We start from the raw sequence: 72,089 nt of genomic DNA, 5'->3' as shown, positions 1-72,089 counted from the left end.
AAATAGTGGAAGTGCATAGAAACAAGAAGCAAAAATATTAAAATATAGTGCATTACGTTTTTAAAACCACATAAAATCCTTAAGTGCACTTAAACACAATGTGAGTGATTTGTAATGTGCAAAATAAGTGTCCTCCACCTCAAACTCACCAGACTCCACAATGTAGCACACCAAATGGTATATAGATGTTGATGGAAGTAATGGGCGAGTTCTCAATTGATTGTAAAACAAGAGAGCGCACAAAATGGCATAATAACGTTTATTATAATGAAAGACCTGTGCAATACAGGCTACTTACAGAAATGTAGTATAAAATAAGTTTATCAAAGCACAAGCTTGACGAGTTTTGCGTGATTACCGTCACGCTTCCTCAGGAGCCGAAAAACTATGGAGTTAGACTGTCAAGGGTGGGGTTGTTTTCTCTGGAAAAAAGGTGCTTGCTAGGGGACATGATTACTCTTTAGAGGGGTTTATAGACAGATAATGGATGTTCTCTTTTTCCATTAAATGATCAGTGGACCAGAGGCCCCCCTTTAGATAGAGAAATTGAACATTCATTTGATGCAGCGTTGGTGTTTTTTCACTGTGAGGGCAGTGAGGTTGTGAAATGGCCTTCTGAGTGATGTGGTAATGGCAGATTCTGTTAATGCCTATAAGAGGGGCCTGGATGAGTTCCTGAACAAGCATAGTATCCAAGGCTATTGTGATACTAAAATCTAGTTAGTATTGATGTTATATATATATATATATATATATATATATATATACAGTGGCTTGCAAAAGTATTTGGCCCCCTTGAACTTTTCAACATTTTGTCACATTACAGCCACAAACATGAATCAATTTTATTGGAATTCCACGTAAAGGACCAATACAAAGTGGTGTACACGTGAGAAGTGGAACAAAAATCATACATGATTCCAAACATTTTTTACAAATAAATAACTGCAACGTGGGGTGTGCGTAATTATTCAGCCCCCTTTGGTCTGAGTGCAGTCAGTTGCCCATAGACATTGCCTGATGAGTGCTAATGACTAAATAGAGTGCACCTGTGTGTAATCTAATGTCAGTACAAATACAGCTGCTCTGTGACGGCCTCAGAGGTTGTCTAAGAGAATATTGGGAGCAACAACACCATGAAGTCCAAAGAACCAGACAGGCCAGGGATAAAGTTATTGAGAAATTTAAAGCAGGCTTAGGCTACAAAAAGATTTCCAAAGCCTTGAACATCCCACGGAGCACTGTTCAAGCGATCATTCAGAAATGGAAGGAGTATGGCACAACTGTAAACCTACCAAGACAAGGCCGTCCACCTAAACTCAAAGGCCGAACAAGAAGAGCGCTGATCAGAAATGCAGCCAAGAGGCCCATGGTGACTCTGGACGAGCTGCAGAGATCTACAGCTCAGGTGGGGGAATCTGTCCATAGGACAACTATTAGTCGTGCACTGCACAAAGTTGGCCTTTGGCAAGTGGCAAGAAGAAAGCCATTGTTAACAGAAAACCATAAGAAGTCCCGTTTGCAGTTTGCCACAAGCCATATGGGGGAAACAGCAAACATGTGGAAGAAGGTGCTCTGGTCAGATGAGACCAAAATGGAACTTTTTGGCCAAAATGCTAAACGCTATGTGTGGCGGAGAACTAACACTGCACATCACTCTGAACACACCATCCCCACTGTCAAATATGGTGGTGGTAGCATCATGCTCTGGGGGTGCTTCTCTTCAGCAGGGACAGGGAAGCTGGTCAGAGTTGATGGGAAAATGGATGGAGCTAAATACAGGGCAATCTTGGAAGAAAACCTCTTGGAATCTGCAAAAGACTTGAGACTGGGGCGGAGGTTCACCTTCCAGCAGGACAACGACCCTAAACATAAAGCCAGGGCAACAATGGAACGGTTTAAAACAAAACATATCCATGTGTTAGAATGGCCCAGTCAAAGTCCAGATCTAAATCCAATCGAGAATCTGTGGCAAGATCTGAAAACTGCTGTTCACAAACGCTGTCCATCTAATCTGACTGAGCTGGAGCTGTTTTGCAAAGAAGAATGGGCAAGGATTTCAGTCTCTAGATGTGCAAAGCTGGTAGAGACATACCCTAAAAGCCTGGCAGCTGTAATTGCAGCAAAAGGTGGTTCTACAAAGTATTGACTCAGGGGGCTGAATAATTACGCACACCCCACTTTGCAGTTATTTATTTGTAAAAAATGTTTGGAATCATGTATGATTTTCGTTCCACTTCTCACGTGTACACCACTTTGTATTGGTCTTTCACGTGGAATTCCAATAAAATTGATTCATGTTTGTGGCTGTAATGTGACAAAATTTGGAAAAGTTCAAGGGGGCCGAATACTTTTGCAAGCCACTGTATATATTATATATATAGTTTATGCCCTGTATGTGATTTATAGATAGGTCAGTATAGGTTTGTGTGTGTGCCGGGTTCATTTGGAAGGGTTGAAATGAATGAACTTTGGTCTTTTTTCAACCCAACTTAACTATGTAACTATAAGGAATGCAAAATACAGAAATAACAATAAAAATCTAGTATTAAGATTAATCTGGTTTCGGGTTGCTTATATAAGATGGCCATACATTCCTAAATTTGGTCAGGCAGTTTGGTTTTAAAGGGCAAGGAAAGGCTAAGTCACTTGGGGGTGCCAAAATGTTAGGCACCCCCAAGTGATTTTAATCACTTACCTTGTACCCCAGGCTGGTGCCCCTGTTAGGAGAAAATTGCACCAGCCTGGGGTACCTGTAGCGGAGCGCTTCCTCCTTCCGTATTCGTGCTGCCAGCAATTTCCAAGGACAATCGCATGCGCAGTAGAGTGAAAAGCCGACTTTATAGTTTAAGTTTGGCTTTTTCAGTCTACTGCGTATGTGCGAGCGAAGCAGGAAGGAGGAAGCGCTCGCAGCTGGTGCTATTCTCCCCGAACAGGGAAACCAGCCCGGGGTAAAAGGTAGGCGATTTAAGTCACTTGGGGGTGCCTAACATTTTGGCACCCCCAAGTGACTTAGCCTTTCCTTCTCCTTTAAGCACATTGCCAGATCATTTGGCAATGTATGTCAGGGTCCAATTCCTCACACCATCCTGCAATATAAAATGAAGACCAAATGCTTTTTGTTTAACAATGTCACTATCTACATCATACTAAAATGTAAAAATGAAGCAGATGAAGTAGCCCTGTGAGATGCATAGTACACACACATCCTGGGGTTTAAGGGTACATGGTAGAGATGGAGTTACTGTGATGGATACTCCACAGGGTTCTGTAGCTAGGGAAAGCATGTAAAAACTCTCATAAAACTACACCATAGCATGTAAAAACTCTCATAAAACTACACCATATGTCTAATGGCAGTAATTGACCCATATTCATTAGAAGTACATGTTACATTTGGACACCACAGCACTATGTATATACTTTTTACTTTAAAGGGGAGATTTATGACTGTACTGGGGTTTAGCATATGTTAAAGCTGCCGACCTTTCAGTAACTACACTCTTTGGACACTAGTTTATTGCACTGTTGAACTAATGGCAGATTTGGGTGTTCAAAAGGCAAAATAATGAAAGGAAGTTGCATTTAAATAAGTAATTGGTTTTTATTGGTGCTTGCCAAAGACAATCTTTCCCTTTAACAGCTCTATAATACATTTCAAATGGATTTATGATAAGAGTGATCAATAAGAAGCATCCAATAAATGCCAATGTCTGGCTCAAATTTAACTGTTTGATGCTATATCTATTTCATTTTAAACTGTGGTTTCCAATGAATGAATGGAGATAATGGGTAGAGGGGTTTTGCTATACCTGGAGGAATAGGGATAAGCCCACAAATTCTGATAGCAAAAGCACAAGATTTTGTTGGAGCCTACAAATTGTGAACCCCACAGCTGTAATATAAGCTAGAGCAGACAAAGTTGAATGGAGCATTTTGTTCATGCTTCTACATCCGACAGTCAGTATTTCATTGAGAAGACACCATCAGCTTTTATCTTATCGGATCCAGATGCAGAATTCCCTTCAGACAGGCGTTTCAGGTCGGATGGCAAAACTTTCATGTAGCATTATATTTTAACCCATGCAGCTACATCTGACTTATAGGATGCTGGTCCAACACCATCCTACAAAATCTCCCATGCAGTTTAGCTCAAAGAGATTGGGCATCTGTGATTTAAAAGTTAAGGTCACCTCTTCCAACCATTGGAAAAATACATTTGTGTTTGTGCCATAGGCAAGTGTTTTTTTTTTTTGTATTTTCTTTATTTTCATTTTTCAAATAATAACACATATCCAGGGTGACATACATAAGGGGGAAAGGGGAACAGGAGCATCAATGGTCTATTACAGTTATCACAGTTTGTATAGTTACATCATGTCATATTGTTTTGCAGATTTACTGTACTTAGGACCATGTACACTAGTAAGTAATAGTATATTAACTGTTATGCTTACACAGAGGAGGGGAAGGGGTAAGGGGGTTAGGTAGAACAGAGCAGTTCAGAGGTGGTTGATTCCTATATATTTGGTTCAACATTATATTCTATCAATGGTAAATGCATTATATTGTATTATGGCATATCAAGATACAGACTGTTTTAATGTTTGTGTTATGTTTTCATGTGGTCAGGCCTGAGTCTGGATTGGGTTGCTGGTTGCTAATAATTGGTTGTGTTCTGGGGATTCTTTGTAGAGAATCCAGGTTGTCCAGACTTTGAAGTTTTCACGTGATTTAGTGGTGTGTGCCAGCATTTCTTCCATTCTCATTATATGGTTCAGCTCAATCGCCCAGTCTCCAATTGTTGGGGGCCTGGTATTTTTCCAGAGCCTGGGTATAACTGTTCTGGCTGCTGTTAGTGAGAAGGCAAGGAATCCCTTTTGTTTGATAGAAATTTGCATGTTGGCTGGGGGTATAGAGAGTAGTGCTAGGGCTGGGTCAGGTTGGAGATCAATGCATAACACTTTGGAAATGGTTTGGAACACTAAAGCCCAGAAGGGTTGTAAATTGGGGCACTCCCACCATATGTGTTTCATATCGCCCCTTGTGAGTGTTACATCGCCAGCACTTGTCTGACACATTTGGAAACATGTTGTGTAAGGTGGCCGAACATTTGTACCATCTAGATAGGATTTTAAAGTTTGTTTCCTGCGCTTTGCAGGCTGTTACCATTGTATGTGTTAAGGCGAAGCAATCTTCCCATTCCTTTTCTGGGAAGGTATGGTTAAGATCTCCTTCCCATTGTTATATGAAATGAAGCGGCTGTTTGCTCTTTAGTTCTAGTAAGATAGCATAAATTTGGGAAATGGTATGGAGTGGGGTGTCCCTGGCCAAGCATAAATCATCAAAAGCGTCCCATGTCTATGGGAACGTGGATGGTGTCTGATAAGATTGTCCCAGGTCAGGAGTGTTTATTTTAGTATTATTGGGAGGGTATTAATATGTTGTCTCTCTCGTGGGTTTATCCAGGGTATAGCTGAAATGGTTGTATTGGTCAGGTATTGTTCTATTTGGATCCAATCTTTTTGGTGCGTATGATGAAAGGTATCTATGACCCGATTGCAGACGGCACATTGCCAGTATGTTTGTAAGTGAGGCAGTCCGGTGCCTCCTTTATTCTTTCGTTTGTATAATATTTGTTTCCTTAGGCGGGGGTGTTTATGTCTCCAAACAAATTGGGTGAGTATTTGGTTAACTGTTTGGAAGAAACTTGGCTTGGGTGGTGCAGGGATGGTTTGGAAGAGATACAGAAATTTTGGTAAAATCACCATTTTAATTAGATTTATTCTTCCAAACCATGAGAGTCTGGGTTGGTCTGCGTTTTTTAGGTCATTCTTAATCTGTGGGAGTAATTTTTGGTAGTTGATTTGGGAGGCTGAGGAGATGTCTTTTGGAATGAGAATCCCTAGGTATTTGAGTATGCTTGGCTGCCATATAAATGGAAAATTAACTTGTATTCTCTGGGCTTCTATGTCTAGTACTTCCGATTTAGTGGTATTGATTTTAAAGTTACTATGATGTCCAAATCTCTCCAGTTCTCTCAATAGTGGAGGGATAGAGAAAAAGGTACATTTCACATACAGTAGCAGGTCATCTGCGAAGGCTGCTGCCTTCATTTCTCGGTCTATCTTGACCCCCTGAATTAGGTTGTTCTTTCTGATTGCTGATAGCAAGTGCTCCATGGTTAGTATGTAATAGGGGAGATAGAGGGCATCCTTGGTGGGTGCCGTTTGAGAGGATAAATGGGTCAGATAAGGTCTCATTGACACGGATTCTGGCTGTTGGAGAGCTGTATAGTGCCATTATTTTTGATACAATGGCCTCTCCTAGATTTAGTTGGAGGAGCATTCTCTTAAGAAGTTCCAGTTTACTCGGTCAAACACTTTTTCCACGTCAATGGAAAGTAGTAGGAGTGGTATTTTTGTTTTCTTTGAGTAGTAAATGTTTTGATCTCTAGCTTCCCCCCAGGTACAAATCCCACCTAATCTGTATGGATGATTTTGGTTAGTAGTGGTTTTAATCTGTTGGCTAACATCTTGGCGTATAATTTGGTGTCCATGTTCAGTAATGAAATTGGCCTGTAGCTAGTGCAGTTTGATGGATCTTTTCCTGGTTTCAGTATTACTGTTATGGTGGCCTCCAAGTGTTTTATAGAAGTCAATGGAGTAGCCATCTGGGCCTGGGCATTTGCCTGTTGGGGTAGTTTTTATTGCCTGTGTGAGTTCTTCTAATGAGAAGGGTTGGTTTAGGGTTTGTTTGGTTAGGGGGTTTGTAATTTTGGATAGTGGAGCGTCTTTAATGTAGTCTTGTAGGGTTCCTGGGTATTTGGTGTAGTGTTTGATTTGAGGTTGTAATGCAAAGGTTATAGTAGTATTGTTTGAAGGTATCTGCAATTTTGTTGGTTAGGTGGGTATTATGTCCTGTAGCGGATTATGTATGTAGGTTGCATTTTGTTTTTGTCAATCAATCTAGCGAGCATTTTTCCACATTATTTCCCCATTCGTATAGTTTCTCCTTAAACATTTCTGTATATTTTTGAAATTGTGTCTGCATTAGGTGTCGTAATTCCAGTCTGGCCTTTTGTAGGATCCCGTATGTGTCGTTGGCTAATGTGGTTTTATGACATATTTCGAGGTTTTGTATTGTTTGTAGTAACTGATTAATTTTCTGAGTTTTAAGTTTTTTTAGCCTTCAGCCGTGTTTTATGAGGGGGCCTCTTAGAGTGCATTTCAGTGCCTCCCATTTCATTAGTGGGGAGGTGTCGACCCCCAGATGGTCTGTTTTGAAGTTTGTTTAAGTTCTGCGAGGCATGTTTCGTCTCGTAGCCATGATTCGTTAAAACGCCATGTCCACTGGCGATATGGGAGGTCCGGTATTCTTATGTTCATATGTATAGGGTTGTGATCTGAGTTGGTATGAGGGCCTTTTTCTGTGTGGGAGACCCAATTTAGTATGTGATATGTAATCTAATGTACTGGTTGAAGGGGGGAGAATAGTAAGTGTAGTCGTTTGTTGTGGGGTGTTGTATCCTCCAAGGGTCTACTAATTGTTGTTTGTTGAATATATTTTTGGCTTGTTTAAGGTTCTTAAGAGGAATGCTTGATTTACCTGTTGATGTGTCTTGAGGTGGATGGAGGGCCATGTTGAGGTCTCCTCACAGGCAAGTGTTTTATTTTCCAAATATAAAACCTATAAGTATTAAAAGTTCATAGGATCATTCCACTCAAGTAAATGTTGGGCTGCACAGTCATGTTTCTGTGTTTCTCGGCCATCTGAAAAATGCTAGCAGATGGGAAAACAGCAGCAGTTTAAACAGCCCTTTTTGCCTGCCTCTGCTTCTCTTAGGGGCAATATGGTGCCTGGAACTCTGCCCAGAAATACTCAAAACACTCTCTAGCCAATGCACACAATGGCTGCTTATAAATGTAAACTGCAGGAAAACTAACAAACAATAATACTGGAAGTGTATCATACACAAGCAATGAGTAGCACTGTCTGCTGTAAATTCAATATAAGTATTTCCTAATGTGGGTTTCAATTTTAAAGGTGTACGTAACCTTTTTTTTCTTTCCATTAGACATATGTCTAAATGAGGCTCTGTTTGGCAGTACCACTTGTTTTTATGCAACCAAAGCTGCTTCCAATCCAAGAATTCAAAAATAAGCACCTGCATTGAGGCCCTGGCATTTCAAATACACCGTGGCCCAAATAGACCACACCAGCCCAACTGTCTATGACATCTTACAGCAGCCCCTCTGGCTGTTGCCAGAACCCACAGATTGCCAGTCTGGGCCTGTGTGGAGATGATACTGACTATGCCTGCAGAATGAGACATACTTAAAGGACAACTAAAGTCTAAAAAAAGAATATGGCTAGAAATGTTTAGCTATCTGTTTTGAGCCCTTGTACCAGCCCAAAGCCACCAAAGCTCTATAGAAATAAAGCCCCATGCCCCTGAAGATGCCCACAGTAGCTCTCCATCTTTTTTCCTGCCCAACTACTGCACATGCTCAGTCTGCTCTTGGCTGATGTCACTGACCTGAGCTTAGGGATCGACCCACAATATTCTCCTTTCCCCTGCCTGCTTGCTCTATTCACTGCTTGTTCCCTATTAAACATGCATACAAGCCAACCAATCACAGTCCTGTCTGGCTGCTCCCTAAAAAACTAAAGTCCTGCTCTGGCACTTTGAGCTTGGGGCGAGACTTTAGCTGAATCCTTACTGTGTGATTTTTCTTTCCACCTTGTAATGATTCCAAATATTGAGCTGTGTTACAAATATAAGTTACAAAGGTTGGAAACAGAGGCAGAAGCTGCAACAAAAGTTTGAGTCACTTTGCTATTACAAAACAGCCCATCTGGGAATAAATTCTCCCATTGTAAAGGTTTTTCTGTATTTAATACAGTGACTGTATATGCACCTTACACTCCCCCCCATGGCTAAGGTACAGAATTTAGAACTGGGTCTCGCTGATTTTTTTTTTTTTTTCTTTCTTTTTGTGCGTGTTATATACAACCACACAACAGACCAATAACTTCCCTCAAAGTGTTTATAAAGCCAGTTGCACGGGGGTTTGTGTGCATTACACATGGGGAGAGGCCAAACTGTGACCCTCTGCACAAACACTATGTTCCTTCCCAGGCATGCTTATTTGCATATGCAAAGTGACTGACACTCAGTTCAGAGTTTGTGCTCTCACTATTATAAACAGGCTGTGTATGAAACCCCCAGTCTGCTCAGCTGGCCTTTGCTTTGGTCAGTGTAATGCAGGTGTCAGAGAAAGTTGGATCAGAATGTGTTTTGGTTAGAAAATGGCAGAATTATCTCCTGAACTGATATTTTATATAATGTGTATAATAGGGCAGCACTAGTTTATATGTACCTGTACCCATGATGCACCTGTGTCTCTGTGCCAATGGGATCATTTTATGTTCCACCCAGTTCTCTATGGAGGTTGAAGAAAAACTTATATACACAAGAGAATTGACCAATGAGAATTCTAATTAGGTTCCCAGCACAATATCAGCTATTCTGATCTTATCTTACATATAGAGGTAATTATGGCATTTTCCCGTCATTATATGGCACAGGAATCAGACATGGGGATAAAGGGACAGACTTGTTCAGTGCTGGGAAACTGTGCTTATTGCTCCCAACTCCAATTGCAGGAACAGAGAACAGGGAGCCGGATTTACACAGATCAGTTGGAATTCTCATTGGAGGATTATTTTGCATATTTATGCAGCCACTGGCTCTGGAGAGCTGGGAGATGTTTCATTAAACAATGCAAAAAACTCTAAACACCACATTACATTACATGGCAACAAGGGAACCAGTGCAGTCAGCATATTATGATTCTTATTATTAATCAGCTTCTATGGCAGATATTACCTGACGTGCTGTTAGATAATTTACTACGTTCCCTAAGCTTAGCCTCCCAACAGCAGCATAGAGCAAACTGAGCATGTGCAAGCCCTAAATCTTGAAAAGATGGTTTAGCAAAGTAACAAGATGGCAGCCCCCTGTGGACAACTTTGAAGGCATAAATCATGACTTTAATTAGGCTTTTCAATCCCTGGGCTTGGGCAGTAAGTTCATAATGTTTATATTTATGTTCATTATACAAAATACAGCATTTCTAATGATTTTCAATTTTAGACTTTAGTTCTCCTTTAAACTTCTAGCACTACTAGGAGCTTTATCTCAGTTGCATTTAGAGGGCCCTGGTTTTTCCATCCCCACAAATACAATGCAATTTTGCGCCTGCTGATGTGCCAAAACCACTTTGCTTCTTTCTGTCAATTTCCCATTTACTAAGACCTCAGAATAATTACCCATAGGAGTTCAAAAGCATTGCCCTTAGTGCTTATTATAAACTTGTGCCTGGGGTCTTGCTGTGCTCTGCATTTATCTGCCATAGGGCAGATGGTAAGTACATCTCTCCACTGCTGTCTGAGTAAGACAGTGCTCCCTAATTTGTGCAGGGGCTGCGTGCGTTTAGCATCGCTGTGTTCATGAGAGGCAGGCAGGGGGAAGTACATAGGCGGAGGGTGACTTTTTTGTTTGTTTTTTTTAGCTAAAATGCTTAGGATGTAAAAGTATTTATACGTGCACTTCTGTGAGGGGATCTGCAAACATTTGTGTTTGTGATCAGTTAGCTTAAAGGGGTAGTTCACCTTTAAATTCACTTTTAATATAATGTAGACTGATATTCTGAGACAATTTACAATTGGTCCTCTTTTATTTTTAATGGTTTTTCAGTTATTTAGCTTTTTGTTCAGCAGCTTTCCATTTGGTAATTTAGCAGCTATCTGGTTGCTAGGGTCTTATGTACCCTAGCAACCAGGTAGTGGTTTAAACAATAGATGGAAATATGAATAGTTAAGGGGCCTGCATGGAAAAATAAATAATAAAAAATGATAATAATAATAATAAAATTAATAATTTTTGGCCCCCATTTGAAAGCTGGAAAGAGGCAGAAGAGAAAGGCAAATTATTCAAGAACTATAAAAAAAATTAATTAGGCAGGCCAATTGCAAAGTTGCTAGGAATAGGCAATTTTATAACATACTAAAAGTTAACTTAAAAGTGAACCACCCCTTTAGATGTGTTTACGTTAGTTTTATAGCAAGAAAGGCAGGGGGTACTGACATCCCAGGCACATTATATACAGTGAGACGCAGTCTGTATTTACAAAACCAGCACATTATATGCAGTGAGAAGCAGTGGGTACTGATGGCAGATATTCAGGCCCTGGCACTATAACACTGACATTGATACACAACATTGGCTCCACTGTAACTAACTAGAAATGAACAAAACAATAACAAACAAAAAAAATAGTAAGTGCAAAAAACAACAACAACAAATATAAAAGCACAATGAGCTTTTTCAGGGGGAAAGAGTTAATTTACCATCCATCTGTTAGGACAGGTGATAGATTAGTCAGCTAGTGATTCAGCCTTTAGAACTGTATAGTACCTGTGGGAGTGGGATGAAATCTGCAGCAAAAGTATACAGAGCAGAAGCGCATGTCAGGGTGTAAAGTGTAAGAAACATGGTGGATGTTGTTTGCACTTAACTTTAACATACTTTTAGGTTTCCCATTATGTTTTCTTAGGGGCACATTCATGAAAACACGAGTTTGAATCCCGAATGGGATAAATTCGGATTGGATACAATAATTCCTTAAGATCACAAATATCACGAATATGCTTACGAAAAAAATGTATTAGTCAGGATAATATCGTATTGGCGAATTATTCGTACCGAATAATCGTAAAATGAAGGAAAACCTTTCCGACTTTGATCCTTCTGTGCATGATTTTGGAAGCCTCCCATAGGAATCAATGGCACTGTGCAGCTCCAACCTGGCCCAAGGAAAGTCACGATAATGAAGCTTGAATGAATTTGAAACTTTCGTACTCGGCGCGACAAAACAATTTTGTCGTACAAATTTTGTCGCAAAGTACGAAAAAGTCACCGAAAATATGCTCGGAGCGTTTGTGGATTAGTAAATGTCCCCCTTACTGCAACAATATAGCAATGGAAAATATATGATGAGCAATGGCACTGCGCAGAAAAGACAAGCCATTTTTAAAGGGGAAATAAACCTTTCTTAACTCTGGCCACTTTGCTCCTTGTAGCTCTCCAAAGTAGGCATACTAGTTTCAGAATCATGATGAATGATGAATATCATGATGAATATACATTAAGAAATCACCCTATTAGTACTAATAAATCTTGTGCATATCTAGCACATTGAGATTACTGTGCAGTTTTACCAATGACATATACAGTTTTGTTTAATTGTTCTAAACTAGAAAAAAAAACTGAATGCCTTCAGCAACAATCATGTAAGCACTCACCTGTGTGTACAGCGCTGCAGAACATACAGGTGCTGTATATATATGCAATGGAAATAATAAAATTATAGTAATAAAAGATATTTTTATCAGTGGGTCATCTTGTGTCAATAGGGCTATGGGCATCTGGGAAGTTTTACCCCTGTATGTAATCAACGGCGCTAAGTTTGCCCAGAAGCAGTAACCCATAGCAACCAATAAGATGTTTCTTCTTAACCAGGTGACCAGTAAATTATACCTTCTGATTGGTTGCTATGGATTACTGCTCCTAGTGCCTTTTATTATATATCCCCATTAGTGTGCAAGGTTGCTTTAAGAATCCATCTCTGAAGTTGGTGGGCTACATCACCCAGCATGCTAAAACCTTTAATCATATGATTAAATATGCTGGGAGTTGTAGTCTTACAGCATTTAGGTGAAAAATTGAAAAGGAAAATTAATCTCCTGTTTAATTGTAATTACAATGATTTAATATACAATGATTTAAGCTCTTTTGGGCAGGGCTTTCTTTACTTCTTGTATTGTTTTTTATATATGTTTTCTTGTATGCTTAATGTATACACCCATTTACTGTACAATACTGTTGAATATGTTGGCCTTTTAAAAATATATGTTAATAATAACTAATAATAACTATATATCCTTGGACATGGAAAGACTGGGAGATAGAGAGGATGCTTGGGGGCTAGGCATTGTCTATATTGCAGAGTAACATGACTCAGTAGTACAAGCCTGGCTTCCAGCCTACTCACCCCCTTACCGGGCCCCCACCATCCAGCTGCTCTCTCTGGTTCCTAAATGTGTGACTCATGAGCCGGCCCCTTCCCGTCCCTTGGGATGTCCCGGATTGTCTGTGTCATGGACTAGCAGCATCTAAGTACTCACTAACTCCCCCCAGAGCAGCCGCTTGTCTTCCCAAGAACCTTATGAAAGAATAAAAGATGCTTTGTTCCAAATGGGCGTGACTGGTAGGTGAGAAGATCTGCAGGATCCAATAAGCATTTGTCTTAAGCCCATTAAATTACTTTGGACTATTCCTTCATAATGCTGACAGGATGATTATAAGGAAACATTGCATCACAGTATCACAATAATTAGCCTTTCTTTGTTCTTCCACTATATGCTAATTATAGAACACCATTCTCCTGTATAACAACAGAGATTTAACAAATTAGAGAATACCTGTCTATAATGGTACTGCCCATCTTTAACTCTCACTCTATACAATAGCCCACGGTACCTGCCATAATTTCATCACTGAATATTTCTCAGTATTATAGTATTTCTGTTCACGAGAAAATGTAAGCAATCAAGATGTCCAACCTTCAGGTGTTTAGCTATCATTAGACTACAACTCCCAGAATTCCCAGAGCACCTTCCACTGTTGCTGGATGCTGTCAATTACAGTTAAGGAACAGATTGGGCAGTTGATAGAAATAATTAGGCAAAGCATATTCGTTTCACAATGCAAATCTAATTCACCAGTATGAATTAGTAGGTAGCATTGCTGTCTTGCTGACCAGGACACTATTTGCAATAAGTTTGTATATTCTCCCCATATCTGTCTGGGCTTCCACCACTTCCCAAAAACATGCTTAATTACTTGAACCTAGTGTATGTGATAAGAAATAGCATGTTTGCTCTCTGTAAATAATGGAAAAGGATTTTGACAGCAACAGTTTTTCAGGGACAATTTTGACAATAAGTGTTTGTTTTCTTTTTAATGTTCTATTAAATTTAGTAATACATATATATTGCCATAAAATATCCTTTCTAGACAATCATAATAATCTGCATAGGGTGGGGGAGCTGTCCTACGGTTTTCCTACAGTAACGTTGAATCCATACATTTTAGTGAATGAGTGGAAACCCGGGGTCACATAGTCACAGATATTGGTCGGATGGTTTTCGTCTAATAGGAAGACTATTTTTTTAGAATTCATCTTTGAATAGCTATATCAGACTTATATACATGGTTTGAACAATTCCCGATTTTGAAAAAAAAAACCACAATTAAATGACAAGTGTCCCACTGACTGTTACAGGGCCCCTTTGAACATCACAGGTAAAGTTTAGCAGGATCCCTTCTACTTCCCTTCAGGATACTTCAGGATACTTCAGGGGAGCTATCACAAGATCACTTTGACTGAAACATTTTATATAAGATCATATATGCTTTTTCTGTAGGTCACACTACAGGGACTGTTACAGGGCCCCTATATATAACACTACAGATAGACTCTCACAGGGCCCCTGTATATAACACTACAGATAGACTCTCACAGGGCCCCTGTATATAACGCTACAGATAGACTCTCACAGGGCCCCTATATATAACACTACAGATAGACTCCCATAGGACCCCTGTATGTCACACAGGAGGGTTACAGTGCCACTGTATGGTCTGTACACATTTCATAGAGTCTCTCACAGGACCCCTCTTTATCACACTTAAGGGAGATGGTTCCCTCTGTACATCCCACCTGCTCAGAGGGCTAAATGTTCAAATCCTAATTGCAAGGCAAGATGCCCTGAAACATACAACTTATCTGTGTATTTACAGAGGCACAGTGTATAAGTACATATTTCTCAGCATTTAGAAACAGGAGAAATCAGGGTCAGTTGATGACTAGTATCCCTCCTGCCCATCTCTAGAAGGGAGTCCTATGATGGGACCTGTACAACCCAAATGCTCCTGTCATGCCCTCCTGACAGGGGCCCTGAGCTCTCCCTGACACTGGAGGACATATTGACTTCAGTCATTCTGAGGCAGCACGCCCTTAATGTTACAGTGCAGCAGACTCCGCAAGTTAAAAAAAACAATCAATGCAGTTATGTGTTTTTTTTAACCTACAGTTCCACTGCCATTCCTGAACTACAAATCCCAGAATTCCCCAACAGGTGAGTACAGCTTTAATGAATATACTGCCATAAGCAGAGGTTGAGGAGTAACCGCGCTGCGTGTGAATGTGACTGCAGAGAGGAAGGCGCCACAGTCACACCATGTTGTGACCCCCCCCCCTCTCCGTGTGCCAAGCCGAGTACTTTCTCTCCCGCTCCCCCTTACTCCCAGCCGCTCCCTCTTCCTACTCACAATCGCATTGTCATTTGCCCTCTCTCTCCGGGGGCGCGCTCTGGGCGTGTTGAGCGCGTTCATGCGACCGGTGCTGATGCTGCAGCAATGTCGCAGTGTATCGCAGACAGATTGTGATTGGCCGAACTGGGCGGTGACAAGAGGCTGCAGGGTATAAAATCCTGACGCTTCTTCTTCGCTTCCCGTGTCCGCATCCCGAGCAGAACCGAGTCACAATGAGGGAGATAGTGCACATCCAGGCCGGCCAGTGCGGCAACCAGATCGGGGCCAAGGTAGGAACCCACTCACCCCTTAAATACCGCTCTTCCCCCCATAAATATTTCTATTTCCCCTTGTAGCCACCTGGGTCCTTGTACGCCACCTGGGTCTAGGCACTGAGATAGGCAGCTCTATCAAACTCTAATCCTTGACAAAATGAGATGCATATCCCCAAGAACTGTATAGAACCCACTGAGACCTTTTAAAAATAAAGGGTGGAATTCTAATCTGTAGCTCCAGTCTGTTCTTCAGTGCATTGTGCTGGGAGTTATAGTTCAGCAATAAGGGAGGGTAACAAGTTGCCCATGCCTGTATCTTTGCTGTGTAAGCTTCTCCCCATTAGTGTCACTGCACTGGTGGGACTCTATGAGCAATAATGATTTGCACTGCTGCTTATTGTCTGTCTAGAGGGATTGATTAATTTCAGTATTGATGTCCCACCAGTCTGCCTGAGAGCAGAAGCTGAGAGCTCAGCATTGCAGAGCCACACCCATCACTGCAGCACATGAACAAAGGGTGGGCTTAACATTGCTGCAGAACAGGGGCACACAAAGGGACTGGGACACACCAGGAAGTGCTAATGTACCTACTGCCCCTGTTCAAGGGCAGACAGATACACAGCTACATGCAACCTGCTTTTGATGGAGTGTTGTCCCACAAGGAAATTTATAGAGCACAAGGACATGCCAAGCTAATTGGTTTTTGTTACTGTACTTAGTGTCTGGCATGGAGTGGCATAGATAGATGGATATATAGATGATAGATAGATAATCAGAATTGCTAAATTGCTTTTTTTTATGCTGACCTGGAGTGCACTGCCAGTGTGTGAAGTTTTATACAGTATAGTAGTTCTGACCTATGTAATATTTCAATTAATGCAAAAAAAAATATTCTGTTATGTTGAGGAGCAAATCTCATCACCTGTTTCACAATAGCTAAGCAATGCACCGTTTTGTCAATGGCAGGGAAAGGGTGTACTAAGGTGGGTTATAACAAAGACCCTTCAGGCATGAAATATACCTATGGATTTTTTTCCTAGGTTTCAACTAAAAGTAATATTTTTTTTGGTGCAACTGTTTTATTTCAATGTCTTTCTTGGACTTTGGTAGAAGTCTTTTTTCTTTTAGTGGGGGAAAGAGCTGAGAGAATGAAATCATTTTTAATTAAAAGGATCAGTGAGATTCCATTTCTGTCAGTGAGAGAAGGAAGGGGGGGGGGGGGCAGGAAATCTTTTACCAGAATGTACTGATTAGGGCATTAGTATAGAGGCAATAAATAGGCACTAAATATCCCACAGGAGATGAGCTGTAATTGTGCTGTTCCCCGGAGCCAAGCAATCTGTTCATGATAAAAACAGAAACATCATATGATAAAACCAATATATTCAGGCACAGGTTTGGTTGCCAGAAGATGATAGTATATACACAATTCTAGAGAAATCAGGCCTGCATTGTTCAATTGCACTGCCCCTCTCTGTCCCTGCAGTCTCATCCCCCCAGGATAACATGTAGCACCGCTCAGAGATGACATCATCCACACCACTAATTTTATTATGGGGCGAGACAAAGAAATCCGAGCCTGGGTCTGGGTCTGCCAGTCACTTGTTGGCAGGGGTGTGCCGCACCTCAGTCATTGCTAAAATACAGAAAATAAAAGATTCTACAACATAATTACTAAGGTGGTTAAGACTAGTGAATTACTGAGATCATAGTGATTTAAGCAGGTTTCTTTAAGTTAACCGAAATGTCACACCCTTTGTGACAGATGTTGCTCAGTAGGGAAACTGACAGATGCTGGTAATCTCTTTGCAGACATCAGCAGGTCCCTGGAGCCTGGAAATTAGAATGTTAGTGGCCACAGCAGGTCTTGTTTTGCCCCAGGGGCTTCAGTAATGCAGGAACTGTAGCCACATGCTCTCTCTGAGGATATCCAGAGCCCACTATTTGTCTGTGCTTTACGAAGTGCCTCATCTGAAGCTCTACCCTGTGACCATGGAAACAGGCCGATTAGTATGAGAACAGACTGCGCCACACCCTCCTGACTTCAAATAGACCAAATGTGAACATTCTTCCAGCATTCTGACATTTCAGACATTGGGCATGATGCATTTTCACATTTCTTTCCACAATTGCCCTTGCTACTGCATAAACTACAATTCAGCGTCATATTACAGGAGCAGATTTATCAAAGGTCAACAGGTTTTGCTGAAGCAAATTTGTTGATTTTTATCCACTTTCTTAGCAAATCCTATTTCTTTACATCCATCAAAGGCCTAGTTGCCAAGTGGGACCCTAGCAACCAGAAAAAGCACAAAAAGCTAAACAATTCAAAAGCCACAAAAATGAAGCCAAATTGCAGATAGTCCTAGGATACCTCTGCCTACATCATACTAGATGTTAAGTTTTAGCTGACTACCCCTTTAATTCCCATGATGAACAAAATGAATGGTATATACAAAGCACTTGAAATGTAGCCCTTGGTGAAGCTGAGGTAAAAGAAAAAGGTAGTTGCTTGTTTTTTGCAATGCAGCTATGAATGTTGTGCCTCAAGGTATAACTCTTTTGACTTTTAGAATGAAGTGCAAAGGGTTGTGCTTTATATACAGAAGGGGTGGCAGGTAGGCAGGACATGGGTGTACAGATCTTACATTTTCATGATATCAGCCACAAGAGATTTGCCATAACACTGGAATGCTGAAAATTAATGTGCATTGTGGGGAAAAAATCCCTGGTTGATGGCAGTTTTTTGCTCTTGTTTATTTAACAAGCCATAATGATTTAATCAAACAAACTGAAAGATCCCTTTATTTCTGTTTAGAACAAAATTTAAGTACAGGTATAGGACCTAATATCCAGAATGCTCGGGACCAAGGGTATTCCGGATAAGGGGTTTTTCCGTAATATGGATCTCCATACCTTAAGCCTACTAAAAAATCAATAAAACTTTAATCAAACCCAACAGGATTGTTTTGCATTCAATAAGGATTATTTATATCTTAGTTGGGATCAATTACATGGTACTGTTTTATTACTACAGAGAAAAAGGAAATCAGTTTTAAAATTCTGAATTATTTGATTAAAATGGAGTCTATGGGAGATGGGCTCTCCGTAATTCGGAGCTTTCTGGATAACGGGTTTCCGGATAAGGGGTCCGATACCTGTACCACAGACAGCTCCAGTACAAAAGCTTCCTTAGAAAGTTACTGTAAATTAAAGGGAAAATCTACCTTTTGTCATCAGTTGGACTGACCTGCTTGCATAAACATCTGAACTTCCAAAAATATAATTATATATAATTGTGTACATGATTCCTCTCACTGTAAAAAAAAATAATACTTTGATGAACCATTTCCCCACCCCCCTTATAGGCTCACAGTGTAATTCAGTTATCCCAAACCAGTGGCTCAGGGGCAACATGTTGCTCATGTTGCTCACCATCCTCTTGGATGTTGCTCTCAGTGCCCCCAAACCAGGTAGTTATTTTTGAATTCCTGACTTGGAGGCAAGTTTTGGTTGAATAAAAACAAGATTTACTACCAAATAAAGCCCCCTGTAAGCTGATAGTGTGCATAGAGGCTACCTGATAGCCAATCTTAGCCCTTATTTGGCACCTCCATGAACTTTTATGATGCTTGTGTTGCTCTCCAAGTCTTTTTCCATTTGACTGTTGTTCACGAGTGACAAAGGTTGGGGACCCCTGCTGTAATGCAACCTCTCCCTTACCTTGTTATATGATGAAGTCATAGATTCGAGGACTTGAAAGAAAACAGGGAGGCTTGAAGTAGCAGAATCCATCAGATTGTCTCAGAATAGCACTCTCAATATCATACTAATTGTTAATTTAAAGGTGAACAACTGCTTTAATGCATTATTATATTAAGGCTGACCTGTTATTTTTATTTGCTGTTTCCTTTCCACAGTTCTGGGAAGTCATCAGTGATGAACATGGTATTGACCCATGTGGAAACTATATTGGAGATTCTGACCTCCAGCTGGAGAGAATCAGCGTCTACTACAATGAAGCTTCCTGTAAGTCCCCCCACCCATTAACCTCCTTATAGAGCTGGGAACAAGGCAGATTTCTCAAGTAATAGATTGTGTCAAGATCTGTAAAGTAGAACACACAGCTCCCAACACTCTCAGGTCAGAATTCAGGATACTTAGGGCAAACACAACCTTGATTCTACTCACAAAAATGTAAAGGACCCATTAAGTCCTGAAAGTGGAAATTTTAAAACATTTCAAGCAATTTTCTGTTAAACCTACCACACACAGGTAACCAGTGGCCTTCCAGATGTCGTTGAGCTATAATTCACATTGTTATCAAAGATGCTGGGGACTCTCATCGAGGACACCTGGGAGCTTGCAGGTTGTCCATACTTAAAGGAACAGTAACACCAAAAAATGAAAGTGTTTTAAAGTAATTAAAATATAATGTACAGTTGCCCTGCACTGGTAAGTTTGCAACAGAAACGCTACTATAGTTTATATAAATAAGCTGCTGTGTAGCCACGGGGGCAGCCATTGAAGCTGGGAAAAAGGAGAAAAGGCACAGGCACATAGCAGATAACAGATAACCTTTGTAGAGTATAATGGGGTTTTATCTGTTATCTGCTAAGTAACCTGTGCCTTTTCTCCTGTAAATGGCTGCCCCCGTGGCTACACAGAAGCTTTATTATATAAACTATAGTAGTCTTTCTAAGGAAAACACACCAGTTGTACCAGTACAGGGCAACAGTACATTATATAGTAATTACTTTTATACACTTTCATTTTTTGGTGTTACTGTCCCTTTAAAGCTGAGGCTCAGTAATATTCTTGCACTGCAGCCATCCACTGTTTCATCCCTGGGCAATGGATAAGTAAACTATTAACAAATGGGTCTATAGGGCAGGGCTACAAACTATTGCAGGTGTTTCTTTATGTGATACCATTTACCACTTGCTCATATATCTCCAATGAGCACCAATGCTTACTTGGTACATCCTGGGAGAAATCAGTGACAATCATGAAAGAATGATCTACTCATAACTCTAGAAATATTTCAGACAATAAATACAACAGTCTTCTCTTCATAGAATGGCCCTTGATTTCTTACTCATTACTAATAGTAGTGCTAGTTATTCCTTTTGTGGAAGTCTACTTCATGGTTTCCCAACACAGTTGCACTGTTGCTTAGATGATTACTGCCTATATCATAAGTGGATGGACAAAGTAGCTGTTTACACTCCATGGTATTCATTGGATTCTGGTAGTTGTTGTTCAACAACCTGTGATTGTTCAACGATGAATTATACTGTACATATAAGTATCTAAAGATATCCATATCGATTTTACTTACAGTAGCAACAAGACGGTCTTGCTACTGCGTATTATTGGTACTTGATGCTGCCGTTTTTCATTGCTTTTGCAGCACACAAATATGTTCCCCGGGCAATCCTAGTGGATTTAGAACCAGGAACTATGGACAGTGTCCGCTCAGGAGCCTTTGGACATCTTTTCCGACCAGACAACTTCATATTTGGTATGTAGTATTGTGCAGAACACACCTTTTATCATAGCTGATGTACAGGGTGCGCATTTAGTAATGTTTTTTACATTAGGGTGTAGTGGCACTGATCAGCTTTGCTATTTGTACACTTTTATACACTGACAATGTGGTTACATATACAGTGCTTAAAAAAACAGTATTATACAATTGTACAAAATTGACAATTTTTACTTATACAATACCAATATAAAGGGGAAAAAATAATTTGCAAATGTTTTTATGTTTTCTACAAAAGAAGTTAATAATTGTTACACCAACACAGATAAAGAATTATTTTGGATGTGGTAATGAGTGGAGATCACATCTGGTGCCGGTGACAGAGCTATTGTAGATAGATGTCTCTTCAGTACATAGATGGTTGCATTGTAAGATTAGCAATAGAATTTTTAAATTAAATTTAAAATTTGACTCTTTCTCTCCATTCAGGACAGAGCGGTGCTGGTAACAACTGGGCAAAGGGTCACTATACAGAAGGAGCTGAATTGGTGGACTCTGTGTTGGATGTAGTTCGCAAGGAGTGTGAGAACTGTGATTGTCTTCAAGGCTTCCAGCTCACTCATTCTCTGGGTGGGGGTACAGGCTCTGGAATGGGCACTCTTCTAATAAGTAAGGTCAGAGAGGAGTACCCTGACCGCATCATGAACACTTTTAGCGTTGTCCCTTCCCCAAAAGTATCTGACACAGTAGTTGAACCATATAACGCAACACTTTCTATCCACCAGCTGGTGGAAAATACAGATGAGACCTACTGCATTGACAATGAGGCTTTATATGACATCTGTTTCCGTACTCTCAAATTGGCTACTCCAACCTATGGTGACCTTAACCATCTGGTCAGTGCCACAATGAGTGGAGTGACAACTTCCCTGAGGTTCCCTGGCCAGCTCAATGCAGACTTGCGTAAGCTAGCAGTCAATATGGTACCTTTCCCTCGTCTGCACTTCTTCATGCCAGGGTTTGCACCACTGACTGCCCGTGGCAGCCAGCAGTATAGGGCACTGACTGTTCCTGAGCTCACCCAGCAGATGTTCGATGCCAAGAACATGATGGCCGCATGTGATCCTCGCCATGGGCGTTACCTAACTGTAGCCACTGTCTTCCGAGGACGCATGTCTATGAAGGAAGTGGATGAACAGATGCTTGCTATCCAGAGTAAGAATAGCAGCTATTTTGTGGAATGGATCCCCAATAATGTCAAAGTTGCTGTCTGCGACATTCCACCCCGTGGCCTCAAGATGTCTTCCACATTCATTGGCAACAGCACTGCCATTCAGGAGTTATTCAAGCGCATCTCTGAGCAATTCACTGCCATGTTCAGGCGCAAGGCTTTCTTGCACTGGTACACAGGAGAGGGCATGGATGAGATGGAATTCACAGAGGCTGAGAGCAACATGAATGATCTGGTGTCAGAATACCAGCAGTACCAAGACGCCACCGCAGAGGAAGAGGGAGAAATGTATGAAGATGATGAGGAGGAGTCTGAAGGTCAGGGGAAATAAGGGAACAACTGCAAAGCCAGAGAACATCAGAAATAACTCCCCGCAGGTTTAGGAAGTCCACTCATGCTACATGTGTTGCTTCTAAGTTAGGATTATAGTACCCTCCAGTTTCAGAACCTGTGTCTCATTCCTCCATTCCCTTAAATTATCTTTTTGCTGCCAGAGAGCAATGCAGTATTTAATATGCGCATAGCTGGTACGAAGATGAAGATGCTTATTTACAGAGGGTCGATGTACCTTGCTGAGCAAATTGGGGGACATTCATTACTAAAAGGCGCTGCTTAAAAGGTTTTGCACCTTAAATAACATTTTAATGCTTGGCTGTTTCGTCAGCAGAGGTGTTTACAACAGGGGAAGTGTTTTTGTGATAGTAATTGAGTCTAACAAAGGAGAAAGCTTTTAAGGATAGGAGTGGCAGATAATAGTAGGTTTGTATTGACTAGTGTTTAAGCATATAAACCTCCATGCTTGTGTTTTAGAGGAGGTTTCCTCCCCTAAAGAGCTTAACTTTTAGGCAGAGCAGTAGGAAATATGAAGGTAGCTGTAGGATGTGCGCATAATGTTTTCTTGGAATCTGACGGGATATTTTGTGCTAATAGAAAGTTATGAACAGTTACAGCACCGACTGAGACTTACACCGCATAATGCTCAAGCAGCAGAAAGATCTCCCCTGTCTTACATACACATTTGTTTGTGTCTTACATTTCTATCTGTTTTGTCTGATATCTTTTCATGTGTTCTGTTTTACTGAATTATTTATTTTTAAATAAATAAACTTCCTGCTGTTCAACATGTGAATGTGAGATGCTTTTTCTAATTATGGAACAGGCAGCTATGTGTTCTTTCTTAATTACTCCTTCACAGCAGAATATCAGATGATCAGCATCCAGGCTGCATTTTCATATTTCAAATGAATCTAAGACCAGAGACACCAGTAACCATTCAGAAGCTCAAGGGCCCCATCCTCTTAACAACAAGCTAAACAATGAGGCCTTTGTTATGCAGGATGATTTTTCAAACCTATATATATATATATATATATATATATATATATATATATATATATATATATATATATATATATATATATATATATTTAATAAAAAGGGAACCTGGAATTATGGTAAAAGCTTGCTTTACATACAGAAGACACCCAGAATTTCAAATTATATGTATTACAAACATTTTAGAAGGTGTGCTGAGTAAGAAACTTTAGTCTTAAAGACAGGGTTAAGATATCATGTTTACTCTAGTTCACTCTAGTGTAGCAAATGCTAGTAAATCTGATACCATTTATGGTCAGAAGGAGAGTCCTGCATTAGCACAGATTTATTAGAATAGTGACAAAAGTCAGTATGGCTAAAGGAATATTACTGGTTTGTTGGAGTTTTATCTATGCACTTTTGCACTATATATGTATATATATTTGTTCTGGGGTATGGTAAAGGCATGTTTCTAAAATAGATTAGTTGGTATATTTAGCTGGCATTACAGTTTCAAGATTCAAAGAGACTGCCTGTGACATCACCAAAAAGTTGTGACTATGGAACAAAACAACATCTGGCTATATTTATTTTTATTTATCAATATTACTTAATAATTACATAATAATTACAAACAATTAGTGTTGTAACCTGTCCAGTTTTGAAGAAGGTTTTGACCTGGACAGCCCCTTGAAACTGGGCAAACTGGGCTGTCCAGGTCAAAACCTTAAAAACCAGGCAGAAACCCTCCAAATTGCGTCCAACAGATGCAATAACCCTGGCCATGATGTCATCACATGACAAGAAAACATCACATGATGATGTCGCGGTTTGCTTGATGAGGTCGGCAACCCACGACACCAACATCATCATGCACATCCATTTGTCTGTGTTTAAAACCCTGAAAACAGTGCAAAAAAGAGATCCATGGTTAAAATCACACTTCCACTAGCAGGCCCAGAATGGGATACAAAATAATCCCTGGCATTTCAAGTCCACAGAAGCCCTAAACAGCCCCCCAACAGCCCAATAAATAGTGACTGTCTATGGCATCTTATAGCAGCCCCTCTGGTATTTGCCAAAACCCATAGATTGCCAGTCCGGGCCTGTAAACAAGTCACACAGTGCAATGAATGTTCAACATGTAAAGCAAGCAATTTTTACGAATTCAGAAGTGAAATAACAATTAAAATGAATAAGAATGCAAATAAATTGGTACAAATGTAATAACATCACTGAAACTAAAGGCAATTGCACATTGTGATTAATGTTTACCCTAGTCACACTGGCAATAGAACATTTTTGGAAACACTTGCAGCAAAAAATAGTTGACATTTTTGCACATTTTGGTACATATGGATTGTGGGTATATGAATGATGTGAGTGAGCAAAAGCCCCCCCCCCCCCCCCAAAAAAAAAGATAGAAATATGTTCTTCATCTTCTGTTTATGTATAATATTATTTCTTTCATGAAAGAACATCAGGAAGAAAAAGTGGAAGTCCTCTATTCTGGGCATGTGTAACAAGGGGCAGCAGCCTCCTGATGGTTTAGGGAGAGCCTAGGCCAAGAGACCATGCTGTAAGGGACCAGGCTGCACTGCACACATGGAGTCTAACCCATTGATTTCACAGACCTGTTTTAAAAGTACTGTGAAAAAGTCTATACGAGTCATTCACATTTGTAAGTGCAGTCAGCAAAGTGCTATTTTGAGCGCAATCGCTGTTTTTATCCCACAAAGCAGCATTTTATAAATAGTACTTTCTGTGCAAGTGCATACATTTTGAAAAAAAAGTTTTTTAGTTACAAACAACCCAGACAAAGACAGCAACGCAATGTACACAATTCTTTAATAACACTAGATGGCAATATTCGACTTTATGTACATTTGTGCCATTTTCACCAAATGGTTTAAAAAGACTTTCTGCTGCCTCGAAATGGGAACCTTAAATGAATTGTTGGTACTATCATGTTTAAACTGTAAGGGCATGCCATACTAACCATCTTCTTTATAGATTCAGGACCATGATATTATACTAGATGTTGGATTGCCCTGTGATACCACTCGCCCAAGAGATGGTTCTGTCCCAGCACAATCCTCCAGAGCTGTATTTAGGTCCAGTGCTGCCCTAGGCACTAAACTGCAGCCTGCCCCTTTCCTTTGGCAATCAGAGCATGCACAGGGTACAGGGTGTGGGAAATCATGGCAATTGCACTAAAATTGCACATTTACTGCTCCTTAGTAAGTGATTATCTTAGATAGTGCTGTTTTATTTTCCCTCAAAGGAAAGATTTCACATATTTATATATTTTGCACAGTGTAGTATTTATTTTGTACTTATTCTGTTACAGTTAAACTCCCACCCTCGTACACATGTAGTGTTTGGTCTCTGCAACTTCAAGGTTACGCTTAGAACACTGGCTGAAGATCTGCATTTTTCTTTGCATATATTTTTCTTTGCATATAAACATACAAAATGAAGGCAGAGATCTTTCTTTTTTTCCGAAGAATAATAATATAATTTTAAGTTGTTTGGGAGAAGTTGCTATAAGGTGACTGTCTTATTTATCCCCTTCCTTGCTTCTTTCTCAATGCAATGTCCTACTGCATTTTGATCATTACTCGGAGTGGCAATTAAGGCTCATGCCACACGTGGCGTAGGGCTGATTTTTTTGGCAAGCGGAAAAACGCTTGCCAAAAATTCAGCCCTACGCCTGCTACTTGTGCCTGCACCCGAATAAATGGAATACGCTCGGGTGCAGGCACATGTAGCCGATATACGCATGAAAACGCGGGAGAATGCAAAGTCTCGCGTTTTAATGCATATATCGGCTACATGTGCCTGCACCGAGCGTATCTCATTCATTCGGGTGCAGGCACAAGTAGCAGGCGTAGGGCTGAATTTTCGGCAAGTGTTTTTCCGCTTGCCGAAAAAATCAGCCCTACGCCGCGTGTGGCATCAGCCTAAAGATCACTTCCTGCCCCAGAAGCCCCAGTTAGCACCTGTCCCCAGTCACCTGTATAGGTGATTGATTAGCCCCACTTTCCATTCAACTGAATAGGAAACTTTCTGGGGCAGGTACTAGCTTTTGGATCACAAGCAAATTAAGAGTGTGTTATATTCTTTTGCTTCATTTGCATTGTTTAAATATCATTCCTTTTTTCTTGTCTTCACTTTCCTCTTTTTCTTTTCCCTTTCATTTGCCTTTTTCCCTTTTTTCTTTGACAAGGAGGAAGGTTCCATTTTTCTCCTTTCTTCTTTGGTCTCAGTGACTTGCTCTATAAATGGTTTAACATCCTTTTCTTGTAGCTCATTTTCTTGTTTCTCTTGAAGCATCTCCTTTGGCTCATTTAGCTGTGGCTCTTTAAGGCTGGTGCCACACCAGGCGTATGGCGTATATTTCCGGCAAGCCATATGCACCATATGTCCCCTACCTGTGCCTGCACCGGGGACTGGATCATGTAGCCGATATCCACATAAAAATGCAAGAGAATGCAAAGTCTCACGTTTTTATGTGTATTTCCTTTTTCCGCTTGCCGAAAACATACGCCATATGCTATGTGGGGCATCAGCCTAATGGTCACAGGATTCAGGTCATTTTCCTTAACTACTTCTGTGTTTATGTCAGAAGTCACAAGTTTAGTTAATTCAAATGCTCCTAAAACATAAAATTGCACTGGTTCAATAAACTGTTCTTCATAACTCAATAATCAGCAATACAGTCCTTTTTGTAGCACAATATGATTCTGTATAAGTTTAGGATTCAGTTGAACCAAAACTAAATGTCATAAACATGAAAGCACTGGACAATTGAAGGCAAGTCGTATGTTTGGTTTTAGATAAACCTGTTGTATTTGCAAATATATAAAAGACAGTTGCAGGTAAATCAATAAGGGACAGTGAGTTATCAATTACAATATATATATAAATGTGATTGTATTCTTCTCATCGGGGATTCCACTGCAATTAAAAAGAACATTTTTACTTTTAAACTATATTAAGACTCATGCACAGTAATATTATTCTAATCGGATACACCCTAAATTATTTGAAGGGGCATTATGGCTTACGGTCTGAAACCCCTCACGTAAAATATGTAGGTTATTTTGCTTCACTACATCTTCTCCACATTCTTTTTTCTGGTTTTTAATATTTTTCCTAGAACAGAATAGAATATATCTTTATTGTCATTGTCACATAGTAAACAACGAGATTTAAAAGAAGCAAGCAACAACTCAAAGCAGTGGCATAGTAAAAGATAATATCAGTCTACTGTTACATATTTAAAGCCATAATTGCTCTTGGATAAAAGCTGTCTCTCAGACGATTAGTTCTGGCTTTAAGGGCTCTGGCACACGGGGGAGATTAGTCGCCCGCGACAAAACTCCCTGTTCACGGGCGACTAATCTCCCCGAGTTGCCATGACCCGCCATCCCGCCGGCGAACATGTAAGTCGCCGGCGGGATGGCACGGGCCGCGTCTGCCATCCCACCGGCGACTTACATGTTCGCCGGTGGGATGGCAGGGGTAGGCAACTCGGGGAGATTAGTCGCCCGCGAACAGGGAGTTTTGTCGCGGGCGACTAATCTCCCCCGTGTGCCAGAGCCCTAAATGCTCTATATCTCTTCCCTGATGGCAAGAGCTGGAAGAGACAGTGGCCAGGGTGAGTCGGGTCGTGTGCAATGCCCAGAGCTTTTTTCCGGCAACGGGAGATGTAAATGTGTTCCTATTAAGCAGAAGAAAAAAATGATAAGACGAATAGAACCCTCTGCTTCTACTTTATGTACCACAGTTTGCACATAAGCCACTGAGACACGGTATTTGGTTTTAAAAGCCGATTGTTCATTGGTTGTGAGAAAGCTTTTATGTGTGCAGTTTATGTCTTTAATTAAGACATCGCTTCAGCCCAGTATACACAATATATTAACAGCTTCTGATGGTATATATATTTATAGGCTGAAATATTTTTCATCTAAATATTGGATGTGTCATATTTATATTGATGTTCAGAACTCATCAGGCACAATAAAGAATGTTTAAAGAATGTTTCTTCACCTGTGTGGGTGGTGTGGTATTGAACCCTTTAAGCCTGCTTAAACCCAATAACCAGAGGTTGCCTGGGACCAGAGCTCTACTGTTTGCTGTAATTGCGTATTCGCCAATAAAAGGGAAGTATAATCTAATTTTTGATTACTTTGGTAGTCATTTGTACATAGACTGGAAAAAAGAAAATAACTATTTCTTACATCAAGCTTGCATACACACATTTTCTCATATACATGAACTATTTCTATTAAGTTGACCATAAGTACCATGAATCATATGTGTTTTAATTACCTCAAAAAATTTGAGCTCTTTCAACGTATCAATTTTTTTCCTTCACCAAAACAAAACGATATGAGGCAAACCATATTTTTGCCGTTCAACAGAATACAAGTAGGTCCAAAGTGATCCAAAATATTTTTAGTTGTTACTGATGTCATTGCATGATAGTAAATAAACCTATTGGATTCAGTGGTACTTGGATCAACTAGTTCTATTATCAAACAATATCCATCCTGTCCATAATAAAATTTAAGATTATACTGCACTCTATGCTCTATGACTTTCAGGTAGGCTTACAAGTGTATTTTTACTCGTATGAAAAATATTTTGTGTTGCAATGCTAATTCAGGGACTGAACCCTTATCAGTCATAGAAGTATTATATAGAAGTATTATATCTACATGCATGTTCATGTGTTTTTTTTTTGTCTGCATTAATAACAATAGCAAATTCAGTATTCTTTTTCAAGAGATGTTTTAAACATATGAATGTATAAATGATGTTAAAGCAACATATCTTGCAAAGAATGAATATGCTTCCAAAATGCAATGTTGCCTTTATGTCATACTTAAGTTTGCGTTTGCATATTTTTATAAAGTATACTTGAATAAAATATGTTTTTGTTTTTAGCAGGTAATAATAAACCTTTATAATGATGCACCAGTTATGGGTGATCCATACCCCCCAACTGTCCCGATTTCGCGGGACAGTCCTGATTTTTATGGCGCATCCCGCTGTCCCAGATAGTTCCATGAATGTCCCGCATTGCGGGATGCGCTGGCTGGAGCCAGACATTCCGACTTCTCCTGCGGCTTCTCTCCTTATGCGGCTCCTTATACAGTGCGACAGGCCCTTTTATAAGGTTGGGCCTGTCACCGCCGCACAAGGAGCCGCATAAGGAGAGAAGCCGCAGACGAAGGCGGAGCCCTATGGGGGGTACTGTGTATAGAGGGCTACTGTGTATGGGGGGTACTGTGTATAGGGGGCTACTGTGTATGGGGGGTACTGTGTATAGGGGGCTACTGTGTATGGGGGGTACTGTGTATAGGGGGCTACTGTGTAAGGGGGGCTACTGTTTATGGGGGTACTGTGTATAAGGGGCTACTGTTTATGGGGGGTACTGTGTATAGGGGCTACTGTGTATGGGGGGATACTCTGTATGGGGGCTACTGTGTGTGGGGGGCTACTGTGTGGGGGAGCTACTGTGTGTGGGGAACTACTGTGTATGGGGGGCTAGTGTGTATGGGGGCTACTGTGTATGGGGGTACTGTGTATGATCCCACCATTTCATCTATATAAAAGGAGTATTTTTTTTAATGGGGGTGTGGCAATTGGGGCGTGGGCACAAAAGTGGGCGTGGTCAAAAAATCTGCATTTTTCAAATGTTGGAAGGTATGGTGATCCAGTACAGCAGGGGTTAACCTGCATAACTGTGCACCCATTCAGTGGCTAGTACTTCAGTTGTGCACCCATAACACACCCCTCCTTGAATTTTAAATGTTGGCATAAAACATTTTTTTTTTTAATTATGCAATTCTAATCGTTTCAAATAACCTCCCCATGCAGTGCACTCAGAAGATAGTCTTGAAGATAGTTACATAGTTAGTTATAGTTACATAGTTACATAGGGTTGAAAAAAGACCTGTGTCCATCAAGTTCAACCCATCCAAGTAAACCCAGCACACCTAACCCACACCTACCAATCTATACACTCACATACATAAACTATAAATACAACCACTAGTACTAACTGTAGATATTAGTTAATGCAATTTTTCTTAAATTCATTTAAATCCTTGACATTAACTGGTTACAGCTAATGCATTCATCAGCAGGGCTTACACTATTTTTTACACCCACATTATCTTGGTCATCGTACTGCACAGTACTGTAAATCAGATGAATTAATTTTTCTCCTTCAGTATTCAATGTAAGCGCAGTTATGTGCCTACAGAAAGTTCTGTTTCTTCCAGCATAACCTCTTCTGGGCAGGGCCCTGTTTACCTCTTGTATTTGTTATTGCTTGTTTTAATTTATACACATAATCATTTTACAATACTGCAGAATATATTAGCATTCTAGTATTGGGTAGTCAATGTTCTTATGATAAATATATGTGCAAAAAGCTAATGGCCAGCACTGTTTAAAAGGGGGTCTATATGACCCCCTATTAAACAGTGCTGCAATACTGCATAATAAAATGTATGTTATCAAGAGAAAAGTCTTAGGTTTCTGCATATGTCAGTGCTCCCGTGTACTGCCCACATGCGTCAAGCACAGCAAATTATCTTTTTCTATTGTGCACACGTTGACAGCAGTAACTTATGGCTTAACTTATGGCTATTGTGCATGCACCTTTGCATCTCATACTTGTGTCTATTGCATATGCACATTACTTTATTGCATTGGCACATGCACAATACACCAGTTTTCCAAATGCTCTATGGCAGGGGTGCCCAAAAGGTAGATCGTGGTCTACCAGTAGATCACTTTAAAGTTTCTGGTAGCCCTGAAGGTGGAATGCAGTGGGATGACATCCTGCCATTTCATTTTTAAAGTTTAATTTTTATCTGGAACTTTTGAGTGCGGCTGCTCAAGCCATCCGTATTTGTAGTTTCATCCCAGTATAGAAGATTGTCCCCACCGCTGTAGATATTTATCCCCACTTTATATATGTTTCTGTGTGCAGACTACAAAGTGGGCCATGAAGAAGGGAAGTAAAAACTACTACAATCCTTTCACATTAAACTTGAAGTTGGCACTTGAATAATGTTATGTGTGACTTTGGCATTGCATTTATATATTGATATGTGTATTTGTTAAACATCAATTGATACTTTTTCTTGCGTATTGCGCCAAATGATAGACGTCGCTCTATTTTAACTGTGGTAGATCTCATGATGGAGGCCAGGTGGCAAGAGTAGATCTCAGGGTGACAAAGTCTCGGCAACCCCTGCTCTATGGTGGTTCTGCACAAATTTCTAATATTAGGTAGAATTGCAACTAGTATTTAGCTGCAACCTTAAATCTAAACCCATACACCACTCTAGGCACAAACACTGCCCTAAACCTGGCCCAAACAGGCCACTAACCTACCTATCAGCACCACACATTGCCCCCACCTACCACTCATGCACATAGCCAGAGGCCCACATATTTGATCATAAGAGCCGAGTGTTTGTTATTAGTTGCACAAAAATGTAGGTGCCACTAATTCAACATGCCAGTGGAGATAAAGGATCTTTCTGGCACCATCCAACCGTGTGTGGATGGTTGCACCCAAACTCAGCACACCCAAAAATTAAAAAAAATAAAAAGAAACAGCGAACAAGCAAAACACCTTAGAGCGCTGAATGCTGCAAACATAAACAGCCACGGAAAGGCCTGTATATTTAAAACGCTGAAACAACAGCGTCTTTCAGGCGCAATATCTGTACCATGTGACGATGCTGATGACGCCTCGCGTCACATGTTAGGGACGTCACCAGAGGCCGATCCGCACTAGGAACTAGCCGCAATCCCCGCTGCAGCCACATACATAAGGATTTTACGGAAATGATTGATTTTGTTTAACCCTTTTTAGTTACATGAGGCGTTGGCATTTTTCACCTTGCAGGGTGCCTGGATATGGAATACGATGACAAACTGGTCCGATTCCGCCAGGGTCATCTTAATCCTTTTGATAAACAAGGGGAAGCAGAGCGCCAACCTGCAGCCTGTGAGACGGAGCCTTCCAAAGGTGAGCCGCAGTGGGATACTGGCATTCTGCCGTTCCAGGTAATGACAGGTGAAAGGATGAAGGAGAAAGCACCAGACCGGCCAAGCACATTTCCTACTAATTTAGCATCATACTCATAATTAACCTGTTTGTTCCTAGAATTCCCATGGTTTCAAAGGAAAATCAACATAGTCACTTGAACTAGAGCCAAGGCAGCTTCAGGCAGGTGTTTTGATCATCTTCCTTTTTCTCTGTCTCATACATTATTATATATCTCATACATTATTATGTAAGATAGCGCTGTTCTATATTGGCTGCTCATCCCCCAGGCTATTATTTGCATTCAGCTGACTCAGCCTTTGTTTTGCCTGTAATCATGAACCATTTGCCCCCCATCCTTGTTGGATATTTGCTTTTGCCCACAGTTGCATTAGATTTATATCTATTTCAGACTTTCTTGCATTTATTGCTTCTACTACTGTTCCTCATGCAGAATAACAAGTGGCTAAAGTCGTCTGTCTACCTCATTTATTCCACTCTTTTTGTCACTAAGGCCTGTTGTAGTCACCATAGCTAAACTTTTATTCATGTCACTAAGTGCCATAGGCTGTTAAAAGGGAACCAACATTTGTTAAAGATCCCCACACTACACAGAAGCCCCTAATATACCTAACACTGTAATCTGTTTATTCAAAAATATGAATAAATACCATATTTTATATGCTAAAAATCCAGCTGCAAAACAATTCTTCTGTTTCTTTAAAATATTGGCAGGGCAGGCGGGACTAAAATATTAATGTTACAAATAGTATATTAACAGTTTACAGATGGCATGCAGGATTACATAACCCACAATGCAGGACAGCTAACTACTGTTAGATTTTGTTTGTTGAGTCTCAAAGTAGCCAGCCAGATCAGCAGAAGAGGGGGCAAGTATTAGGTAACGGTTCCAAACCATATTATATGAAAATACTGTATATTTTTAATTGATACATATTGCAAAGTTCCTTAAAATTATGTTTAGTTTTCAATAAACTTAAGTTGTGTTTGGGTGGAATTCCCCTTTTATGTTAAACTAGAAAGAGAAGTTTGAGAACAAACTTCATGTTGGTTTGAAAAACATGAAGTCACTGAATGAAATCTTTGTTGTTGTTGGCTTTACCCAGTTTCTCTAAACTTGGACCACAGTTATATAGTAAAACCACTGTGCAAAGTTTGGGGACCCTGGTTTTAATAGTGTCTGAATGGCAGCAACTTAAATTTCCCCACTGAAAGCAGCGACAATTTTTTTAACAGGGTGCCCTGAGCACCCCACATAAATTTCAACCAATAAAAGTCATTGTGGTTGGTGGGTGTGCCCACTTTTTCTAACCTTGAGTTGAAGTCACCCAGTGACAAACAGTGGGCACCTTGACATAAATAGTGTAAGAATGGCAGCATTTTACATTTCACCATTTAAAGTAAATAGATGAAATGTGATTGGCTGTTGGTGGCTTTGGCCACTTTTTCAAACCTAAAACTGCAGTCCCCTAGTGACCAACTGTAAAGTTTAGGGATCTTGGTGTTAGTACTGTGAGAATGGCAGCAGGTTGAATTTCCCCATTGAAAGTCAATAGGTAAAATCCGATTTGCTGTTGGTTGCTCCGGACAGTTTTTCTAACCTTGAGCTGCAGTTACCTGGTGCCTAACTCTACAAGGTTTGGGGACACCGGCGTTATTACTGTGAGAATGGCAGCAAGTTGAATTTCCTCCTTTGAAAGTCAAAAGGTAAAATCTGATTGGCTGTAGCTCCGCCCACTTTTGGGCATCCAACAAATAGTCATGGGGTCAGCTATAGGGTGAAGAAGTGTGGAAAGTTTGGGCGTTGTACCCCTAAAACTGTAGTAACGTTTAGAAAATGGCAGGCGCTAACAATAACAAGACGAAGAAGAACTAGAAAGGGAAGTTTGAGAACAAACTTCATGTTTGGTTGAAAAACATAGAAGTCACTGAATGAAATCGGATCTGTTGTTGGCTCTGCCCACTTTTTTCAACCTTGGACAACAGTTATATAGTAAAAACCCCTGTGCAAAGTTTGGGGACCCTGGTTTTAATAGTGTCTGAATGGCAGAAATTTAAATTTCCCCACTGAAAGTCAATGAGTGACATCTGATTGGCGGTTGGTGGTAGCCCTGCAAATTTTTCTAACCTGGAACTGCAGTTAAGGTCCCCATACAAGGGCCGATTATAGCTTCCGATATCAGTCCCTTGGACCGATTCGGCAACTTATCGGCCCGTGTAGGGGCCGATAAGCAGAACCGAGGGGCCTGGCCGACCCATATCTGGCCTGAAATTGGGCAGATATCGAGCAGCCAGGTTAGAAAATCCAGTCGGATCGGGGACCGCATCGGCTCGTTGATGTGGTCCCCGAACGGCCTGCCCCATTGCCGCGTGGGGCCAAACGACCAAATTCGCCTACATGCCTCCCCGATATCGCCCACCCGTAGGTGGGGATACCGGGTGAAGATCCACTCGCTTGGTGACATCGCCAAGCGAGCGGATCTGCCCGTGTATGGCCAGCTTTACCCAGTGACTGCAAAGTTTAGGGACCCTAGGATTAATAGTTAAAGAACGGCAGCAGTTTAAATTTAATTAATTTAAATAAACATCAATAGGTAAATTGCGATTGGTGGGTGTGCCCACTTTTTCTAACCTTGAGTCAAAGTCACCCAGTGACAAACAGTGGGCACCCTGGCATAAATAGTGTGAGAATGACAGCATTTTAAATTTAAACCCAAAAAATTCAATGGATGAAATCTGATTGGCTGTTAGTGGCCCAACCCACTTTTCCTATTTTTTTTGAACTGCAGTCCCCCAGTGACCAACTTTGCAAAGTTTGGGGACTCAGGCATAAAAATTGTGGGACTGACAGCCTTTTACACGTCACCATTGAAAGTAAATAGGTGAAATGTGATTGGCTATTGGTGGCCCCGCCCACTTTCCCCCAACTTTGAACCACAAATACCCAGTTACTAACTTTGGAAAGTTTAACAACCCTGGAATTAATATTTAAATAATGGCATCAGTTTAAATATAAACCAATGAAATGTAAAGGGTGGAAATGGATTGGCTGTTGTTTCTAACCCTGAATACATGGTCAGCCAGTAACTGACATAAATAGTGTGAGAGAGGCAGAATTTTAACCAAAAAAATCCAATAGGTGAAGTCTGATTTGCTGTTGGTGGCCTGAACCGCAGTTACCAGGTGACTAGCTCTGCAAAGTTTGGGGACCTTCGTATTAATATTTAAAGAATGGCAGCAGTTTAAATTTAAACATTTGAAGTCTATAGGTGAAATCTGATTGGCTGCTGTTGGCCCCGTCCACTTTTCTAAACTTGGAACGCAGTCACCCAGTGACAAACTGTGCAAAGTTTGGGGACCCTGTCAGTAAACATGTGAGAATGTGATTGGCTTTTGATGGCACCGCCTACTTTTTCTAACCTTGAGTATGTAGTCAACCAGTGACTGACAAAGTTTGGGAACCCTGGCATCCACCAATAAAATTCAATAGGTGAAATCTGATTGGCTGTTTGTGGCTCTGCCCACTTTTTCAAAACTATAACCGCAGTCCCCTGGAAGAAGTGTGGAGAGTTTGGTACCCCTAAAACTGTAGGAGGAGTAGCGTTTAGAAAATGGGGGGCGCTAAGAAGAAGAAATGTGGAAGAATAAGCTGAAGTCGAAGAACAGTAAAGCTGGCCACACACGTGGTTGCACGAAAGATCGTTCCCACCCTCCACAGACGTTCAGGGCTGAATCGTCAGATATGGAGGTAGAAACAATAGGATTTCTACCTCCTTCTGCCGAATCAGCTCTGAAGGCAGATTTTGCTCAGGCGCCTTCTATGGAGCCCGATCAAAATCTTTTAACCCGCCCGATCGGCAAGTCGACCGATATCAGCAGCCTTCTGAGGTTTCGTACGATATTATCGGTGCGTGTATGGCCAGCTTAAGTTGGGTTTTTCAACCCAATATAATAAAATTATCTTGGTAATTACATGTGGAGAAAGAGCCTGATTTTAAAGTACTGAAGTGTTTCCTTTAATCTGTTATGGACAGGGCTGAGCTGCATCTCCTGGATTGTAAAAGACACGTGGGAGATCAGAGCCTGAAAATTGTAAGATTTGATTGGATTTCAGAAGTTTTGCAATTGCAACGTTATCATTTTGGTAGTTTGGAGCAGAAATAACGACTCTTTGTAAGAGAGCCCTAAATAGACAGACAGCTGTTCATGGTGTACTCTGTGCATATTTTATTTCCACTCTGTATATTTATCTTTAGGCACACGCTTGTTAAATGCCATACACTGAGATGTATACAGTGGTGTGAAAAACTATTTGCCCCCGTCCTGATTTCTTATTCTTTTGCATGTTTGTCACACAAAATGTTTCTGATCATCAAACACATTTAACTATTAGTCAAAGATAACACAAGTGAACACAAAATGCAGTTTTTAAATGAGGGTTTGTATTATTTAGGGAGAAAAAAAATCCAAACCTACATGGCCCTGTGTGAAAAAGTAATTGCCCCCTGAACCTAATAACTGGTTGGGCCACCCTTAGCAGCAATAACTGCAATCAAGCGTTTGCGATAACTTGCAACGAGTCTTTTACAGCGCTCTGGAGGAATTTTGGCCCACTCATCTTTGCAGAATTGTTGTAATTCAGCTTTATTTGAGGGTTTTCTAGCATGAACTGCCTTTTTAAGGTCATTCCACAACATCTCAATAGGATTCAGGTCAGGACTTTGACTAGGCCACTCCAAAGTCTTCATTTTGTTTTTCTTCAGCCATTCAGAGGTGGATTTGCTGGTGTGTTTTGGGTCATTGTCCTGCTGCAGCACCCAAGATCGCTTCAGCTTGAGTTGACAAACAGATGGCCGGACATTCTCCTTCAGGATTTTTTGGTAGACAGTAGAATTCATGGTTCCATCTATCACAGCAAGGCTTCCAGGTCCTGAAGCAACAAAACAACCCCAGACCATCACACTACCACCACCATATTTTACTGTTGGTATGATGTTCTTTTTCTGAAATGCTGTGTTACTTTTACGCCAGATGTAACGGGACACGCACCTTCCAAAAAGTTCAACTTTTGTCTCGTCGGTCCACAAGGTATTTTCTCAAAAGTCTTGGCAATCATTGAGATGTTTTTTAGCAAAATTGAGACGAGCCATAATGTTCTTTTTGCTTAAAAGTGGTTTGCGCCTTGGAAATCTGCCATGCAGGCCGTTTTTGCCCAGTCTCTTTCTTATGGTGGAGTCGTGAACACTGACCTTAATTGAGGCAAGTGAGGCCTGCAGTTCTTTAGATGTTGTCCTGGGGTCTTTTGTGGCCTCTCGGATGAGTTGTCTCTGCGCTCTTGGGGTAATTTTGGTCGGCCGGCCACTCCTGGGAAGGTTCACCACTGTTCCATGTTTTTGCCATTTATGGATAATGGCTCTCACTGTGGTTCGCTGGAGTCCCAAAGCTTTAGAAATGGCTTTATAACCTTTACCAGACTGATAGATCTCAATTACTTTTGTTCTCATTTGTTCCTGAATTTCTTTGGATCTTGGCATGATGTCTAGCTTTTGAGGTGCTTTTGGTCTACTTCTCTGTGTCAGGTAGCTCCTATTTAAGTGAGTTCTTGATTGAAACAGGTGTGGCAGTAATCAGGCCTGGGGGTGACTACAGAAATTGATATTGAAATTGAAAATTGAAATTGATAAACCACAGTTAAGTTATTTTTTAACAAGGGGGGCAATCACTTTTTCACACAGGGCCATGTAGATTTGGAGTTTTTTTTCTCCCTTAATAACGTAAACCTTCATTTAAAAACTGCATTTTGTGTTCACTTGTGTTATCTTTGACTAATAGTTAAATGTGTTTGATGATCAGAAACATTTTGTGTGACAAACATGCAAAAGAATAAGAAATCAGGACGGGGGCAAATAGTTTTTCACACCACTGTATTTCTATTACCAAATGCCCTATGATGGATCTAGCCGACTGCTTGTTCTCTTTACTCTCTTACCCATGGCTTCTTCCATGTAATACTATTTACTTTAGCCAGTTTCCTCTCCTTTTCCTTGTACAGGCAATGCTGCTTTTTCTCACCACACTCAAGGAAATGGTTCTTGACTGCCTGTACCTGACCACTAGGTCTTGGTTTGGTGACCAGCAAACTAAGGGCTCTGGCACACGGGGAGATTAGTCGCCCGCGACAAATCTCCCGTGTCTCCGGTGACTAATCTCCCCGGAGTACCATGTATGCCATCCCACCGGCAATTTACATTTTCGCCGGTGGGATGGCAATCCGGGGAGATTAGTCGCCCGCGAACAGGGAGTTTTGTCGCGGGTGACTAATCTCCCCGTGTGCCAGAGCCCTAAAGGTGGCTACTTTTATCTGAGTCAGCAGCTTATCTCTGGGGCACTTGGACAGTCCTGCCCAACCCATATTTGACTGTAAATCAGCCAGAAATTGATCAGATGTTTAAAAATCTTGCCCTGACAACCTGTATTCTTGTAGTTGTGTTAGTATCATTTGGCTTTATGACCATACGATCGCATCAGTCAGATATTGCCCATCTGAAGTTATTATAGGTATATGAATATATATATGTGTGTGTGTGTGTATAATAATGAAAAAACATTGTGTTGTAATAAAAACAATTTGGCACTGTAATAGCAGTTTAGCACGATTGATGGCAAGGTACAAATGTATGGTCTGCAGCAATAATTTTCAGTATGCCCAAGGGTTGTGTAGAACAATTACCTGTTTTATGAAACCTGTCCCAAAAATACTATTATCTGTTTCCTTTATGTTCAGCTCCTAAGTACCCATTTTGAGCAGCTTGCTGTAGCATACAAATGATGTGCACTTTCCTCTGTTAGATTTCCCTACAAGTTCTCCACTCTCTGTACCAGAATTCCACTGCCCAGACCGAGTGATGGACCTTGGAGTATCAGAGGATCATTTCTCCCGGCCTGTGGTGAGTATTCATTGAAAACTGAACTAAACATTGCACATTGTTCTCCTGCCTTGAATTTAACTGTGAATCAAGGACTTCTGGGCACACACAGGGAGATAATAAAATTGCTAGGAGGCACCTCCCCAGCCCCTATATATTTCTGCAGGTTGTTACCAAAGTATGATGTCCGTTTTCATAGATAAATATGCCCTTAGGTTTGCATTAATCCAGGGTCTTTGGCTGCTGTGCTTACCTCATTGCACCAAATATCTTTTAGTGCTGTTGACTAAAAAGGCAGTACAGGATTACCTTACTATTCCTTAAAATTGGTGATTCTTGTCAGGGACAAGCGATGCAGAAATATAGAAAAAGGAACTACTTGTTAGATGAATACTGTCCATGATTGGCTAACGTTTCTGATTTGGTATACAGGTATGGGATCCATTATGCAGCAACCAGTTATCCAGAAAGCTCAGAATTACAGGAAGGCCATCTCCCATAAACTCCATTTTAATCGAAATTCAAATTTTAAATTTTTCCCCTTTTTCTCTGAAATAATAAAACAGTAGCTTGTATTTTATTGGAGGCAAAACAATTCTACTGGGTTTTATTCATGTTTATTACATATGACTCCATTATCCAGAAACCTGTTATCCAGAATGCTCTGATTTATGGGAAGGCCATGTCCCATAGACTCCATTTTAAGCAAATAATTTTTCAAAATTAATTTCCCTTTTCTCTGTAATAATATGACGGTACTTGATCCCAACTAAGCTGTATGAATCTATATTGGTGGCAAAAAGTCCTATTGGGTTTATTTCACGTTTAAAAGATTTTTTTGTCTTGACTTAAAGTATGGTGATCAAAATTTCAGAAAGACCCCAGTTCCCAAGCATTCTGAATAACATGTCCCATACCTGTATGTAATTAAAACAGTATATTGTGTGCCTTATTTATTAAATGGAGAGGATCGCATATGGGTTCCTGAGTGTATCACCAACTTTTTTCAATCTAGTGTGAATCAGCAGAAAGACTTGCTTGCAGGCAGGATTATCCAGCTGGTTGGCTTTAAGTAGCATAAAATAATTCTTCTCTTTTTAAACCCCATTGTTGTACTGCTGACTTGGGTTTTTATCTGGAATAAGCTATTATAAATACATTAGGTTGCAATAATATAGAGGACTGAATGTGTTCTTCGTTGTCTGTCCCTGTTGGTGCGGAATAAAGGGCCTTTTCCTAGCATCTGATATCCAGCAGTTGAGGCAGGCAATCGAGGAGTGTAAGCAGGAGATCCTAGAGCTGCCCGAGCACTCTGACAGGCAGAAAGATGCAGTGGTTAGACTCATCCACCTACGGCTCAAGCTACAAGAACTGAATGTGAGTGACATGAGTGACAATAAGGATTTCCAGGCTTCTGCGGTCTATTCTTTTTTTGTTTTCTCTTGCTCTATACATACCCACAGAATACCGACAGAATAGATGAAAAGCCAAATTGCATGCCAACAAATTGTTTTATAGCAAAACCATATTCTTTTTACAAAAATGGTACAATAAATCAAGATACAATAAAAATACCACCCCAAGGCAAAAAAAAAAAAGGTTGAAAAAAACCAAAGCAGACACATAGGTAATGAAGAGAATACCCTGATGTTTCGGAGCAAAGTCCTTTCTTAAGGGGATTCTCTATTAAATTATTAAAGCACACACCGCGCTTATTCTTGACCAGTAATTATCAACCAAAAACCTTCACTGGTCTATTTTTTTGGATGATAATTGCAGGTTAGGGGAAACATACAGCACATCCAGTCAATTTGACTTTGTGACCTTATGTGACATTGAACTAATTGTCTCCCTTGTCCCACTACACACCCTCAGGACCCACTTGAGGACGAACCAAATCTGCGCATTTTGTTGGAGCATCGATTTTACAAGGAAAAGAGTAAAAGTGTGAAACATCTTTGTGACAAGTGCAGCACGTTTATCTGGGGCCTGATCCAAACTTGGTACACCTGCACTGGTGAGGGTGCTGAATTTGTAACTTGTTTGGTAGGTTCATATCTGTATACACAGCCACTTGGCCCAGTGGGCTAAATATGGTCCTTAGTGACACATACATATGGGCCTTAGTTAATGGCTATTGCAGTGGGCCAGAATGTCATCCGTTATACAGCACAAAGGTTTTCAGTGGTGGCTGCAAGGTGGCCAGAATAGAAACAGCTTCATGTTTCACCACAATATGTTCATTTTAGTGATAGTGTTTTACTACTTTGGACTGAAGCAGGATAATCCCTGTAGATACTAAGCCATGATGTAGTATTATAAAATGCAAGCTATTTGTTCAATTGTTTTGCTTATGTTTCAGGTTGTAGCTATCGTTGTCACAGCAAATGTCTAAACTTAATCACCAAACCCTGCGTGAGATCAAAAGTCAGTCATCAGGCTGAGTATGAGTTGTCAATTTGTCCAGAGGCTGGGTTGGACAGTCAGGACTACCGTTGTGCTGAATGCCGAACTCCCATTTCTTTAAGTAAGTATAACCTGAGCCCTGTAGGATCTTACCAAGCTGAAACAAAGCAATACAAGTTTTTTTCCTAATCTTCTCAGACTTTGCTTGCCTGTATTATTATTGTTATTATCTTATACTCTGCAGCTGTAATCAGTTGATATTTGTATTATTAAGTAAGTACAAACAATATACTCTACTAATAGCTTAATCGACTTAAAGCATTTAAAATTTTTAATTGTTTGAAAGGTTGGTAGTACTTTTAAGGGAACAGTAACACCAATAACTGTTTTATATATATTTAATTTAGTGTGCCATTATACTGCACTCCTAACAATTGTATATTTTTTTTTAGAAAAGCATCTATAGTTTTTATACATAAGCTGCTGTATTAGCATGGCAGCAGCCATTCAAGCCAAATAGGGCAAAAAGGCAGGTGTTTACACAGCAGATCATCATCACCAATTTATATAGTGCCAGCAAAGTAAGTAGGGCCTTACATTAATTTATAACAAAAAGGGTCTTTACACTATTTTAACAAACAAGGATTCCACTAGGTGGTGCGCAAGGGTATAAAAATGGAAGTGTATAATTGTCAATTAGCTTGATAAAAGGCCACACATGGCCTGAAACGTTGCTGTATGCCCCTAAAATCTGCAATAGAGGCATTTTAATTAAAAATACAAGAGGTGCTGTTTTGCATTGTTGTTATTTGGATATGCCGATGGGGAACCTGCACTACTACAGACTAGAAACAAGGTGTTGTGCTGACTACTATCTCCAAAGGGTTACAGTATAGAAAATAGGATCAGAGGGCCCTGACTCACAAGAACTTACAGCAGAAATGGTTTGTTTGTAGGTGCTCAACTCATACAAACTGTAAATGTAAAAAATTAAATTTTCACTTCCAGACAGTGAGTCAGGCAGACACCATCTTGAGCTACTGCAGGGCCTTGTCTTTTGAAAATGTGCAGGAAAGAGCATGCACAGTTGATCAGCGGATCTGGACCTGCTTCAACTGCTCATGCTAATCCCACTGCAGGGTATCTAAAGCAGCAAGAGATGGCGTCTGCCAAACCTACAGCGCAACTCTACATTTTAAAACCAGGTACATACAATTGTGCTCTGATATTGGATTTACAGTTCTCGGTATAATATGGTATCTTTCTGTTTTGCGGGACAGGATCTGTTCCCAGTGAAGCAAGACAATGTGATTACACTGGGCAGTATTACTGCATCAGTTGTCATTGGAACGACATTGCTGTCATCCCAGCGCGGGCCATTCACAACTGGGATTTTGAACCCCACAAGGTAATACTGGAGGAGCAGGGGCAAAGTACAGACTAAAGGGGTCATTTATGACCTGGGAAGGCTGAGTGCAAAGTGCATAAATAAATAAATACAATCCATCAATTTTTTGCACTCTGCTTGCTTGAAATGCTGCCGGTCTCAGCAGTCCATTTCTGAGTACAAAGACATGTGTCTGACCAGAAGTACTGCTTTGCCTGCATTGCAATGCTGTATTCATAAGGATTGTGTAGGTGTCCCACCACGCTGCACTCTAATTTGTATTGCATTCAAATGCTTACGTCAACTTTGTGACAGACTTTTTTTTTTTATCCAGCACAAGGTGTAGAGTGCAGACCCCAGGCAGTAGTGCTCTGTTCTTGAGCACTAAAGGTCCCCATACACGGGCCGATAGTAGCTGCCGATATCGGTTAAAAAATTAACTTTTATCCCTACCTCATGTTGCTCCTCCCATTTCAGGTGTCTCGATGCAGTATGCGATACCTTGCTCTGATGTTGGGTCGCCCTGTGCTAAAGTTACGTGAGATTAATCCATTGCTTTTTAACTATGTGGAGGAGCTAGTAGAAATCCGGGTAAGGAGATGTGACAGTCACTTATGCAAGAAAAGTTAATTAAAATATGGAGTACACACTCTAAGGGGCCCTTTTTTTCCTGCTTTGTAAAATAATCTGTATTAGAAAAATGATGCAAAAAGCAGTGTGAAATAACCCATGCAAGTCAGTGGGAAAAGTTCAGGTGGCAAATAAATCATTGTGGTAAAAAACAGCAATGTATGATAAGTTCTTTTCCCCCCCAACTATTTTGTGTTCAGCAAACCAAATCCAAACCTCTGCAGCTGTTTGGTTTTAAAGAAACCTAAAAACAGCTCTCAACCGTTTATTAAGTTCAAACACATAAAAATAGCGGCAATGTCTTCTCTCTTCTTATTTGTCAAGTAACTATTTCCCTCTCAACAACAGAAGCTGCGTCAGGACATTCTTCTGATGAAGCCATATTTCATCACATGCAAGGAAGCCATGGAAGCTCGGCTTCTTCTCCAGGTCAGAGAAAATATAGACTTTTCACTAATTATATTTGTCTTTTGTAACACTGGATACAATAATAAAAATGGGATGGGTTGCCTTGTTACCTGTGAAGTGTGCTATACTGGGCATTGTTTCCATAAAAACAGTCTCTATTTCTTTGCAGCTGCAGGATCGCCAGCACTTTGTGGAAAACGATGATATGTACTCATTACAAGACTTACTAGACATCAGCAGTGGGCGCTTGGGTTGTTCTCTTACAGAAATCCATACCACATTTGCCAAACACATAAAGCTGGACTGTGAGGTGAGGGGGCAATGAAAAATAGGCATGTGAAGCAAATCAATGAGCAATACCAACAGAGGGCTTATTTAGTATGGAGAGTAGAGTGGCACAGGCTTGGCATTAACCACTGATGTAACTGCAAGTGATTTTTATTTCTACCAGCGTTGTCAGGCCAAGGGTTTCGTGTGTGAACTGTGCAAGGAAGGAGACATCCTCTTCCCATTTGACAGTCATACATCTGTGTGCCAAGACTGTGCTGCTGTGTTCCATAGGTGAGTATATCCTCCTCATAGACTGGAATGGATTATTCTACCATCTCTTTGATATTTTGATAAGCAGAATACTAAATTATTATGCCTACAGCTGAATCATATAAAAGGGTGCCAGACAGCAGAGAAATATATAAAGGGTTAAGGGCTGATAAAGGACTGACATATAATAAAGATTAAAAGAATGTAGGAGGGGAAAGGCAAGATTTGTAACTCCACATGCTGCAGAAATACAACTTCCAAGAATGCCATTGGTGAACATGGTGCATCTTGAAAATGGGGCTCATTTATGACCACAAGCACAACTGGAAAGCACTGGTTTGCAGTAAGTATTTGAGTACTTGAGCCCAAAGATGCTCCTGGCAACTTATGATTAGCACCACAGAGGCTGATTAGCATAGGCTAATAAATTACCAGGAAATAATTCCAGGATTCCCATACCAGGGTAGCATCCATGTATGCAAATTACTTGCACCTACTCAAGTGGACACTAGTACTGCATGCTGAATATGGTGCAATCTAAATATGACTTGCTAAAAATATATATTATCTCTCCATCAAACGATGTGGTGGAAACAACTAAACTGGAATGGTGCAAAAAAAAAAACACAGTAACACAACCCCCCACAGAGAGATTAGTTGCCCGTGATAGAGACCAATCTCTCCAAAATTCAACAAAGGGAATCACAGTGGAAAGGCATATACGTCGCTTATGTTTCCAAGGTGCGTGAAGTTTTCTGCAGGATAAAACTTTGTGTGAAAAAACGAAGTGAGTCGTATGACCTTCCACAGGCGATTCACAAGTGGAAAGACCGTGGGGCAGTAGCCTAAAATGTGTTTTGTAGTTGCATTATGTACCAGTATGTATTATGCTTTCTACAACCTTGAATTTTCTAAAATTACTGAAATGATGGTACTTGATTACTGCACAATACAGTTGCTACACAATACACCTGTGTATATTAATACAGATGGAGCAGTATTACAAAGCCAATCACATCTTGCTTTATTGCATTGTTGTGCTGAGAAGTACCAACACTGGCATTGCCTGTGAGTATGGCACAAAGCAGCTGTAAGCTCCAGAGCAGGGGTGCCCAGACTTTGTCACCCTGTGATCTACTCTTTCCACCTGGCCACAGTCATGAGATCTACCACAGTTAAAATAGTATGATGTATATCATTTGGCGCAATAATCAAGAAAAAGTATTAATCGATGTTTAACAAATACACATAGTGATATATAAATGCAGTGCCAAATTTACATTTAATGCCCACATAACATTATTCAAGTGCCAACTTCAAGTTTAATTGAAAAGGATTGTAGTAGTTTCTTCATGGCCCACTTTGAAGTCTGCACATAGAAACATATATAAAGTGGGGATAAATATCTACAGCAGCCTGGTGGGGACAATCTTTTATACTGGGATTAAACTACAAAGACGGATGGCTTGAGCAGCTGCACTCAAAAGCTCCAGTATGCTGGGGGGGGGGGGGGGAAGAAGTTGGGGGATGTCATCCCACCACATTCTACCTCAAGGTCTACCAGAAACTTTAAAGTGATCTGCTAGACCGCAATCTACCTTTAGGGCACCCCTGCTCCAGAGCATCTAAAGTAATGGTTGGAGGTTAAACATGCATAATAAGATTATTGTGCAGTTGTGTATTCCCAAGAAAGATATAAACGTAGTGGCACATGGGGAAGTTATTGCCTACGTTAGCTGAGATTTAAGTGCAAGAGATTAACCTTTCTGTGTGCCAATGCCCTAAGGGACATTTGTGTTGCAATATAGAGTCTCATCTTGGTGGCCCAAGCAGTCATACTACTAATTTGATATCTACAGCCTGTATCCAAGAAGTCACGTTATTATCAACAAAGAACAAGATAAAGGTTATTATGAATTCTAGTAAATACATACCATCTGTTTCATTTGTGGGAGAGGAAGATGATTAGGAGTCAGCTTAAAGTGGTGTACAGTTAACTCCTTGTGGCCTGGGGCAAGTCTTCCTTTGCTGTAGACATGGACTTAATATGTATGTGTTTACAGTGCTTCATGTACCTGGTAACACAACTGAGCTTATCGGAATTGTTAATATTTACATTCAGTACATTCAGACAGTTGTTTATTTTTTAAATGTTGCCTTATGATTTTTGTACTTTCCTTTTAGGGACTGTTATTATGATAACTCCACCAGCTGCCCACGGTGCACGAGACTTAACCTACGGAAACAAGTGCAGAATCCTGGAGAGGAGCCATAGCAGAATAAAGTCATCCAGACGAACTTGCATTACAATAGGACAGGATTTGAGCCTGTGCTTGAACAATCATAAATTGATTAAAAAGCAAGACAGGCATGCACTACATTTACCACTTTACTGACTTTCTGTATTTTCTTGTGCCTGGGAGACCTACAGCACATTCCAAAATATTGCACAGTTACCAGATCCTAACCTACTGCAACATTTGGACATTCCAGTTGCATTCCAGGAATATAAGGAAATGGTGATTATTTCTGTACAGATCTCCTATGGTGCCTTATTAGTACATGGAAAGCATTACGTCTGTATCTTTCTGGGAGACCTGTAGCACCTGGATTTTCTTGTTCTTTATTGGTTACTTTACTCTTGGACCTGCACTCTTACTTGAAGGTTTGGAGGTGTATGATATATATATATATATATATATATATGTGTGTGTGCATACTACAGAATGCAGAGAGAAACTCTTCTTATACTTTTTAATACAACAGCTCAGTATTAATTTATTGACTGCGGCCATGAAGCCTCTGTATTACCCTCTGGTAAATGAAACTGGGAACCATTAAAAGAATGTTGGGTAGTTAAACTTTTGATTAATTTCTGCTGCTATCTGAAAAGTATTACATAACTCCTGAACTAATTGCAGGATTTTATGCCCTGTGATTCTTGCTACTTACCTAACATTCAATATATTAAATATAACAAAGTGCAATAGATTTATAAATACAGTTCTGGGGCCACATAAGTGGGAAAGGTTTTGGTGATTACAGGAGAAACAGACCCAATTTTTTAACCTATAAAAATCATTAAACCTTTTTCTGAAACTGTTTGCTTTCTTATGTACAGCCTGGCCCCTTCAAAAAAAATGGCATGTTTTTTCCCACTTTTAGGCTTCATTTACCTTTTTTGTAACCACTACAGAAAATTCTGCACTGCTTTTTTTTTTAACAGACGTGTGATCTGATTGAGGTCTTAGGTTTCTGTCCAACTGGAAGACATCAGGACCAAGTGATATTCTATGTGGGCATGGCCTAACTAGCGGATCCTAGAGCAGCGACTGGTCGGATTCACCAGTAAGGTTTGAGGAGAAAGCCTAGTTGCTGCTCAGGATACTCATGTCAGCGTCAGACCAAGCGGCAAGGGTACTCGAGGCAATGCCCCTTCGCATACACACGACAGAGAGATGAGGGGGAATAAGATGTCCCTGGCATGTGCAGGTTGATTCCCTTTTAAAGTCCACTATGTGTAGCATATTTCACAGCTGATTCTGTGATTCAGACTTTATTATATTAACTGCAATGATATCTGACTAATCCATGGACCATAGCAAGGTTGATTCTAAGTTTCGTAAACTTATCTTATGTTAGTCTTAATATAGTAGCAAAGACACAAAGAGCTACTTGTCGGGGTTACAAAATAGACAATACTGATAATTGTCTCTTAGGGTGGCGTATGCCATCCCACCGGCGATTTACATTTTCGGTGGTGGGATGGTATTTTGGGGAGATTAGTCGCCCGTGACAAGGGAGATTTTTTGCAGTCAACTAATCTTCCCGTGTGCCAGAGCCCTTATGTGTGTTTTAGCAGAGACAATTCTCAGTATTATCTATGCAAGGGTATTGTCTGGTGTTGTGTAGCCGCTACAAGTAGCACCGTGTTTCATAGCCTTAAGTGTGATGCTTCCATTCGTGGATCTTAATTACATTAAGCCCTTTTGACACCATTAAAGCTCTTTATAGAATTGTTGAATAATGTACCCAGGTGATGTGTTTATTTTTGTTTTGTATGTCTCCTGCTGCTGTAACTTAAATTTCATGTAGATATTATTGTCACAGTTAAGGTGGTGATAGTCTTCAGACCAAATAGATGGATAGCATGTGAGTGGTCACATGCATGTAAGGCTACCTTCCATTGTTCCATTTGTTTGGGCAGATAGCCCATATGATTGGGACAGCAGTAACTGAAGAAAAGCTGCCTGTGAAGCTCTGCCGAATACACCCCTACTTAAACTGGCCTCACATGGGCTGAGCTATAAAATGTTTGACTTATTAGCCTACAAGTTGATTTGGCCATCCCTGTCGGAGTGCATAATTCTATTTGTAAAAGAAACTAAAATGGTAGGCTTTATGTGCAAACAGGCCCAGAGTAACACTAGATACTGTTATTGAGAGGTACTGGGCCTTGGTAGCCAGCTAATAAGTCACTGGTAGCATTACCAATGAAAATAGATTTTACTGGGTCAGTCATATCTAATGCATGAGCTCTCAGCGCTACCTATGAATTTCTGAGAACTGACCCTGCTGAAGTTTATGAATGTTAGTCTCAGTATCCAGATGCCTGCAATAGTCTTGGTGGGAAGCATATTGTATTTGTGGCTATCTTCCAAAAATATGGAAATCTGAACCTCAGGGAGACAGTCACCTGTGCTGTAAGCTTGGGAGTCTTTAGACCTATAATTCCAGATATCTTATTAGAAGTTTCGTTCTTATCTGTAATATTTGCCTGTAAAAATGTTACCCTCCTTCGTTGAGGGGAAGCATCCTTGTCTTTATGTAAATATGGGTAGAAACTTTTTGCCTTCTATTTATAATTTTAATTTCTTATACATGCTCAAACATAATAAAAGTCTTCAAATAAACATTATCTTGTTTGAATTAATACATTTAAATTGTGGCCTGTGGCCTTAAAGGAGAACTAAACCCTAAAAAAAACATGGTTAGAAATTCTGTATTTTATATATTAAACTTGCTGTACAAGCCTAGAGTAAGGCGAATAGATTTTGAAAGTGAAATCCGGAGACACTATGCACAGTTGCGGCACTTAATTTGTTAATACATAGGAATGAACACAGAAATCTGTATCAGCCCCCAACCCTGAATATATAAATGGATACAATTCAATGAGACCTGCTCAATATGTTTTCTTCTGACCATCTTTCACCCAATATAACCATGAAAAACTACATTCCTTACCAGGATTTAATTTTTACCCCAGTCCAAAATAGGCCATTTTTTGCATTACAAAAGAGACTCCCCTGTAGCAGTTCATTTAGATAGATAGGATATTTAATAGGATCCATGTTGCACTCAGTTTCCCTGTTCAGTACTGAGGCAGCTCTGCACCCACCATAATATATGCATTAAGCAGTGGGTGGGCAACCGAAACCAAAATGCCAACTGGTGTTGCCCCAGTATAGTGACAATAATTCTACTGTCAGCCAATTGTCTTGCTTTGGCCCCAAATATAGTGACATCAATGGCCACCTCTGACCCCAAGTATAGTGACATCAGTGGTCAGCTCTGGCCCCCAGTATAATGACAGTAAGTGCTGGTTCTGGTCCCCAGTATAGCGACAGTAAGTGCTAGTTCCAGCTCCCAGTAGAATAATAGTAATGGCCAGCTCTGGCTCCTGGTATAGGGATTTTAGAGCCCAGTATAGTAAAAGTAAGGGACAGTTCTGGTAGCGAGTATAGTGACAATAAGGGCCGGTTCTGTCCTCCAATATAGTTAAGGGACAGTTCTTGCACCCAGTAAGTGAAGTTGCTCAGTGAAGTTGTGCTGCTGGTTTAATTACCACTCATCAACTAATTAAGAACAGCTGCAAAACTTCACTGAGCTCCGTACTATGCGAAACTACTACAAAGTACGGAGCTTAGTGAGGTTGTGCTGCTCGTAACTACCGCTTATTTCACAGGGCAGAGGAGCAGTATTTTAAGCTGGAACAACAACTTACAGATGAAGCGCATGTTTTCCCAAAACTTAACTAGTTACAAGATAACACAGGCTATCCTGTTGTGTTATCTCGTGCCATCTCCCTGCTGTGTCAGGGGAAAAAAAGCCTTCTTAGGCTGTTATTCTGTTTTCAGACAGCAGGTGGTGCCAGGAAAGTAACGTGAATGTGCACAGTAGGGGGTCCATTTTGACACCAGACTTCTCCAGCCTTATCTTTTTTCTGGAATGTGGGAAGTGCTAAGAGTGATTAAGATTACCCCCTGGTAAAAGCAAATAGAGCACTAGTCTCTCCTGTGGGTAATTACACACTTGGCAGTTTCTGGGCAAATCCAGTTGGTACAACATATATCAGGCGCATAATCATATATTTTTAATACTGTAGTTTGGCATTTTTCCCTCCTCTTTTCACATTATGCAATTTTGTTTTCCTCAATCATTTAACTATTAGAGCTCCCAGATCCCTGCAAATATGGGCCCAGACAATAAATAAGTTTCCTTTTCTCTAATAATAAAACAGTACCTGTACTTGATCCCAACTAAGATATAATTACCCCTTATTGGGGGCAGAACAGCCCTATTGGGTTTATTTCATGGTTAAATGATTCCCTTTTCTCTGTAATAATAAAACAGTACCTGTACTTGATCCCAACTAAGATATAATTACCCCTTATTGGGGGCAGAACAGCCCTATTGGGTTTATTTCATGGTTAAATGATTCCCTTTTCTCTGTAATAATAAAACAGTACCTGTACTTGATCCCAACTAAGATATAATTACCCCTTATTGGAAGCAAAACCATCCTATTGGGATTAATTAATGTTTAAATAATATTTTAGTAGACTTAAGATATGGAGATCCAAATTACTGAAAGATCCCTTATCTGGAAAACCCCTTGAGCTAAACCTCACCACAGCGCCACCTGCTGTCCTTGTATGGAAGCACAGAAGGAGGAAAGGAATGTTGCATGCCTCCTGTATAAGGAGCAACTGGGGGATGGATTAAAATACCTGGAGGACACAATACTTCCTCTGCAATGTCAGAACGGCTTGCAGGGCTTGAATATACAGTGGCTTGCAAAAGTATTCGGCCCCCTTGAACTTTTCCACATTTTGTCACATTACAGCCACAAACATGAATTAATTTTATTGGAATTCCACGTGAAAGACCAATACAAAGTGGTGTACACGTGAGAAGTGGAACGAAAATCATACATGATTCCAAACATTTTTTACAAATAAATAACTGCAAAGTGGGGTGTGCGTAATTATTCAGCCCCCTTTGGTCTGAGTGCAGTCAGTTGCCCATAGACATTGCCTGATGAGTGCTAATGACTAAATAGAGTGCACCTGTGTGTAATCTAATGTCAGTACAAATACAGCTGCCCTGTGACGGCCTCAGAGGTTGTCTAAGAGAATATTGGGAGCAACAACACCATGAAGTCCAAAGAACACACCAGACAGGTCAGGGATAAAGTTATTGAGAAATTTAAAGCAGGCTTAGGCTACAAAAAGATTTCCAAAGCCCTGAGCATCCCACGGAGCACTGTTCAAGCGATCATTCAGAAATGGAAGGAGTATGGCACAACTGTAAACCTACCAAGACAAGAGATCTACAGCTCAGGTAACATAGTAACATAGTAACATAGTAAGTTGGGTTGAAAAAAGACATACGTCCATCAAGTTCAACCATAATGCCTATATATAACCTGCCTAACTACTAGTTGATCCAGAGGAAGGCAAAAAACCCCATCTGAAGCTTCTCTAATTTGCCGCAGAGGGGAAAAAATTCCTTCCTGACTCCAAGATGGCAATCGGACCAGTCCCTGGATCAACTAGTACTAAGAGTTATCTCCCATAACCCTGTATTCCCTCACTTGCTAAGAATCCATCCAGCCCCTTCTTACAGTTATATAATGTATCAGCCAGCACGACTGATTCGGGGAGGGAATTCCACAACTTCACAGCTCTCACTGTAAAAAATCCTTTCTGAATGTTTAAATGGAACCTCCCTTCTTCTAAACGGAGTGGGTGCCCTCGTGTCCGTTGGAAGGACCTACTGGTAAATAAAACATTAGAAAGGTTATTATATGATCCCTTTATATATTTATACATAGTTATCATGTCATCTCTTAAGTGCCTCTTCTCCAGTGTAAACAGACCCAACTTGGCCAGTCTTTCTTCATAACTGAGACTTTCCATACCCTTTACCAGCTTAGTTGCCCTTCTCTGGACCCTCTCTAACTCAATAATGTCCCGTTTGAGCACTGGAGACCAAAACTGAACAGCATATTCTAGATGGGGCCTTACCAGCGCTCTGTAAAGTGGAAGAATAACCCCCCCAGGTGCCTTGTTTACATTTATCGTGTGTAACCCTTTAAGCACCATATACTGTGCCAACCACTGTGTAGTTGGAGCTGAGGCAACAGTGCAGCTATTGGGTGGGACTTGGCCCACTGGCTCCTCTACTGTATACACAGAAGAAAAGAACTGGTTAAGCACATCTGCCTTTTCTGTATCCGCTGTAACCATATTGTTACTATAACTCAATGGGGCCACACCCTCAACCTGCATCTTTTTACTATTAATATACTTAAAAAACTTTTTGGGGTTAGTCTTGGCCTCGGCCGCGATGCGCTCCTCATTTTCTATCTTTGCGTTCCGGATTGTTGTTTTACAACACTTGTTACAGTGTTTATATTCACTAAACGCAGCTACTGTCCCCTCTGACTTATATTTCTTAAAAGCTTTCCTTTTTCTCCCTATTAACTTCTTTACCTCAGAGTTAAGCCACATAGGGTGATTCTTAACACTTCTACTTTTTCTTATTAATGGAATGAATTGAGAACAGTAATGATTTAATATCATTTTAAATGACAACCATTTCTGCTCTGTGTTTTTATCAGAAAACATAATGCCCCAATCTATGCCCTGAAGCGCTGCCCTTAAGGAGCTAAAATTTGCCTTCCTAAAATTCAGTGTCTTTGTTGCCCCCATGTAAATTTGTTTCCTGCACCAAACATCAAATGAAATAACATTATGGTCACTATTACCCAGGGGTTCAACCACTTGCACATTTGCTATACGTTCTGGGTCATTAGAGATCACTAGATCTAGTATAGCATGGTTCCTGGTTGGCTCCTCAACAACTTGTGACATAAAGTTGTCATGCAGCAAGTTGGGGAATCTGTCCATAGGACAACTATTAGTCGTGCACTGCACAAAGTTGGCCTTTATGGAAGAGTGGCAAGAAGAAAGCCATTGTTAACAGAAAACCATAAGAAGTCCCGTTTGCAGTTTGCCACAAGCCATGTGGGGGACACAGCAAACATGTGGACTCAGATGAGACCAAAATGGAACTTTTTGGCCAAAATGCAAAACGCTATGTGTGGTGGAAAACTAACACTGCACATCACTCTGAACACACCATCCCCACTGTCACATATGGTGGTGGCAGCATCATGCTCTGGGGGTGCTTCTCTTCTACAGGGACAGGGAAGCTGGTCAGAGTTGATGGGAAGATGGATGGAGCCAAATACAGGGCAATCTTGGAAGAAAACCTCTTGGAGTCTGCAAAAGACTTGGGGCGGAGGTTCACCTTCCAGCAGGACAACGACCCTAAACATAAAGCCAGGGCAACAATGGAATGGTTTAAAACAAAACATATCCATGTGTTAGAATGGCCCAGTCAAAGTCCAGATCTAAATCCAATCGAGAATCTGTGGCAAGATCTGAAAACTGCTGTTCACAAACGCTGTCCATCTAATCTGACTGAGCTGGAGCTGTTTTGCAAAGAAGAATGGGCAAGGATTTCAGTCTCTAGATGTGCAAAGCTGGTAGAGACATACCCTAAAAGCCTGGCAGCTGTAATTGCAGCAAAAGGGGGTTCTACAAAGTATTGACTCAGGGGGCTGAATAATTACGCACACCCCACTTTGCAGTTATTTATTTGTAAAAAATGTTTGGAATCATGTATGATTTTCATTCCACTTCTCACGTGTACACCACTTTGTATTGGTCTTTCACGTGGAATTCCAATAAAATTGATTCATGTTTGTGGCTGTAATGTGACAAAATGTGGAAAAGTTCAAGGGGGCCGAATACTTTTGCAAGCCACTGTAAATGTTTAACAGTCTACTATTATTAAAGTGACCTGGTATAATATTTAAAGCATCACATACATAAACTTCTTCAGCATCTATTCTGGTCTCATACATCATTTGGTGCTTCCTTTCCCCCCTCTCTCCGCTCACCTTGTTTCTGCAGCTCAGCCGCAACAGCATAGCCGCACCCAGGCTGGGACACCATGAGCTCCAGGGTCCCATCTGCAGCAGGATTAACAGAAAGACTATCCACCTGCAATGAGACAGGGAAGTCTGAAACTCTAAAGCTGGTGGGAAGGGAATATAAGTGGGGTGTGGCACAGAGGGTATATTGGGGTATGTATTAGGGATGCACCCAATCCAGGATTCGGTTCGGTATTCGGCCAGGATTCGGCTTTTTTGGCAGGGTTCGGTTTCAGCTGAATCAACGGTCCTGGCCGAACCAAATCCGAATCCTAATTAGGATAAATATCATATGCTAATTAGCATTCAGAAGGGTTAAATGTTAGGGGGAAAAAATAATTCGCCACACGCGGATTCCGTTCGGTATTTGCACAAATCCGTCGGGCATTCTTCTCTGCAGTGTGAGTCACATGTGAGCATGTTACGTGCCTGTAACTTTAGCAGCCAATCAGAGGAGAAGCAGGAAGAAGAGAGACAGGAAGCAGACATGCGCAGTAGCTACTGTCAGTACTCAGCGTTACACAGAGCTTCAACACGCTGACACAAGCTTGTGCAGAAAGGGGTCGGCGTCCCCTCCCCTGGTGCCTCCACTGACTCCTGCCCCCTCTATAAAGAGGAGGATCAGAAGACAGGGGAAGATGGCCCCTTTGAACTCTGCTGCGCAAGTCTGGAATTTCTATGGTATTAAAATCCAACAGATTTTTTTTTGTATTTAACCCCTTTTCTGCCAGTTATTGACAGCAATTCAAGGGGGGGGGGGGTGGCACCACCACCAGGTCCAACCCCCAGAAACAGGGATCCATTATCTTGCAATACTTCCTTGGAGGGTTTTTTGAGTGTCCTTCCCTGAGTGAGGGAACATGTAGAGGCTGAAAGCCCTGCGCTTATCCACAGAACACCGCTAAAGTGTAAACACAGGCAGGCAGGTGCCCTCCTACCCAGGTGCAAAAGGGAAGGCCTGAAATGAAATGGATATTGCTTTGCACTCCTCGCAATAAGAATAATAGTAAAAAAAATAATAGTAATAGAAAGGGCAAGGTGGGTGGGGAGGGAAAGCGGGGATGGCCACCCAGGTCTCCTAGGAAGCAGGAGGGTGCAGTTCCACAATCTGGCCGCAGGAGGGCAAGGTGAGTGGGGAGGGAAAGTAGGGTATGGCCACCCAGGTCTCCTAGGCAGCAGGATGGTGCAGTTCCACAATCTGGCCACAGGAGGGCAAGGTGAGTGGGGAGGGAAAGTCCGGTATGACCACCCAGGTCTACTAGGCAGCAGGATTGTGCAGGTATATGAGTTTTACAGGAGACTGACATATCAAGAGGTTAAACACCAATATTACAACTAGAAAAAAATACATTTGATGGTTCAAAAATAAAATGTTAAATGGTAGAGAGAATTATTTGCTATGTAAACAGTGTAATTTAGAAATAAAAAGTACCCCATAAAAATCATGACAGTATCCCTTTTACAGTTATAAGAGGAAGAACATATTTAGTCACTTTAGAGAGCTTTTTCTATTTGCGTTTTACCTGCCCTTCAAGCAGCCATTTCTTTAGGGCCACCAATTGGCCACATGTCAGGTCAGCATCCGGGGGACTTTCCCAGCAAAAAGCCCGCACTACTCGGTCTGTGTACCCCAGAAGCAACTCACAGAGTCCGTCCCCATCTGGAAGAGGAAAACATAACGTTGTAAAACTCTGATAATAGCAGCACGTGTAGCTTCAAACAGACTGAGGCTTTCAACAAATAACCAAAATTAAAAAGATTATAGGTAAGTGAGCGTGACATATATCCTGCACCTCCTCATACCTGCTTGGGGGCATCTTTCTAGCTATTCAGATATCTTATTAATATTGCAATTTCTGCAATACAAATTCAAGGGAAATCTGAAATGATGGAACTTGGATTTGTTCAGGTCTGGCAGTTCAAAATAGGCCCTGGCAGAATTTATATATATATTCAAGATACTTCTCGGATGTTATCACAAACCACTCGTTCTGTCCCGGCTCTTCCAGAACACTGCTTCAGCGATCTGCTGGAGATGTGGGACTGAAGTGGGCTTCTTATGTTTTGGTCCTGCCCAAAATTGACTCCGTTCTGGGATACAGTTCACAATTGGTTGAGAAGAGAAATGTTCATAGATGTTCTCTGGGGCCCACTTATCTGCATCCTGGGAGATGAAGTGCCGAACGTGCAAAACGCAACTCAGCGTTTAATAGATAGTATCCTAACAGCAGCTAGAGGGCCAATAGCAAATGCCTGGAAAGCTAATACACCCCCTACAGAATTAGACTTTCTGGAGAGAAACAGATATATACGCAGAATGGACTTTCTTTTTTTTTTTCTCCTTTGCACTATCCTTTTTTTTGGCTTCTGTATTTCTCTTTATATAATTAAAATTCAATAAAAAGAATATTAAAAAAAAAAAAAATAGGCCCTGGCATTTTATATACACAGAGGCTCAAATAGCCCCCACCATCCCACTAAATGGTAAATATGGCATGTAACAGCAGCCCCTCTGGCATTTTCCTGGATTGACAGATTGGCAGTCTAATTTGAACCGATGCCTAACAGTAAATGTTTAGAGGAGAACGCACGCATTTTATTCCTACCAATATCACTGATCAGAGCAAGCTTCGTGTTGGCTGGGAGGTGCTGGGTATAGGTTGCTTTCTGCTCATCCCCCTGCAAAGGGTCCAATGGGCCTTCAGGCTTGGCGGACAAGTCAAAGAGGTGAAACCAGCCTTCTGCGCTGACTGCAATCACAAAATTCTTTGAGGGGAAAAAGAAATACATGAGCACATTTATTAACACAGGTGCAGAATTGTTCCATTCAAATTTTTTTATTATGCTGAAATCCAGCTGCAAAACAGTTCTTTTCTTTCTGCATCATTTGAAATCCTGGCAGGGGAGGAGGGACTAAAACACTGACAAATTGTAACAACTTCTCAACAGCTTACAGATAGCATGCAGGAACTGCATCACCCACAATGCATTGCACTGTGATGCTGCTTTCCTTATTGAGATCACGTGTGCAGGGAATTGTGGGATTTGGAGGATGCAGGCAGAAGGCAGGCTCAGGGCAGTCGACTACTGTTACATGTTTTTTAAAGCCTCAAAGTAGTCAGCCAGATTATTATTACATGAAAAAATCATAAAAAGGCTGCATATTTTTTCAACTGATGTATATTACAAAGTTGCTTTATATTATGTTTACTTTTCGAAAAGCTAAAGTTGTGTTTGGGTGAAGTTTCCCTTTAAAGCTAATGATCATGTTTAGCCCAGAGTGGAAGCTAACACATATATAATCCATTATTGCCTACAAGATTAGTGGGTTTTTCAGTTATGCTATATTATATAGTAAAATGTATCAACTAAGAAAAAATTGTACTACTCACCTTTCCTTTATTGCAAACATCGCCTACCCCAACACACGTGAGCTAAAAAAAATAATGTAGATAGCATTAAACAACAATGTTACAACATCAGCCATTTTGTTTTTCTGCTTTTGCGTGTAGAGTTGCAATCCACTCACATATATATTTCAGATTTCTTAACTGGTCTCAACAGAGGCCAGCTTGTGCGGGAATTAAATATTTAATATTAATTATTTTTATTCCATGGAATAAATAAAAATAAAAACTTTATGGCACTAAGGTTTGACGTACAAACAGCCTGGGTGTTCAAGGCCCATCAGGGGTACTGGCCCAGGGGCCGATGCTGTCTGCCCGCTCACCCCCCTGGCTAGGCCTGGATTTGTGGGTAGGCCACAAAGGCCCGGGCCTAGGGCAGCAAAAATCTGGGGGTGGGATATGAGGGGTCTAGGTGCTTCCTATCTTAAAATCCCCACCCTTGTGGGCACATACTTCAGCTCTATCGGGAGGGCAGCAGGGGAGCAACAGTACTTTCACGTAGGTATTGGGTCTGGGTCGGCGGGGCCCAGTGGGTTTTTTTTCCCAGTGCCCTGCCGGCCCAGTCTGACCCTGTGTACAAAATGCATCAAGATTTCCTTGGGTTATTCCTTATTGTAACAGTATCTAGAAGAATTAAACAATTGGACTTTTCTGAGTTTTCATTTTTTAGTTACATGTAATATTTATCAAGATGAACTGTATGCCAGACATAGTGTAGCCTGGTGGGGATGGATCAATGATATATTTATGTTGGGGGGGGGGGCTGATGTTCAGTCCCTGTTGTGGTTTCGTGTTATGCTTAATGAGAGGCACCCATCTATCTCTCTTTCACTAACATATGATACCCAGAAAATTCACTTTCTTGATGTGCCAGTGTATAAAAATCAAATAGGAAGTACTGGAGAATAGTAGGCAGAAAGAAATAATATGTAATAAATTTAGAGAGAGAGAGGTTATCCAGAAAAAGTTATTCAGGAAGCAAAACATAAAGTTAATAGCCCTCAGAAAAGAGAGAGTCAGATGAGGAGGATTCCTGTTGTTACTTGTTAACTTGTTAAATTAAGTAATCAATTAGGATCTATATTACCTTAGCACTGATACATTTTACAATAGGCTTATCCACAAATATAAGATCTTGTATCTCCACCAATGATGTCATTCTGTAAAGGTAAAATGATTGGAAGTTGTGTAACAGCCTCTATATAGTCCGCAGAACAAATCCGTGAGTGCATTTCTGGGGTTGAAAGCAATAGGTATGTTTCCTTGCCCTAACTGTGCACAATGTTCTAGTGTGATTAAGGGCAAGGAATTTATACATCCAGGTACAGGAGATAAGGTACATCTACAGTAGGGATGTGCGGGTCGACAAGAACTCTATCGGCATCTGACCCTAACCCGCCCTCTCCCAACCCAAACCCTAACTGACCCGGCTTCTGCCCTCTATTTATAGACCCGTGCCCTCACCACTAACTTCAGTGACTTCTTCAGTTCATCCATTTGAAGAAGCCACTTGGATAAGTGGAGAAACGTTTTCAAGAAAACTCAGAAAAGGCCAGTTGTTTTAGACTAAATTCTACTAGCTACTGTATATCATGGCCTGGATCAGGGGTCTTTTCAAGCAAGGGGCCAGTTTATGGTCCCTCAGACTGTTGGGGGGCAGAATATAGTCCCCCCACTATAGTCCACCCCACTCTTGCATCCTCTCTCTTCCAGCTCCCCCCTCTCGCTGCATCCTCTCTCTTCCAGCTCCCCCACATCGTCTATCCTCCCTCTCCCAGCTCACCCCCACCCCGCTCTGCTCTGCTCCACAGGGCGTGAGGGAACAGGGAGCCGCTGAATTCCAGGACTGCTTGTTGCACATACAGTGGAGGAAATAATTATTTGACCCCTCACTGATTTTGTAAGTTTGTCCAATGACAAAGAAATGAAAAGTCTCAGAACAGTATCAATTCAATGGTAGGTTTATTTTAACAGTGGCAGATAGCACATCAAAAGGAAAATCGAAAAAATAACTTTAAATAAAAGATAGCAACTGATTTGCATTTCATTGAGTGAAATAAGTTTTTGAACCCTCTAACAAAAAAAGACTTAATACTTAGTGGAAAAACCCTTGTTTGCAAGCACAGAGGTCAAACGTTTCTTGTAATTGATGACCAAGTTTGCGCACATTTTAGGAGGAATGTTGGTCCACTCCTCTTTGCAGATCATCTCTAAATCCCTAAGGTTTCGAGGCTGTCTCTGTGCAACTCTGAGCTTGAGCTCCCTCCATAGGTTTTCTATTGGATTAAGGTCCGGAGACTGACTAGGCCACTCCATGACCTTAATGTGCTTCTTCTTGAGCCACTCCTTTGTTGCCTTTGCTGTATGTTTTGGGTCATTGTCGTGCTGGAACACCCATCCACGACCCATTTTCAGTTTCCTGGCAGAGGGAAGGAGGTTGTCGTTCAGGATTTCTCGATACATGGCTCCGTCCATTTTCCCGTTAATGCGAATAAGTTGTCCTGTGCCCTTAGCAGAAAAACACCCCCAAAGCAAAATGTTTCCACCCCCATGCTTGACGGTGGGGACGGTGTTTTGGGGGTCATAGGCAGCATTTTTCTTCCTCCAAACACAGCTAGTTGAGTTAATGCCAAAGAGCTCTATTTTGGTCTCATCAGACCACAGCACCTTCTCCCAGTCACTCACAGAATCATTCAGGTGTTCATTGGCAAACTTCAGACGGGCCTGCACATGTGCCTTCTTGAGCAGGGGGACCTTGCGAGCCCTGCAGGATTTTAATCCATTGCGGTGTAATGTGTTTCCAATGGTTTTCTTGGTGACTGTGGTCCCTGCTAATTTGAGGTCATTAACTAACTCCTCCCGTGTAGTTCTAGGATGCTTTTTCACCTTTCTCAGAATCATTGACACCCCACGAGGTGAGATCTTGCGTGGAGCCCCAGAGCGAGGTCGATTGATGGTCATTTTGTGCTCCTTCCATTTTCGAACAATCGCACCAACAGTTGTCACCTTCTCTCCCAGCTTCTTGCTAATGATTTTGTAGCCCATTCCAGCCTTGTGCAGGTCTACAATTTTGTCTCTGACATCCTTGGACAGCTCTTTGGTCTTTCCCATGTTGGAGAGTTTGGAGTCTGCTTGATTGATTGATTCTGTGGACAGGTGTCTTTTATACAGGTGACTAGTTAAGACAGGTGTCCTTAATGAGGTTGACTAATTGAGTAGAAGTGTCTAACCACTCTGTGGGAGCCAGAACTCTTAATGGTTGGTAGGGGTTCAAAAACTTATTTCACTCAATGAAATGCAAATCAGTTGCTATCTTTTATTTAAAGTTATTTTTTCGATTTTCCTTTTGATGTGCTATCTGCCACTGTTAAAATAAACCTACCATTGAAATGATACTGTTCTGAGACTTTTCATTTCTTTGTCATTGGACAAACTTACAAAATCAGTGAGGGGTCAAATAATTATTTCCTCCACTGTAGCTGAGGGAGCGCATGGAGCAGCAAACACAATGCTACTGATACCGACAAAATCCTATGTTTGAATGTAGTAAGGATACAAAAACTGGCTTATTTTACTCTTATATGAAACAGCAATTATTTTATTGTTTGAAGTAAAAACAGTTGGTAAGTGCCCAGAACTGATACAGTAGGCAGGCTAATACTACACAAAATCAATGTAAATAGGCCCTATATTTGGAAATGTAAACACAGAGGTAGAGAGCTTCTGACTGCATACAAGGGGACAGAGTCTGGAATCTAAGTACATGCTTGGGACATTACGGGGTGTGAAGGTATAGGGGGCCCATACACCGATAAGAAGCTTTTGAGATAAGTGTATTGCTATATAGCACTATCGCTAGTAGACTACAGCAAGAACGGACAGGATGCCTATTGGCGTATAAAACCACGTATCGCACCCTAACCTGTGCTCAAAACCACACCTCCCTCAAAAACAAACAAGTTGGAAGCAGCCCGGCCTGATATGGAACTAACGCTGTAGTTTTAGTTCCGGCGCGTTAGAATGACGTCAAGGCGGCAGCAGCTATTGGTCGAATTCTACACACGTGATCGCGCTGGCCTGTCAAGTGACTAGCAGAGTATATAGATATAGAAACATTTTATTTTTAGTCAGTTGCGAAACTGTGAATAAGGAAGCTTCTTATTCAGAGCAGCAGTGTTACTTTACTCTTTACTCTTTTGAATTAAAAATAATATTACATAAGCCAAAATAGTATTACATAAGCACCTTATTGTGTGGTGCAGTGTTGGGTGTAAGTGTTGGCTACAGGGCGTCAGAAACTCACTGGGTTCAGTACAAATAGGTTGTCCCAAGTTGTGGAAAGATCTGTTTCTTAACTATTGATAATGCATACCTCCCAACATTTGAAAATTAAAAAGAGGGACAAAAGTATATGCCGCGCTAAATGATACGATATTTTTTGACCACGCCCCTCTGACCACACCCACATTACAAAACACCCCCATTTTCCATGGTTGGAATGGCAGCATCAGACACACCAAGTGCACTAGTGTTTTAAACACTTTCTAGCCAAAAAGTGTTTGTTGGGTAATAAATCCAATAAATACAATAACACAATAAACTTAAGGAAAAGGGCCACAGTCATATTTTTGTTGCTAATTATATTGGCACTATGATGTATAAACAGAAATTATACTTCATTTACCACAGTATATACCTTATATACCTTTGTTCTCAAGGTCTTTGCTTCTATTTCCCTTTCCTTATCCATTTGTTTTCTCTTCTTCCAGTATTTCTGTTATGTGCTTTTCCTTCACTTCCAAGATTTGCTTTAACTGGTTTTTATGGCTCAGCCAGTTCCGCACCATGTGTATGTAAATACACCAAATTGTAAGTGGGGGATAATATACAAGGCAGAGTTTGAAAGGGTTAAAGTGCACTCAAGGTGGATAAGGAAACACTGCTCATCTCTACAGCAGTACGTCTCTTAATTCCTGCACAGACTACAGCACACAGGAAAGCTCAGCCCTGCACTGGCTACACTTCCCCTCTCCAGACCAAGTGCTGCAGAAATCCAGACCCTTTTCCCTAGCCGTGTGAGTGAGCACAGCCAATGGGGAAATCCAGACCCTTTCCCTAGCCATGTGAGCGAGCACAGCCAATGGGGAAATCCAGACCCTTTCCCTAGCCATGTGAGCGAGCACAGCCAATGGGGAAGTCCAAACCCTTTCCCTAGCCATGTGAGCGAGCAAAGTCAATGGGATTCTTACAAACACGGAGAAGCATGGAACTTATTTATTGTCTGGGCCCATTCTTTGCAGGGATCTGGGAACTCTAATAGTTAAATGATTGAGGAAAACAAAATTGCATAATGTGAAAAGAGGAGGGAAAAATGCCAAACTACAGTATTAAAAATATATGATTATGCGCCTGATATACGTTGTACCAACTGGATTTGCCCAGAAACAGCCCAGTGTGTAATTACCCACAGGAGAGACTAGTGCTCTATTTGCTTTTACCAGGGGGTAATCTTAATCACTCTTAGCACTTCCCACATTCCAGAAAAAAGATAAGGCTGGAGAAGTCTGGTGTCAAAATGGACCCCCTACTGTGCACGTTCATATTATTTTTCAGGCACCACCTGCTGTCTGAAAACAGAATAACAGCCTAAGAAGGCTTTTTTCCCCCTGACACAGCAGGGAGATGGCACGAGATAACACAACAGGATAGCCTGTGTTATCTTGTAAGTTTTGGGAAAACCTGCGCTTCATCTGTACTTCACAGACACAGCTTCTGACTTAGGGGAGGGTATTATGAGTAATGTATCAGTGTTTGCAGATGACACAAAACTCTGCAGACCAGTCAATTCTATCCAGGATGTGGCATCCTTGCAGCAGGATCTTGACCAACTGGCAATCTGGGTGGCTAAGTGGCAGATGAGATTTAATGTGGATAAATGTAAGGTCATGCATTTGGGATATAAAAATATGCAAGCCCCGTATACCCTTAATGGGACGGCACTAGGCAAATCCATAATGGAGAAGGACCTTGGAGTCCTTGTAGATAATAAACTTGGCTGTAGCAAGCAATGCCAGGCAGCAGCTGCAAGGGCAAACAAGGTTTTGAGCTGTATTAAAAGGGGTATAGATTCATGGGAGGAGGGGGTTATTCTTCCACTTTACAGAGCGCTGGTAAGGCCCCATCTAGAATATGCTGTTCAGTTTTGGTCTCCAGTGCTCAAACGGGACATTATTGAGTTAGAGAGGGTCCAGAGAAGGGCAACTAAGCTGGTAAAGGGTATGGAAAGTCTCAGTTATGAAGAAAGACTGGCCAAGTTGGGTCTGTTTACACTGGAGAAGAGGCGCTTAAGAGGTGACATGATAACTATGTATAAATATATAAGGGGATCATATAATAACCTTTCTAATGTTTTATTTACCAGTAGGTCCTTCCAACGGACACAAAGGCACCCACTCCGTTTAGAAGAAGGGAGGTTCCATTTAAATAATATAATAATATGTGCTGGCTGACACATTATATAACTTTAAGGGGCTGGATGGATTCTTAGCAAGTGAGGGAATACAGGGTTATGGGAGATAGCTCTTAGTACTAGTTGATCCAAGGACTGGTCCGATTGCCATCTTGGAGTCAGGAAGGAATTTTTTCCCCTCTGCAGCAAATTAGAGAGGCTTCAGATGGGTTTTTTTTTCCTTCCTCTGGATCAACTAGAAGTTAGGCAGGTTATATATAGGCATTATGGTTGAACGTGATGGACGTATGTCTTTTTTCAACCCAACTTACTATGTTACTATATTTGGATCTCAGCGAAGATGTGCTGGCTGCTGCTCTGACTTAACTACCACTCCTCTGCCCTGTGTGAGAAGTTGCGCTGCTGCTAAGTTTGGAAAGTTGGATTCAAAACAGTCACAGGACAAAGTATGTCCTGTGATTTTTTTGAATCCAACATTCCAATCCAGTTTGCCTTGCCCTCATACGCTCACCTGCCTGGCTGCACTACAACCATCATCTGCGTGTAAGGATACTTACCGTGTTCGCCGCTCAGTTCGCCGTCGGCGTTGTTTTCGGCGCTCAGTGCGTGTTGCGACCTGAATGTCGCGTCGCATTGTGCGTACTCTCGCGCCTCGTCCTGGTGCGCGCGCGATTAAGGGCACGCATACATTGAGACGGGTCGCACGCATACACGGCGACTTTTCGCGAGCATGTGCATTGCGTGCGTCTTGACGCTTCCCCCCTGGGCTATATAAGGCTGGTTACAATGCCTATCAGTGCCTGGTTATCATGGTCCACTCCCAAGATACCTAGCCTGTTCCTGTACCCAGATACCTTGGTTTGACCTTGCTCAGCTTTTGACCTTCCGACTTCTCTCTGTTCCTGATTTGGCCTGTTAACCGCTTAAGAACCTCTGCTGCCTGACTTGACCCGGATCTGCCTGACCAAGCCTTCGCCTCATCCCTGTGTACCTCATTTCCGGCCTCACCGGCTACTCGTCACTCCCTCAGCTCCTTGTACCATCCTCAGGTGAGCTTAGGGCTGTGTGGGGCACTCGTGGGTCTCTCTATCTACACTCCTGATCCTACCCGGTAAGCCTGACAGAATAACCAGGCCATAAATGGATCAAGAAGAGGGACCCAATACTCTCGCCTTGTTGTCCCAGCAATTGGATGCTTTAACCATGGCGGTACAGGAGTTGCACACCTCGTGCTCCACCTCCTGTTCGTGTTGTTCCCGCTGCTCCACCTCTTCCCGATCCAGAACCAATGCAAATTGGTGCCCTTAGGTCTGCTCTGTCCTCTGAGGAGTGTCTCAGACGTCGCCGCCTTTGCTTATGCCTCTACTGTGGGCTGACCGGACATCTTCTTCGGGATTGTCCTACCCGTCCTTCCATTCCTGGTAAAAACCTCAAAAGAATAAACTGTCAATCTGATTTGTGTCCCGCTCCGCTTCTCACAGTGGGCCTGATTCACTAAAGTGCGATAAAAATTATCGCACGCTTTTTTTGCGTTAAAAAACGCAAAATAATTTGCGCGCGATTCACCATAGTATTATCGCGTGCGAAAAATCGCCATTTTCGCAAGGGGTTATTTCTCGCACAAGTTTTAGCGCATACGTTAATTTCCGCACTGAAAAGAATACTATCGCATGATTCACTATATCTTTTGCGCGCTAAATATCGCATTCGGCTATGCGAAAATTAACACCTACTACAGGCAGGCGAAAAATTAAACAAAAGTACAGTAAATGATTTTTTGCCAATAAAATATGGACTTACAGTGTTATTTATTCAAGTATGTGTCTTTTTACTCAATTTTACTAAAGTCTTGGCATGTATGGAATTTCGCTACTAATATACAGTACTATAGCGGTGAATATGTTGTTGCCAAAATATACTGTACTGTAGCTGCGAATATTTTTTTCGCGCAAAATACATTACTATGTATATTTTGGCGATATTTTTTTTTCGCGATTTTGTAATCTCGTGAATTGCGGACATTTTGTGGCGATTTTGTAATCTTGTGACATGTGCGACTTGGGGCCATTTTGTGTCATTCAGCCAAACTGAGAGGAGATGCCTGGGGTTTCTGACTTGCTACCAGGGGAGAGGCGCTATATAATCAGCGTGCTCCTGCGTGCAGGATATGATCACCCACCGCCGGGGGACTTAGGGGTCCACGAGAGGAAGAGGGCAATCCTGGCCGAGCTAAGACAAGGTTTGCTCGCCAGGTTTGCCCTTGATGTGGGCCCCCACCAGCTCCGGCGGCTGTGGTCCGACCTTAAGTGCAGGAGCCCAGAACTGGTCGCTGAAATTAGAGAAGGTAATTATTGTACTTTATTATGCTTTTACAGTATACGTTCAGTAAAAGATTTAGCAAGTAATTTGAACTAAAGGTACAAATGTCAGGGATGATGAAAGTAACATAGTAACATAGTAAGTTGGGTTGAAAAAAGACATACGTCCATCACGTCCAACCATAATGCCAGTGAGGAACTGAAATGTTGCTCACAATAAACCTCTGAATATTATTTCACATCTTTGTGACTCCTTGTCAAAATCCTGTGTGTGCTGTCACCCCATGCCTGTCTAGATTTTGTTTTGCCACAGGCACCCAGGTGTTATTGTTCCTTATGGTGTGCAGCTTCCCAGCACTTACTCATGTTTATATATATATATATATATACACATCTATTTTCAAATACATATGCATAAATAAGTTTAAAGCAGGGGGGAAGCAGCAGGGAGCGGCCCATAGTGTGAGTCATTTGGGGAAGGGCCACGAATGTTTTAGGGGGCCCTGGCTAACAATGTCTGTGTGTCCTTTGTATTGATGTGAGGGTTCACAGGGGGAGGGGCCATTGGGGGCGTGGGAGGAGGGGGGCCCAAAAAATGTTGTTGTGAGGGGCCCCGTTATTTATGATGGTGTATGAATGTATATATATATAATATATTACACAAAATAACATCTTGCAATATTATTTTACAGAACTTCAGCTGGCGCCTCCTCCCCAGGCCCAACCCTAGGCCCTCCAGCCTCTACTGGCCCCAGCGGCCCGACCTGCGGCCCCCGAGGCCCAACAATTGGCCCCCGAGGCCCGAGCAGAGGCCCCAGGACCCATCCAGGCCCCACAGGCCCCAGCAGCCATCCAGGTCCCCGAGGACCCAGCAGACTGCCAGGCCCCTGAGGCCCCAGGGTCCCCCGAGGCCCCAGCAGACTACCAGGCCCCCGAGGCTGAAGAGGCCCCCGAGGCCCCAGGGTCCCCCGAGGACCCAGCAGACTGCCAGGCCCCCAAGGCTGAAGAGGCCCCCGAGGCCCCAGGGTCCCCTGAGGCCCCAGACACTCCCCCCCTTGATTTCTCCCCCAGTTTCCCCCCACTTTCCCCCCGGCCCTTGAGTTCTCCCCCAGGCCCAACACTCTCCCCAGGCCAAGCGCTGGGCACCAGGTCCTCCTGCTGACGAGGGTCCATCACGCCAGACCGAAGATGTGGGGACCCAAACAACACCTGGGAGGACTGACCCCACACTTCAGTCAATGCAGGAGGACCTGGAAACTCTGAAGGCCCAGGTGGCCCAGCTGCAGCAGGACATGAGGGAACTCAAGGGCAGCAAGCCCTAAGTTTTTTGTTTTTTTTTATAGTCTTTTAAAAAAGTTTATTCTTGTAATTAAAGTTTTTATTTTTCTACTTTTGAACTGGGTAATGTCTAATTATTTTGCCTTCCTTGATATGGTATTCTATACTTTCATTATAGTTTCCCCTAAACTCTTACATTTATCAGTAACAGCATCAATATGCTATATGGGTTAAATGTTTGCAAATATTCTGGCATCAATTTTGCCTTTAGCCCATTTTGCTGAATAGTAAAACTTGCGCTAATTAGTACGTAGCGTATTTTCTGGCGAGTGGGATAACTGCCAATCCAATTTTTTGTTGCCAGAATAATTGCAATTTAATAAAGTGCCCATAACATATTTGCCATTTATTCTGTGTGTAAAATATCCCACTTAATTTAAGCCACTTTAGCAAACAGACCCCTAAGTATTTGGCTAAATATTCTTAAATGCCCCCCCCCCCCCATTTTATTATCTCTAGCACTTCTTTTTTTTTCTTACTTAGATTTTTATAATTTTTGGGGGGGTTTTTGCAAATAAACTTTTATACAGCACCTCTCTAGCACTCTGTGCTCTCCCAGGGCAAAATGTCGCCATTTTTATGCTGCTGATTGTTACAATTAGCGCATGCGATAAATAGCCTGCATGCGGAAAATACCGTGCACGCTATTTATCGCATTGAAATACCGCGCGTAAAAAAGCACGAGTATGCTTATAGTGAATCGTGCGAAAAATCGCCAAAATTAAGACGCGGCAAAAATTTTAGCGCACAATAAAAATAGCGCACGTTTTATCGCCCTTTAGTGAATCAGGCCCAGTATCTCTTATGTTACAGTGGGAAGACAAGTCAGCGGAGCTTCAAGCAATAATTGACTCTGGGGCCAGCGGATGCTTCATTGATGCTCCGGTAGTGAGATCCTTCCGTATTCCTCTTCGACTCAAGAAGATTCCCATGCTTATCCATATGGCGGATGGGTCTTCTATCAACTCTGGCCCTGTAACACAAGAGACTCTACCCTTACGTTTATCCCTCAATAAAAAGCATATTGGGACTCTATGTTTTGATGTTGTGGCTTCTCCTCTGTTTCCAGTAATCCTTGGTTTACCCTGGTTACGAGTGCATAACCCTTCCATTGATTGGTCTTCTGGAAAAGTGACTTTCTGCTCCAATTACTGTTCTCAAAACTGTGGTGAGATGTCTTCTCTTCATTTTTGTTCTCTAGTGGACAAGTCCAATGTCCTTCCTGAGCCCTATCGGGAATTTGAAGATGTTTTTGACAAGAAGGGAGCTGATGTTCTTCCACCCCATCGTGAATATGATTGCCCTATTGAACTTCTCCCTGGGGCACAAATCCCTTTTGGGCGTATTTATCCACTAGCCGAATCCGAGCTACTTGAACTACGCCGCTATTTGGATGAAAATTTAGCCAAAGGATTCATTCGTCCTTCTACATCGCCCGCCGGAGCTGGGATCTATTTGTGGAAAAGAAAGATCATTCCCTTAGGCCTTGTATATACTATTGTGAGCTTAACAAAATCACTGTTAAGAACAGATATCCTTTGCCCCTTATTCCTGAACTTTTCCAACAGATCAGAGAAGCAAGAATCTTCTCCAAGTTGGATCTTCAAGGAGCATATAATTTGATCCGTATTCGCAAAGGGGATGAGTGGAAGACAGCCTTTCGGAGTTGTTACGGTCATTTTGAGTACCTCGTCATGCCCTTTGGCCTATGCAACGCTCCCGCAACTTTTCAACATCTGGTTAATGACATCTTCAGAGACTTTTTGGACATTTTTGTTATCATCTATTTGGACGATATTCTTATATTTTCTAAAACTCTCGAAGAACATAGAAAACATATGAGGAAAGTCTTCCTATGACTTCGGACCCATCAGTTATTTGTGAAGCTTGAAAAATGTCTCTTTGAGAAAACTACCATAGACTTCCTGGGTTTTATTATTTCCCCATTTGGTATCTGGATGGACCCTAAAAAAATTTCTTCCATTTTGGACTGGCCTGCTCCTACCTCTAGGAAAGCTGTTCAACGCCTCGTTGGCTTCGCTAATTTCTACCGCAAATTTATCAGGAACTTCTCTCAAATAATTCTACTCATTACGGAGTTAACTTGTTCTAATCGAAAATTTGTTTGGACTTGTCAGGCCTTTGAAATCCTAAAAAAACTTTTTACTTCTGCGCCAATTCTCTGTCATCCTGATCCATCCCTGCCCTTCACATTGGAGGTGGACGCTTCTGAGTCAGCGGTTGGTGCTATTCTCTCCCAAAGGGTGGGACTAAGCGAAGAATTACATCGAGTAGCCTTCTTTTCTCGGAAACTTAATAAATCAGAACAGAACTATGATGTTGCAGATCGGGAACTTTTGGCCATCAAATTGGCATTAGAGGAGTGGCGTTATCTTTGGAAGGTGCTAGATTCTCAATCCTCATACTTACCGATCATCGCAACCTTGAGTATCTACGTTCAGCCAAACGACTAAGACCAAGACAAGCCAGATGGGCTCTGTTCTTCATGAGGTTTAATTTTCACATTACTTATCGACCAGGTGCCAAAAATGTCAAACCTGATGCCCTTTCCAGGATGTATTCTACAGATGCAGACTCTACACAGAGGAGTGAGCCCATCCTTTCTCCCAACCATTTTCTTATAATACAATATTCTTTAATGAACCAGTTGAAAGAAGTCTCTAGTACTATCTCTGATCCTCCTTCTACAAAGAATTTATCTTTTAGGAATGGACTTTTCTTCCATCACAATCAAGTTTTTGTCCTCCCGAACTTCGACTCGAAGTACTCAATTCTGTACACGATTCCAAATTGGCCGGTCATCCCAGTATTAGGAAAACTACTGTTTTGGCCAAAAGACTTTTTTGGTGGTTGGTTTAGCAAAGAACTGTGCAAAATATGTCTCTTCTTGTCTAACTTGTTCCAGATGTAAAGACACCCATATGAAACCTTTTGGATTGCTCCAACCTCTGCCTGTCCCCTCCCGACCCTGGGGATCCATTTCCCTTGACTTTATCTCTGAATTACCACCTTCAGAAGGAAATTCCACTATTTTGGTGTGTGTTGATCGTCTGACCAAGATGGCACATTTTGTGGCGTTACAGAAAATTACCGACTGC

At 41.3% G+C, this 72,089-nt stretch overlaps 3 protein-coding genes across 5 annotated transcripts; 2 read left to right on the top strand and 1 right to left on the bottom strand.

Moving 5' to 3' along the window:
- The first annotated feature begins 15,655 nt into the window (after positions 1-15,655).
- Positions 15,656-23,561, top strand: tubb3 (tubulin beta 3 class III). The gene is made up of 4 exons (NM_204077.1): positions 15,656-15,732; positions 19,638-19,746; positions 21,131-21,241; positions 21,695-23,561. Exons 1-4 carry the CDS (start codon positions 15,676-15,678, stop codon positions 22,765-22,767), a joined length of 1,350 nt encoding a protein of 449 aa, NP_989408.1. The 5' UTR covers positions 15,656-15,675; the 3' UTR covers positions 22,768-23,561.
- A 9,011-nt stretch (positions 23,562-32,572) lies between these two features.
- Positions 32,573-50,065, top strand: def8 (differentially expressed in FDCP 8 homolog). 3 transcript variants are annotated; one of them, XM_012960817.3, is made up of 12 exons: positions 32,733-32,814; positions 36,888-36,945; positions 39,703-39,800; positions 41,007-41,156; positions 41,655-41,796; positions 42,142-42,306; positions 43,466-43,593; positions 44,050-44,163; positions 44,551-44,631; positions 44,780-44,920; positions 45,062-45,171; positions 47,335-50,065. In XM_012960817.3, the coding sequence occupies exons 3-12, from the start codon at positions 39,759-39,761 to the stop codon at positions 47,423-47,425; spliced, it is 1,164 nt and encodes a 387-aa protein (XP_012816271.1). In that variant the 5' UTR covers positions 32,733-32,814; positions 36,888-36,945; positions 39,703-39,758; the 3' UTR covers positions 47,426-50,065.
- Positions 50,066-55,283: 5,218 nt separating this feature from the next.
- LOC108647862 (KICSTOR complex protein ITFG2) lies at positions 55,284-64,040 on the bottom strand. Its single transcript, XM_031901396.1, has 5 exons — positions 63,551-64,040; positions 58,831-58,872; positions 58,045-58,204; positions 56,962-57,098; positions 55,284-55,508 (listed from the first exon to the last, which is right to left on the bottom strand). The coding sequence occupies exons 1-5, from the start codon at positions 63,593-63,595 to the stop codon at positions 55,362-55,364; spliced, it is 531 nt and encodes a 176-aa protein (XP_031757256.1). The 5' UTR covers positions 63,596-64,040; the 3' UTR covers positions 55,284-55,361.
- Between the last annotated feature and the right edge of the window lie 8,049 nt (positions 64,041-72,089).

This window comes from Xenopus tropicalis, chromosome 4 (assembly GCF_000004195.4).
Source record: "Xenopus tropicalis strain Nigerian chromosome 4, UCB_Xtro_10.0, whole genome shotgun sequence".
Lineage (NCBI taxonomy): Eukaryota > Metazoa > Chordata > Amphibia > Anura > Pipidae > Xenopus > Xenopus tropicalis.
This window is presented reverse-complemented; position numbering and strand designations above follow the sequence as displayed.

Coding starts and splice junctions, on each gene's coding strand:
- tubb3 (NM_204077.1), top strand. CDS start 15,676: ATGAGGGAGATAGTGCACATCCAGGCCGGCCAGTGCGGCAACCAGATC. Junction 15,733..19,637: donor GCAACCAGATCGGGGCCAAG/GTAGGAACCCAC, acceptor TCCTTTCCACAG/TTCTGGGAAGTCATCAGTGA. Junction 19,747..21,130: donor CTACTACAATGAAGCTTCCT/GTAAGTCCCCCC, acceptor TTGCTTTTGCAG/CACACAAATATGTTCCCCGG.
- LOC108647862 (XM_031901396.1), bottom strand. CDS start 63,595: ATGGATAAGGAAAGGGAAATAGAAGCAAAGACCTTGAGAACAAAG. Junction 58,205..58,830: donor ATGTTTGCAATAAAGGAAAG/GTGAGTAGTACA, acceptor TTCCCCTCAAAG/AATTTTGTGATTGCAGTCAG. Junction 55,509..56,961: donor AATGGCTGCTTGAAGGGCAG/GTAAAACGCAAA, acceptor GTCTCATTGCAG/GTGGATAGTCTTTCTGTTAA.
- def8 (XM_012960817.3), top strand. CDS start 39,759: ATGGACCTTGGAGTATCAGAGGATCATTTCTCCCGGCCTGTG. Junction 41,157..41,654: donor TCAAGCTACAAGAACTGAAT/GTGAGTGACATG, acceptor ACACACCCTCAG/GACCCACTTGAGGACGAACC. Junction 44,921..45,061: donor ACATAAAGCTGGACTGTGAG/GTGAGGGGGCAA, acceptor TATTTCTACCAG/CGTTGTCAGGCCAAGGGTTT.